The sequence below is a fragment of the Odocoileus virginianus genome, chromosome 14, assembly GCF_023699985.2.
Source record: "Odocoileus virginianus isolate 20LAN1187 ecotype Illinois chromosome 14, Ovbor_1.2, whole genome shotgun sequence".
Taxonomy (NCBI): Eukaryota; Metazoa; Chordata; class Mammalia; order Artiodactyla; family Cervidae; genus Odocoileus; species Odocoileus virginianus.
Genome location: NC_069687.1, coordinates 34904754 through 34976842, shown reverse-complemented (window position 1 = coordinate 34976842; position 72089 = coordinate 34904754). Strand labels below are relative to the sequence as shown.

General features: G+C 37.2%; 1 pseudogene; it reads left to right on the top strand.

Annotated features, from left to right (window-relative positions):
- Positions 1-16324: 16324 nt before the first annotated feature.
- Positions 16325-26322, top strand: LOC110128720 (sorting nexin-13 pseudogene; annotated as a pseudogene).
- The last annotated feature ends 45767 nt before the right edge of the window (positions 26323-72089 follow it).

Sequence of the window (72089 nt, the reverse complement as noted above, 5' to 3'; positions counted from 1 at the left end):
TATTTAGAGTTTCTTTCCCTTAAGATTGATTGGTTTGATCTCCTTGCTGTCCAAGGGACTCTCAGTCTTCTCCAGCACCACAGTTTGAAGGCATCAATTCTTTGGCACTCTGCCTTCTTTACAGTCTAGCTCTCACAATCTTATGTAACCACTGGGAAGACCATAGCCTTCTTTGACTATATGGACCTTTGTTGGCAGAGTAATGTCTCTGCTTTTCAACACATTATCTACATTTGTCATAGCTTTCCTGCCAAGAAGCAATCATATTCTAATTTCATGGCTGCAGTCACCATCCACAGTGATTTTAGAGCCCAAGAAGAGGAAATCTGTCACTACTTCCACCTTTTCCCCCTCTGTTTGCCATGAAGTAATGGGACCGGATGCCATGATCTTAGTTTTTTTTTAATATTTAGTTTTAAGCTGACACTTTCACTCTCTTCCTTCACCCTCATCAAGAGTCTCTTTAGTTCCTCTTCACTTTCTGCCATTAGAGTGGTTTCATTGGCATATCTGAGGCTGTTGATGTTTCTCCCACCTATCTTGATTCCAGCTTGTAACTCATCCAGCCCTGCATTTCTCATGATGTGCTCAGCATATAGGTTAAACAAACACAGTGACAGCAGACAGGCTTATCATACTCCTTTTTCAATCTTGAACCAATCAGTTGTTCTATACGGGTTCTAACTGTTGCTTCTTGACCTGCATACAGGTTTGTCAGGTAAGATGTTCTGGTATTCCCATCTCTTTGAGAGCTTTCTACAGTTTGTTATGAGCCACACAGTCAAAGGCTTTAGCGTAGTTGATAAAACAGAGTTTGATGGCTTTCTGGAATTCCCTTGCTTTCTCTATGGTTCAGCAAATGTTGGCAATTTGATCTCTGGTTCCTCTGCCTTTTCTAAGCCTGGCTTGGACATCTGGAAGTTCTTGGATTGCATAATGTTGAAGCCTGGCATGCAAGATTTTAAGCATGACCTTACTAGCTTGGGAGATTACTGCAATTGTTCGATGGTTAGAACAATCTTTAGCACTATCCCTCTTGGGAACTGGGATGAGGATTGACTTTTTTCCCAGTCTTGTGGTACTGGGTCTTCCAAATTTGCTGACATATTGACTGAAACACTTTGATGGCATCATTCTTTAGGGTTTTGAATAGCTTTACTGGAATTCCATCACATCCACTAGCTTTATTAACAGCAGTGCTTCCTAAGGCCCACTTGAATTCACACTCTAGAATGTCTGGCTCTGGGTGACTGACCACACCATGGTAGAAATCTGGCTCATTAAGATCTTTTTTGTATGATTCCTCCATGTATTCTTTCCATCTCTCCTTGATCTCTTCAGTGTCTACTAGGTCTCAACCGTTTCTGTCCTTTATTGTGCCTATCTTTGGGCAAAATAGTCCCTTGATATTTCCAATTTTCCTGAAGAGATCTCTAGTCTTTCCCCTTCTGTGTTTTCTTCTAGTTTTATACACTGTTCATTGAAGAAGACCTTTTTGTCTCTCTGTGCTGTTTTTTGGAAATCTGCACTTAGTTGGATGTACCTTTCCCTTTCTCCCTTGCTTTTCATTTCTCTTCTTTCCTTAGCTATTTGTAAAGCCTCCTCAGACAATCACTTTGCCTTCTTGCTTTTCTTTTTCTTTGGGATGGTTTTGTTTGCTGCCTCCTGTACAATATTATAAACCTTCATCCACAGTTCTTCAGGCATACTGTTTACTAGATCTAATCTCTTGAATCTATTTGTTACTTCCACTGCATATTCATAGGGAATTTGATATAAGTCATTACTTTGCCAACAAAGGTCTGTCTAGTCAAGGCTATGGTTTTTCCAGTGGTCATGTATGGATGTGAGAGTTGGACTGTGAAGAAAGCTGAGCACTGAAGAATTGATGCTCTTGAACTGTGATGTTGGAGAAGACTCTTGAGAGCCCCTTGGACTGCAAGGAGATCCAACCAGTCCATCCTAAAGGAGATCAGTCCTGGGTGTTCACTGGAAGGACTGATGCTGAAGCTGAAACTCCAATACTTTGGCCACCTCATGTGAAGAGTTGACTCATTGGAAAAGACCCTGATCCTGGGAGGGATTGGGGACAGGAGGAGAAGGGGATAACAGAGGATGAGATGGCTGGATGACATCACTGACTCAATGGGCATGAGTTTGAGTAAACTCCGGGAGTTAGTGATGGACAGGGAGGCCTGGTGTGCTGCGATTCATGGGGTTGCAGAGTCAGACACGACTGAGAGACTGAACTGAACTGAAATGAACTGAACTGATACCTGGCTGACCTAGTGGTTTTCTCCACTTTCTTAGTTTAAGCCTGAATTTTTCTATGAGAAGCTGATGATCTGGGCCACAGTCAGCTCCAGGTCTTGTTTTTGCTGACAGTATACAGCCTCTCCATCTATGACTGCAAAGACTCTAATCCTTTTGATTTCGGTATTGTCCATCTGGTGATGTCCATGTGTAAAGTCAACTCTTGTGTTGTTGAAAAAGGGTATTTGCTATGATCAGTGTGTTCTCTTGGCAGGATTCAATTAGCCTTTGCCCTGCTTCATTTTGTTCTCCAAGGCCAAACTTGCCTGTTACTCTAATTATCTCTTGTCTTTCTACTTTCACTTTCCATCCCCAGTGATGAATAGGACACCTTTTTTTGGTGTTATTTCTAGGAGGTCTTCTAGGTATTCATAAAATTGATCAGCTTCAGACTTATAAAATTGAGAAATCTTTCTGACTCCCTACTTTGAGTCCAAATGGTTACCACACTTAGATAAGCTTTAGTGGATCATGTCCTTAGCTGTAACAAAAGCCTGTGGTTTTGACTCTTTTTTTGTAGTGTTTGAACTTCCTGACATAGTCTTGTTTCTTCACATAACATAGAAACAGGAAGAGGAGCCACTGTTTTTTATTTTTATTTTTTTTGACTGACTGATACTTTAAAAATAGTATCTCCTGGGTAGATTAGGCACAGTGATGGTGTAGCCAAGAGGCTTCTTACTGAAGCAAATAGCTTTGTTGTCTCTCCTACATTGCACTGTATCTGAAAGAGATAAAAGCTTTGTCTCCAATGGTCATATCTCCTTATAAACAGACTCCTCTTCTAAACCTAATGGAAAAGCTATTTTTTTAAAATTATTTTATCTTGAGTATAGTTGATTAATAATGTTGTATTAGTTTTAGATGTATAACAAAGTGATTCACTTATGCATATACATATATCTGTTCTTTTTCAAATTCTTTTCCCATTTAAGTTATTATGGACTCTGAGCAGCATTGCCTTGTTGGACCTTGCTGGTTATCTGTTTTAAATATAGCAATGTGTACATGTCAATCCCAAATTCCTAATCTATCCTCCCCACCTTTCCCCCCTGGTAATCATAGTTCATGTTCTGTAAGTCTGTGAATCTGTTTCTGTTTTGTAAATGAGTTACCTCTCTTCTTGGTTTGCAGCTAGTTAGCTTCCTACTGTATCCTTGCAATGGCCTTTCCTTTCTGCAAATGTTTGGGGGGGAAAGCTAGGAGAAAGGAAAAGAGATGGTGAGGGGGAGAGAGTTCTCCATTTTCTCTTCCTCTTCTTGTAAGACAACAGTTCTGTTGCACTAAACCTCTCTCTGCCAGGGTGTCAAATTATTCAAACCAGTCAATCGCATCGTTCCATGATGAGCAGAGTCTACTCCATTCTTTCGCTGCTACAAAGTTTGCCTCCCACAGATCCTGCTTGTTCACTCCGTTCCTGAGTGCAACCCTCCATGGCATCCTGCTTGGAACATTATGTCTTCTCTTGTGCTTTAAGTATATGAACTGCTGTCTGTCCCATCATTCTCATGTCAGATGTTGTGCATTTAGTCCTTTCATAACTCTAGGGCAGGAACCCTTCCCTCACTAATGGGGTAAAGAGGAGGCGATCAAAATAAAAAATATAATTGGTGATTGATTTCATTGTCTTCTCTTTGCTTGTTTGGTAGGATATTACATAATGTTATACACTTGTATTTGTCCTGTTGTCTCTAATTTCTTTCTCCATCCTCTGGTTTTTATTTTCTGGAACAAACAAAATAAATATTCTCAAGAATATTTCAGGGCAGAAAGCAATAGATGTTGGAAATCATACTACTTCCTTATGTTTTGTGAAAGCCTGAGCCATGTATTTGAAGAGAGTGATAGGATCTTAGAGGGTGGAATTATTTGGAGACTGGCAGGGGTTGATGTAAATCCATGGCTAATTCATTTCAATGTATGACAAAAACCACTGCAATGATATAAAGTAATTAGCCTCCAACTAATAAAAATAAATGGAAGAAAGATTAAAAAAAAAGAAAGAGAGATACTGATTATAAGGTCTTTGACTTTGAAGTTCACCTGGAGACTTTGAAACTTATTCTTATTGCCAACCTTAGAAAATATTCCATCCCACACTCTCTTAGTGTGACATGGAGCAGCAGTCATTGGTTTAGATGGGCTATGTGGGCTTGGATCAATATGAGGAGGATAGCAGCCAGAATTGCTTCATGTAGTTGGACTGACCAATAACTAAGTGGTCAATATCCATTTTGAGTGAAAGTCTTACAGTTCTACAGAAATGATAAAACAATAAAAGAAATCTTTGATGCCACCAAAATAAGACATTATATATCCAATGAATGCAAGTCCAAGAATTAATGTGTGACCATCAACAGTGGTAGTGATGAATGGTAGGATGTTGCAAGGTAAGACAGTTTGCCCAGAACTCTATAAACTGAGATCCAGTTTTGGTGATGCATAGAGTTTTCTATTAAAATAAGTATCAGTTCCTTTGTAAGTAGGAAGCCTTCTGTGGTTCAAGTGACAGGTAGTTGGAAATATTACTTTTTTTTTCTTTTTGGTAAAAGGAATACATGGTGTAGGCAGGAGATACTTAGTCCCGAACTTAACCTCCACAGAAACCAAGTCTGCTAATCCACAGAGAGTTACTATTTGTTACTATTTTGAGATTTTGAGATGCTCCTTTCTTGGTTTTGCAAGATCTTATCAGACAGCAAAAAGAGCTAACTAAACAATTGTAGAATTTCCAAAGGAATGCCCTAGACAGTGTTTTCCCTAAAGGTTCTAATTCCTATATCTACCTTGCTAGAACAGTAGTGTAATGTGATGAAGATCACTCAGTCGTGTCTAGCTCTTTGTGACCCCGTGGACTGTAGCTCTTTAGGCACCTCTGTCCATGGGGTTCTCCAGGCAAGAAGTATGGCGTGGGTAGCCTAGCCCTTCTCCAGGAGATCTTCCCAACCCAAGGCTCGAATCCAGGTCTCCTACAGTGCAGGCAGATTCTTTACCATCTGAGCTACCAGGGAAGCCCAAGAATACTGGAGTGGGTAGCCTATCTCTTCTCCAGGGATCTTCCTGACCTAGGAATGAATCCTGCATTGCAGATGAATTCTTTACCAGCTGAGCTACCAGGAGTAGAATTAGTGATTACAAGTGGGCAATTTAATGCTCTATTATAAAAAGGGAAAACTATACCAATAGTTTAGGTTTTAAAGCCATTAGGAAATTTCTTATAGAATGAGGTCCAAATTGTGACATGTATTGGATGAATTCCCTTTCTGTCTTTCACTGTGTTATCTGCAATGTTTGTGAGTAGGAAAGGTCACTTTTGACCTCCATCATTCCCCGTCCGTCACCTCTTCACATAAATTATTCCCCGAAGTACTCCTTGAAGTCTTTCTAGATTGGAGTTCCTCCAATTGTAATCTTCGATGGTCCTTGTACAAGTATGAAAAAAATGTGACAATTAGGATGATTTCTAAGAGTCTTTTGTTTGATAAATCTTTACTTGATTTTTAAGTTTAAAAAAACTGTGTTTCTAGAATATGCTGAAGGTGTAAAACCTAAAAATTCACATGTTTTATAGCTTCTAGATAATTTAGTAGTGAAAAGTGAAAGTAGTGGATGAGGAGTTAGAAAACGTGGATTTGAGTTCTGGTTTCACCAATTCCTACCAATGTGACCTTTCGTGTATTTTCTGAGTTTAATTTTCTGCATATATACAATAGAAATTCAGTTTCTATTTTTCTAACATAACACTTTATTGTGGAAATGCGAGAAGGTAATGAATGTCATGCTTACTCCTTGGAAGAAAAGTTACGACCAACCTAGATGGCCTATTAAAAAGCAGAGACATTACTTTGCCCACAAAGGTCCATCTAGTCAAGGCTATGGTTTTTCCAGTAGTCATGCATGGATGTGAGAGTTTGACTAAAGAAAGGTGAACACTAAAGAATTGATGCTTTTGAACTGTGGCATGGAAAAGACTCTTGAGAGTCCCTTGGACAACAAGGAGATCCAACCAGTCCATCCTAAAGGAAATCAGTCCTGAATATTCATTGGAAAGACTGATGATGAAGCTGAAACACCAATACTTTGGCCACCTGATGTGGAGAACTGACTCATTTGAAAAGACCCTGATGCTGGGAAAGATTGAAGATAGGAGGAGAAGGGGATGACAGAGGATAAGATGGTTGGATGGCATCATCAACTCAATGGACATGAGTCTGTGTAAACTCTGGGAGTTGGTGATGGACAGGGAGGCCTGGTATGCTGCAGTCCATGGGGCCTCAAAGAGTCAGACATGACTGAGCGACTGAACTGAACTGAATGAATGTAAAGATGCTCTGTAAATAGTGAAACACTTTATAATTTTAAGTTATTATAACCTGCTCCAAAGTTGTCCTTTGGAGGACAGATGAGGAAAGCAAACTCTTGGTTTATTGTTCATCCAAGTTCAAATAAATAGCTCTCATAAGTAGACAGTTTTAGTATAATATTTCAGAAGCATCCTACTAAGCCTTCTGAAAACTCTCCACTCTAGACTGTGCATTCTATCCCCTACATCAAGCACCTGTGTTTATGTTAAAAATAAGTGAAAGATCTATCATTTTTACTGTAGTTAAATATGTCTTTCACTGTTTCTAGTTTTTCACTTGAAGCTACAAGAGGAATGAACTTCACGGGACAAATATGATTTTTCAGTTGTAGGCATAAATTATTAATTCCCCAGGATTCATGAGTATAGCAAAATTATGTCATATTGGTAAACTATAGGAGATTCCATTATTATGATTTGTTTTAATATTTAGAGCTTTTGTTGTTGTTCACTTTGTTTAATAAAGGAGGGTCTCTCTCAGTTCCTTTACTGTTAAATCTACAGTACTTAAAATACTACCTAGTGTATAATACATAGATATTGCTGAATAAATGAAGTCTGGCTTTTATAAGGGGAACCCAAACAAGTTACTACTGCAAAAAGTCACTTATGTATTCTTGGAAAGGATATGGTTGATAGATTAAAATGTATTGTGTGTCAACAGTTTTAGAAATGATACTATGAGTTATGTAGGAAAAAAATCTTTCTTGGGGTTTCCTTTTTGTCCAGGCATGTGGTAAATGGAGAGGGGAGAGAAATGGAACAATGAGAATTGAAGTTTTGTAGAAAAAAGGAGCAAAACTTTACTCTGTTAAGCTCAGATAATAAAGGATTCTGGAGTGTTAGAGAAGGTAGAATATATGGGAACAGAATATGAAAATTGGTCAGTAATAAGAAAAATTATAGGAGGTTTATTTCTGGGACAAGGTGTTTAAACAAAGAAAGCATAAGGATGAACAATATAAAGAAGACCTAGAGAGGCATATGGGCAGGTCCTAAAAAGGAAGAGTTTCCCCCATTTTCTTCAAAACTTTTTTATCCTTTTCTACTTTTTTTTAAGTTGAAGTATCATTGCTTTACAGTATTTGTTAGTTTCTTCTATACAATGAAGTGCATCAGCTATGTGCATACATATATTCCCTCCCTCATGGACCACCCTCCCAACAACCCCCACCCCACACCTCTGGGTCATCACAGAGCACCAAGCGGAGCTCCCTGTGAAGTATAGCTGATTTGTAGTGTTGTATTAGTTTCAGTTGTTCAGCCAAGAGATTCAGTTATATAGACATATATCTATTTTTTATCAGGTTCTTTTCTTTCATAGGCTGTTACAAAATACTGAATATAGTTTTCTATGCTATACAGTCTGTCCTTGTTGGTTATCTGTTTTATACATAGTGTCATGTATGTGTAAATCCCCAACTCCTAATTTATCCCTCCCGTGCCCTTTCCACTTTTGACAACCAAGTTTGCTTTCAATGTCTGTGGGTCTATTTCTGTTTTATATGTAAGTTCAGAGGATCACATCACACTGGTCAGAATGTCCAGCATCAACAAGTCTACAAACAATAAATGCTGGAGAGAATGTGGAGAAAAGAGAGCCCTCTTATATTCCTGGTGGAAGTGTAAATTGGTACAGACACTGTGGTGAATAGTATAGAGGTTCCTTAAAAAACTAAAAATAGAGCTACCATATGATCCTGAAATCCCACTTCTGGACATATATCTAGAGAAAAGCATAATTTGAAAATATACAGGCACCCCAATATGCATTGCATCACTATTTGCAATAGCCATGACATGGAAACAGCCTAAGTGTTCATTGACAGATGAACGAACAGAGAAGATGTATATTTATACAATTGAATGTTTATACAATGGTATATTTATATGGTAGAATATCACTCAGACATAAAAAATGAAATAATGCCATTTGCAGCAACATGATGGACCCAGAGATTATCATACTAAGTGAAATAAACTAGACAAAGACAAATATATAGTATCACTTATATGTGAAATCTAAAAAAAAAAAATAGATATCCATTTTTCATACCCAAATTTTTCTGTTCTTTACATGAACTCTTTGCCAGTATGAAAAGGCAAAGCAATATGCCAGTATGAATAGGCAAAGCAGTATGAAAAGGCAAACAACTTTTTTAATTTCAGGTAATTCAAGAAAGGTCAGACTCTCATGTTCTCACAAGAGCATTTATGGCCTTTGAGATAAAATTCTGGCTCAGCTGGTTATTTAACCTCGTAGAAGCTCAGTTGCCTCATCTCTAAAGCACAAATACTAATAATGAAATTTGTTAAGATAAATTAGTAAGTTCCTGGCCTACTGGCTTCACATGTGATCTTTCCTTTTCTCCATCACTTCTTCCTTTGCTGCTTTTTTTCCTTTCCTCCTTCCTCTCCTCTCCTTTTTCCCTGCCTACTGGAGGAAGAAGTAACTCTTCTGTACTTAACCATCTGTACTCTGTGAACTTGAAAGGGAATTTTGATTTAACTATAATTTATTAAATGTTGTGATCTCTAATAGTCCCTTGGGTTTCCCTTTTGGGGGAAGCAAGTCAGTATGTATGTGGTTATTTAATGGTAGCTTGGGGGGTTTAAAATTTATGTACTTAACATAAGAGACACAGGTAAATGGCAAAATACTAAATTAAACATAGACAGTCATCTTATAGCACAAAAATAATTTCTGTGGCCAGATGAGGAAGGATGAGAACAGATCCCACCAACCAGGTTGCAGTTAATAGAACTGGGAGTACCAGACAAAAGCAGTCTTTTTGGAAAACCTGCTGATTTTGCATAAGAATGAGAGAGGCCATTTTCATGCAACTTATTTATATTGTCTCTGCATTAGGCTAATGTCTAGTCTCCTCTGTGTACCATACTTATAACTAGAATAAGACAAAATACTCTTTTAGGTAAATACTGGGTACTTTGGAAGAGGACATATTCATTTTCAAAGACTTTTAAAAAATTCTCCGAGAATGTAAATGTTTGCTCAATTTTAAATTTTCTTGACCTTACCCAATTTGGGAACAAGATATTTACAAAATATCACATAATTAAGACATCTCTGGAGAGAAGAGAGCAAATCAAATACAATTCTAGAGAGAGAATTTCCTCAGTTTCAACATTCATTTCTCTGTTTTTCCTCCAAACTTCATGCTATTATTCAAAACTTGTCAGGTTAAGATTAAACTGCCACCCTTCTGGGAAACTTCTGCTGTGTCAAAAATATAATTGAAAATGAGAATGTGACTTTTGTGTTTTGTTAGCTTCTTATCCCTGCTATAAAAATTCTTGACTATTTCATCATATGTACAACCCCAAAGACAAATCGTGCTTATTCTGAGGAAAATTTACAGCTGCCAACTGCTGGAGAGTTCACGTCTTGCAGGGATAATAAGAGATATGAAGGCACTTACCAGTTCTGAAAACACCTTGGTAAGAGTTTGAGATCTCAAAGTAAGCAGAAACCAAATATACTGAGATCCCATTATCGGGAAAAACTATAGCACACGTATGTTCTCTGCCAACCTGGACTAGTTTTTTTGAATATTTATTTTTTACCCCCAAACAATGGCAAATAGATGGGGAAAAAGGTGGAAACAGTGACAGACTTTATTTTGGGGGGCTTCAAAGTCACTGTGGACAGTGACTGCAGCCATGAAATTAAAAGATGCTTGTTCCTTGGAAGGAAAGTGATGACAAGCCTAGATAGCATATTAAAAGACAGAGACATTCCTTTGCCGACAAAGGTCTGTCTAGTCAAGGCCATGGTTTTTCCCGTAGTCAGGTACATATGTAAGAGTTGGACTATAAAGAAGGCTGAGCAGCAAAGAATTGATGCTTTTGAATTGTAGTGCTGGAGAAGAATTTTTAAGAGTCCCTTGGACTACAAGGAGATCAAACTAGAAAAATGGTACTGAAGAATTTATTTACAGGGTGGCAATGGAGAAACAAACACAGAGAATAGACTTATGGACATGGGGAGAGAGGGGAAGAAAGGGTGAGATGTATGGAAAGAGTACCACGGAAACTTATATTACCGCATGTAAAATAGTTAGCCAATGGAAATTTGCTATATGGCTCAGGAAACTCAAACAGGGACTCTGTATCAACCTAGAGGGGTGGGATGGGAAGGGCGATGGGAGGGAGGTTCAAAAGGGTATATACCTGTGGCTGATTCATGTTGAGGTTTGACAGAAAACAACAAAATTCTGTAAAGCAATTATCCTTCAATGAATAAATACATAAGCAGATAATCCTAAAGGAAATATTCATTGGAAGGACTGATGCTTAAGCTGAAGCTCCATTACTTTGGCCACCTGATTCAAAGAGCCAACTCATTGGAAAAGACCCTGATACTGGGAAAGTTTAAGGCAGGAGGAGAAGGGGGCAATGTAGGATGAAGGGGTTGACTGGCATCACCAGCTCAATGGAGGTGAATTTGAACAAACTCCAGGAGATGGCGAAAGACAAGGAAACCTGGTGTGCTGTAGTCCGTGGAGTCACAGAGTCCGACATGACTTAGCAACTGAAAAACAACCCCAAACAATGAAAAGCATAGAAAGCAATAGTGGCAGGAATGTAATTTTCATTTACATCTATTTTATTTCTTGCCTTATGTTTTAACAGTCAAGCATGTAGAGATTTATTTTGGAGCCCATATAGTGTGACCTACAAATCAGTTCTCCATGGGGCATTGAAACAGGATCCTATGATCCTATGTACATCATAAAAATACAAACATGGGATATAATAAGGAAAAAAAAGTTCCTCAGGATGTCAGGGGACCCACCTAAGCAGCTGTTTTTGACTTAAGGGTCATCAATCAGCTTTCTGGTATCACAGCTCTATTTTGTAATCTGAATCAGAATGCAAATCATGCACGTGTCAGCCCTTTGTTAATATTCTTTTGGTAGATGCACAGGCAGCATGCGGTGTCTGACTAGCTTGGAGAGAAGCTAAGGGCTACATTTCTCATTAAGTGGGTGTAACTTGCCTTGCCACAGGGCTGGCAGGCATTTTAAAAGCTGAGTTACTTTCCTAACAAATGCCACATACCAGCTGGATTTATAAACACTTCAAACACATCTGGTTGAACTTGAAAATATTAATGTGCCACACTGGACACTATATTCTAACCATTTAGCTTTCCAAAGCTTCACACACGATTTAAGGAATGAATTCCTGAGATTATGGGGTGGGGAGAGGGGAGTCAGAGTTGGGGTCGGGTTTTGGAGGGGTGTGGTTTGACAGGAATGGAATGACTTGCAGAATGGTTTCTGTAAGTCAAAGGGGATGGGATGCAAAGAGTGTTTTCTTGTTTCTTTCTTTCTTTTTTCTTTTGAGGCTGTTATTTTAAAGGGTGAGGAGGGCTTATCTTCCTATTCTCTCAAAACTAACTAATAGTGGACTGTAATCCAGGAGACATTAGTTGTAGACTTCACTCTTAAAAATTATGCAATCACCCTTACAAAGGCACTCAGCCTTTCTGGGCCTTAATGTTTGTTCCCATATGCAAAATGAGTACCTACATTTTCCTAATCTACATATAGTCCAAAAATCTTAAGGATTAAACTATCACTCTGATTTTTCTCTGAAAAGCTTATAATGCCATGGTATTCTCTATAAATATCTATTTGCTTCCATTGTTATGTATGCTGTTTAATGTGTTATTTATATTGCTACCTTTTGATTTTAACTTGTTGCCAAGATGAAATAATGTATGAGCTCATCACAGAACTAAATAGGTGCATTCTCTGGGTTTGTTTTTAATATGTGAAAAGAATTGAATAGACATTTAGAGTGGAATTTTACTGCATAGGGAAAGAGGTCAGATATTTGTAGTTAAATTCTTCTTCATAATTCTTCTAGGTATTCCATATGCGGTATAGCATTTCAGGACATCAGCTAAACTGTGGTTTAGTTCTCATTTTGCATTTTGTGATTAGGTAAACTTGGGAAATTAATTCATTTGAATACCCTGGGCCTCAGTCTTCATATCCATAAAGTAGGGCTATGTTTCAAGGTTAAAAAGACATAATGGTTGTAAAATAGTTGGTATTGCTCCTGGGTCCACAGGAAGCACACTGTAAATACTAATTATTACCACTGGCTATTATTTAAAAGACTGCATTCCCTTAAACTTTCAAAAAAACACTGATTGGGGCCAGTTGAATAAAATATATAATCAGCTTTATGGCTTTGGTGCAAAGATAAAGAGAATTGATGCAAATTTAAATTGAACATTTTTCAATTTTGTTCATCTGTTTTGTTTAATTGTGTGCTTCAGGGTTATGAAGATAAGCAGGGTATGATAACTGTATGAAGAAAATTAGTGTGCCTGGGGACATGGCGTGAGAATCAGAGTCTTCATTGTACAAGTGATGCTCTGATGGAGAAGTCATTGAATTTCAGAGAAGAGACACCTAAGTCTGAATCAGCAGCACCATGAGGCAAGAGTAGGAGATGTGTCCAGAAAGACTTCTTCAATTTGAAAATGCCTGAGCTGAGGCTCTGTGGGAGGGAGGGCTGGGGTGATGATTTCTAGCAAAGAAATAGGGTAAAACAAGATGCAGAGACCTGAAAAAGTACGGCAAGTTTATTAATATCAGTAGGTGTCCGAAAGCCTTGTAGGAAGGATTGTTTTGGAAATGTGGTAAGAGAATGGACTGTCCGGGAAAGAGCTGTATAAAAGGATGTGAGTTCAGTCTTAAAAGCAGAACTTTGACAATATAGAAGAGTGAATGAATGGAGAGATAGGAGAGCATGGGCAGATTCAAAGCAACAAAACAAAACACAGACTCAGTCAGGATGTTGTTTCTGTAGTCCAGGTGAAAATAAGGATGCCATGCATTAAGGTATTGACAGACAAAGGGAAGACAAACCCAGGAGAGAGAGATTGAAGTGGTGGAGCCAACTGGCATGTGAGGAAGAGCACAGGCTAGAAGATGACTCACACATTTCTGGGCTGGGTAACTCAGGGCACAAAATAGTGCAACCTGTCCTTTAACATCCTTCAAGAATATTTTTCTGTTTTCTTCTACCATCTCCTAAAGCTTTAAAACAGCATTATGTCTTAAATAAATTTCTGAGAAAATAATAGGTGTCAGTTTCAGAAATCTGAGTAACATTTTATTTCACCCATCCACTCTCAGGTACATTAGTACCTCTTCACTCTACATTAATATTCCATTTCATCATTCTTTTTACAAAAGATATACTTAAACCAAGTGTGATGTTTAAGGCAAAAACACATTTTTAAAAATACTTAACCTAAATTTAAGGATGTAGGTAAAAGCTTTCAGATCAACGCAGTGTAATACTTGACCTGAATCTCATTCTGGACCTGCAGTCCATTTCTCTGAATGCAGTCCATTCAGTTGCCTCATTTATAGAATAAGTATATGTTGGTTTAGAATTTTGTTCTTAATTATTGGAACATAGAGAATGGACTTCCATTTCCAGAAAAAATGAACATACCTATATATAAACAAATATCATTCAATTTCAGAGAGGACTCTGGATCTTTCTTAACATCTGTTTATGAATCTCGAAATAAAAGCCTCAGAGTTACATGGTCTATGAAAGTCTTCCTAGCAATCTGTGCTAAGTAGAATATGTATATGAAGAAGAAGAAGCCAGGGAATAGGAGTCAGAGAATGAGTAGAGGAAATTATGGTCCTCTTCTTATCATGTCATTACTATAATTACCATGTCAATTGTTGTTATTATCTTCAATATATATTCACATTTATTACTGGGATTTTCCTTTCCTATAGATTCTGACTTCTTGCTATGGCCTTTCTCTATTTCACTTGCAAAAGATCCTTTAACATTTCTTTAAGGTAAGTTTAGTCTTGGTGAACTCTTAGCTTTTGCTTTTCTGAGAAGATATTTATCTATCTTTCAATTTTAAATGATAATCTTGCTGGGTATCCTATGTTACAGATTTATTCTGTTCAGCTCATGTATTAAAATGCCACTCCCTTCTGGTCGGCTAAGTTTCTCCATAAAAATTGGCTAATAGCCTAATGAGAGTTCCCTTGATATGATTTTTTGTTTTTCTTTTGCTGCCTTTAGAATTCTCTCTTTAACTTTGGCCATTTTAATTATGATACGTCTTGGTGTAAATCTCTTTGTTTGGGAGTCTGTGATTCCTGTATTTGCATATATGTTTCCTTCTTCAGGTTTGGGACATATTCAGCTGTAATTTCAGCAAATATTTTGTTGACTCTTTCTTCTCTCTCTTTTCCTTCTGGGAGCCCTATAACTTGTTGTTGGTTCACTTGATGTCTCAAAGTCCCTTGAACTGTTCTCATTTTAAAATTTGTATTTCTTTGGGCTGCTCTGATTGGATGATTTCCATTGTTCTGTCTTTCAGGTCACTTATGCTTTCTTCTGTATCACCTTATCTGCTCTTAACACCTTTTGTCATGTCTTTCATTTCAATTATTGTATTCTTCAGTTCTGACTGGTTCTTTTTTGAATTTTCTAGTTCCTTGTTAAAATTCTTGCTGTGTTCATCTATTTTTCCCCTCGTTCAGCTAGCATTCTTATTGAATTTGGCAAAACGTTCGTTCAAGTTATTCTATAAAATGGGACAGAAAAATTCAAAGAACTTTTTGGCAACCCAATATTATTAATGTTTTGCACTCTTTATCTGGTAAGTCATTTATTTCTGTTTCATTAGTTGTTTTTTTTTTTTCCTTTATTCTTTTAGTTTGAAATGAATTCCTCTGTCTCCTCATTTTGCTTAGCTTTCTCTGCTTCTGTGATGTTAGGTGACACAGTTACCTATCTTCGTCTTCAAGGGGAATCCGTGTGTGGCACTGATGCTCCACAGTCTGCATGTGCCCAGTGGCTTTGGCGGAAGAGCTGGATCTTAAGGGAGCACTAGTCTGTCTTCCCATAGGTGTGCTTTCAGCTATCACGTTGCTAGGAGATGCAAATGCACATGTGAGGACTAAAGCCTCAGCCAAGGCTTCTCCTCGGCTCAGTGGCCAATACCACGTTACTGGGGAGGGGGAGATGTGTTCAGGGACCAAGCTGCTGGGGCGAAAGCCCTGAGGGTTGAGTCCAAGCTGGTTCTGTTCTCTGTTGGTGTGTGTTCTCGCTACTTCCAGCATTAGCACCTCTGCCCTAGGGGGAGCGTGCTGGAGCTGGGGCCAGGGTGGGCAGTGGGCCTGGTCTGGGGGCATGCACTGGGGCTCTCCTGAGAAATCAGAGTCCTAAGCAGTTTCTGTTTGCTTCCTCCACTTTGTTTCTGGAGTAAGCAAGTATGCATGTACTCTTCACGAGCAGAGTCTAGATTTCTCATAACCCTGCTATCAGTCGGTCCCACTGGTTTACAAACCAGCTAAAGGGGACTCATCCTCCTGGTTTCCAATCCCAAGGCTGGTTGGAACTGCTCACTCCCCAGGGAGGATCTCCCAGCCCAGGTAATCTCCTTCCTGCTCCGTGTCCCTCCTAGGGTTGTGGGTCCTGACCCAGTTCCTTCCCTTCACTTCTGACCTGACTGTGTATGAATCTTTGTTACAGCCTTGGTTGTCTAAGAGTTTTTCCACCAGACTGCGGTTTGCTTTCAGTGAAAACTGCTCCGTATACAGATGTATTTTTGAAGTGTTCATGGCAGGAGGTGAGTTCAGCATCTTCCTACTTCACCGTCTTTATTTCTTCCTCGTTATCATCTTGATTTAATACAATAAATTTTAATACAAAGAGTACTGTCAGGTTAACTTAAGTACCAGTGTCTCAGCCAGTTGCTTAATGTGCCTCTTTTTTAAAACTTACCATCTTAAGGTAAAATCTATTTCATATGTCTAAATGAAAACCTGATTAAACCAAACCAAACAGTTCCTTCCTTACCAAGCAGAGAAGAGTGTGTTTCTCCCCTTGAATCTGCATGTTATCTTAATAACATCTCTCACGAAAGGACGCAGAAATACTTGTGGCCGGTTACGCTGGTGAAGATATTGGGTAGGCCAGAAGTGTGCTTATGGGTAAAGAAAGATATTGAAAGGTGCTTTTCCATTTTGTTTTCTGACTTAATCTGTCCTATGCATTATTATTTTCGGAGAAGGCAATGGCACCCCACTCCAGTACTCTTGCCTGGAAAATCCCATGGATGGAGGAGCCTGGTAGGCTGCAGTCCACGGGGTTGCTAAGAGTCGGACACGACTGAGCAACTTCACTTTCACTTTTCACTTTCATGCATTGGAGAAGGAAATGGCAACCCACTCCAGTGTTCTTGCCTGGAGAATCCCAGGGATGGAGGAGCCTGGTGGGCTTCCGTCTATGGGGTCGCCCAGAGTCGGACACGACTGAAGTGACTTAGCAGCATGCATTATTATTTTAGTTACAAATATAGTTTGTAACTGTCAGATTGGCAAGATAGCTTTGAGAATGAAATGCTAGAAAACTTTGAGATGGTTTTTATAAAGAGAAGATGGAGAAATTTAAAAATATGCCCTACATAACAAAATGACAATGTGCATTTATTTTTTTTCTCCAAAGCATAGAGCTATGAATCATTTTCCAACTTGGGAGTTTTCAAGATTGAACCAGTTTTAAACAACCCGTATCAAGTTCTTATTTGGTTATTTCTTTGGTAGACTACAGTTTTCATCTCTGTAAATCTAAAGTTAGTTGCAACTTTGATTGATATTTAACTCTTGAATAAATGTCATAAACAAATACAGTGACAGAATTATTTATGAATTTCAAAAGTTATATTTAGTATAAGATTTCTACCATTTTAGTAAGTCTAACATATTGTGGTTTTTATTTTGAAATGGAAAATGTACTTGGTTTCTCAGGATTCCCAGGATTTAGAACAGTCAGTGAATCAACAAAACAAACAAGCAAGAAAAATCACTTATATGAAGAATACACAATCTATACGAGAATATGAAAATCACCAAGAAAAAGAAAATATAATGTTTCTCAGAGACTCTTTATATCCAATTATCCAAAATAAGCCATTTAAAACATTAACATTTCTTTATTCTGGGCACTTTTGGTTTGGTGTTGCAAATAGTAAAGGTGAAATTTTGCACATACCTGAATACAGTCAGGAAGGAATAGACTTAGAAGACTCATACTGGAAGGAATAGACTTAGTGGTTAAGGCCTGTGAAGCCAAGTAGCGATATATTCACACTGGCCGCATCTCTTGCTGGTTGAGTGAATATTGGAAAGTTACTTAATCTGAGCCTCAGTTTTCTTAACTGTAAAATGGAGATAAGATTGCCTCGTTTTTATGAGATTGTTTTAAAGATTAAATGAGATGACATGCATTACCCCTTTCTAATGGTGCTATAGAACTCTAGGGCTTTCCTGGTGCTACAAGTGGTAAAGAATCCACCCGCCAGTGCAGGAGATGCAGGTTCGATCCTTGGGTCGGGAAGATCCCCTGGAGAAGGAAATGGCAATATGCTCCAGTATTCTTGCCTGGGAAATTCTATGGAAGAGGAGCATGGTGGGCTACAGTCCATGGGGTCACAAAAGAGTCAGACACGACTCAGAGATTAAACAACAACAACAACAAATAGGTCTTTAATTTTATTGAAATGTTCTCCTCCATTCATCCTGTTCCTCTTATAATGTAAACACAGAGACTTTACCTATCTCACCCATCATAGCATTTCTTAGAACACTGCATACATATTGTAAATATTGTTATAGATTTTGAGTCAATGAGTTATCCTCTAATACCAGGCTAAAAACATTTTGTATTATTTTCTATAGCAATGAGAGCTATTGAAAGATTTTAACTGTAAGGAGAGGTAGATTGTGGTGGTAGTGAAATAAGAATCAAGGAATAGAAAGCTAACAGCATATTAAACACATGGTTGGAAGTTGAGGTAGTGACCATTAGTTCAGTTCAGTTCAGTTCAGTTCAGTCGCTCAGTCATGTCCGATTCTTTGTGACCACATGAATCGCAGCACGCCAGGCCTCCCTGTCCATCACCAACTCCTGGAGTTTACTCAGACTCATGCCCATCGAGTCAGTGATGCCATCCAGCCATCTCATCCTCTGTCGTCCCCTTCTCCTCCTGGCCCCAATCCCTCCCAGCATCAGGGTCTTTTCCAGTGAGTCAACTCTTCGCATGAGGTGACCAAAGTACTGGAGTTTCAGCCTCAGCATCAGTCCCTCCAGTGAACACCCAGGACTGATCTCCTTTAGCATGGACTGGTTGGATCTCCTTGCAGTCCAATAGAGGGAGGAATAATTACTTAGATGTGATTTTATACAACTTTAGACAAATAAAGATGAGTTTCAACTGTCCTCACCCTGAGATAAATAGCTCCACATTAGCCACTACAATATTGTAAAGTAATTAGCCTCCAATTAAAATAAAGTAATTAAAAATAAAATAAAAAGATTAAAAAAATAATTCATTAGAAAAAAAAGTCTTGTCTTTTTGATTTAATATTTTATAAAGACCTCACCATTCCTAAAGTCTTTTACTCCAAAAGCTAAGCTCCCAAAACTTTCCTTTTTAATTAGAATGTAATCATGGGTGCACAGAAAGAATGACTTGAACTGAATAGAATCACCACTGATTCATCAGGCTTCCTACTTTTGAGGAATGGGAGAAATGCTGAAGCGGCATGGCTCTATGCATGTTGTGGTCTCTCTTTGGAAGTTTTCACACCCAGACTGTTCCAGCTTGGCCCTTATTTGGTTTGAATTTATGTGATCAAAGGACAAAGGGGCCATTTCCCATTTTGCTCATGCATCTGAGCCAAGGCTCCAATGCCCTTGAGAATTGAACAGGAGCTCTGAATTTTGCAAAGTTTTGCCAAGTTCAGAACAAGAAGAAAAATGAGCCATGCTGAATACTTGACCTTCTTATTTCTGGAGTTACTCAGTGTAAGAGAAATATATGTAGTACTGCTTAGATTCAAAGCTAAAGGTTTCCAGCTATCACAGCAGATGTACACTGATACACAACATCAGATCTTCCCTCTTCCTCTATTTGCCTGAATGGAGAGCAGTTTGTCTTAGTTTTTCCTAGTTAACCATATGAGCAACACTCTTTTGGGAAACACCTTCCTGTACCAACTGTACTATTAAGTCACTTTGAATTCCTTGCATCTTAGCAAGGAATTTTTTTTAAAAAGTCCACAATTCACTGTATGTTTACCATCTTTTGTCATTCAATAATTTGCTGTTTCATTGGCATAAATAAGAGGTGGTTTCCATCCCTGAGTTCACTTATGAAACTGCTTTGGAAATTATTCTCCCACCACACAGGTGTCTCCTGTCCATTGATACTTCCATTTTAAAGAACTGATGGTGAAGCTGAAACTCCAATACTTTGGCCACCTGATGTGAAGAACTGACTCATTGGAAAAGACCCTGCTGCTGGAAAAGATTGAAGGCAGAAGAAGGGGATAACAGACAATGAGATGGTTGGATGGCATCACTGACTCAATGGACCATAAAGAGCTGGACACAACTGAGCGACTGAACTGAACTGAGCTGATCCTTGTCTTCTCACGCCCCTGACTACCCAAATTAAATTTCATGGGGCAGCCCCAAATCTCCTCCTCTCAAATTATCTTTACTCCCGTGCCCTCCTGCTTCTATGATACCTATCAAAACAAATGTTGACCTTAGTGCAATCCAAGAGCCATCTGTTCCATGCCCGAGCTCTTCACCTGAGCAGCTGCCTTTTCTGGAGATAATCTCACTAGTGTGTTGAGCGACCTTTCTTTAAACACATGACCTTAAATATTGGGTGGCCATTCAGCAGTTTCTGGAAAGCCTACTATTTTCAAGATTTTATTTTATTTATATACTATATTTTAAGATATATTTAAGATAATTTTTCCCACCTACCTACATCATTAGTTTTATCCGTCTCAGCTTTTTGTCTATCTTAAATCTTCAGCAGCTTTTTTCTTCTCATTCAGTCTTGGAAGATGTTTAATAAATGAAAATATTTGTTTCAATAATTTATAATTTATAAAAATTTCTCTTTGAGACACATTGTAAATTTTATTTTGTATGCATTGGCTCTATCAGAATGCCAACGCATTCTCAGAAAATCATACATTCTATTTGCAAACTAATGACAGTCAATCATAGCATGAATTTTTCAGTAGGTCATTTTGTCACAAACCTGTTGTGACATACAGATGAAAACTACCCTCCTTGCTTCCACAAAATCTAGCCTCCACTTGCATGCATATTGCTTCTGCACTCTACATATACATGATGGACAATCCACTCATTATCAACTCAGTTAATCCACTGATCTTAACCCTTCTCACCTGCTCATTGGCATCGTTCTGGCCATTGTCTCCCAGTCACCCCAATGTCTTCTGCACAGTCACTTTCTCCTTTTCTGCTAAATCAGTTGTATGGGCAAATAGCTTTAATAATTTCTTCTTTCTTGTTCTCACAGTCTCCACCTAAAGCTAACTTCTATGCAGCCCTTAACAGAAAATGTCCTGGATGAGTCATCTGCAGAAGCTTTTGTGTTTTTCTACTTCCATTCTTCCTTGCATGGCTTCAGTTTGGAAGTGAAATGATGGAGTCTTATATAAACACTTAAGTCTTATGTAAACTTATATAAATGTTAAGCTTTTAATAAGTTTAAAATTTTGAAGACAGTCCTTCCTTGACACCCAGCTCCCTAAAACCCAGTGACACATCACTATGAGGTTCTCAGCCCCTGAGTCAAGTTCTCACACTGCTTTGTGATTAGGGAGTAGGGAGCATTTTGGAGGGGCTTGGCCACTGTCCTGCCATCCATGCTGTCTCCATTATGACATGAAATGACAGTGCAGGAAGTGGAGGAGGAGGATTTTTGGATCCTTGTTTACTGGAAAGGGTTCTGTGGGAGGCTGGGTGATGTCCTGTGGTTTCTCCGTTCACGTGGCTGCATTATCAGAAAGGAACTTTGCCAAATAAAGATGTGACATGGGGAAAAAATGCCTTTATACCCTCCATAAAAATTTTACTACTTTCTCACCCCAAAGGATTATTCCTTCATATTCTAAATGTATTGAAAGGGTTAATGAAAAAATGTTTTTCTCATAGTGTGACAGAAGCTCTGTGATCTTAAATTGAACTTGACAAAGTTTTTAATAAGAATTAAATGAAAATTGGGCTTCCCTCGTGGCTCAGAGGGTAAAGTGTCTGCCTGCAATGCAGGAAACCTGGGTTTGATTCCTAGGTTGGGAAGATCCCCTGGAGAAGGAAATAGCAACCCACTCCAGTACCCTTGCTTGGAAACTCCCATGGACAGAGAGGCCTGATAAGCTACAGTCCATGGGATCGCAAAAAGTCAGACACGACTGAGCGACTTCACTTCACTTCAAATGAAAATTAGAAAAGATTCACATTTAATGCCTTGATTTACTTGAAATTTTACTCTATTTGTGATTATACTGTGATATTTGAGGAAATAAGACCATAAATAAAGTAAACAGAATTTATCTACAGTTGTTTCTCTATATTTCTGAAAATAATAGCACAGATTCATATCCATATATGTTCAGACCCATATCTATCTGTATTTTTCAACATATTCCCTAACTCTGTACATTTAGAAATTTATAAATTATTTTTTGAACAAGAGTAACTAATTTATCCTCCATCTAGTAGCATGAATGTTAGTGTACCTATGAGTATTGTTGATATTATAATTCCTCAAGAAGCTTAGTATAAAAGTATACCTCATAATTAGCTTATCAAAGTAATATTTTATTTCAGTGTACTTCAACATATAATTCAGAACTCTGTCAATCCACAGATAAAATGGGCCCTTTTAATGTGTTCGATGAATTTTTAAATAATTCTGGAAGGCATTAAACTAGCAACACATGCAGCTTCTCTTAGCAAACTGAAAGCTGATGGTAGCATCTGTGGAGTTTGTGACCTATTCTTTGCATGTAATCTATTTGCAGTGTACTTACTTGACCAGATAACTGTACACAACATCTAAGATCAACCTTTAAACGTGAATTAAACATCACCATGTTATCATCTTTTATAAGTAAAAATACTTAATTTTTTTTCATTTATTTTTATTAGTTGGAGGCTAATTACTTTACATCATTGCAGTGGTTTTTGTCATACATTGAAATGAAAATACTTAATTTTTACTGCACAAAAATCCAGCCTTGGAAGATGTTTAATAAATGAAAATATTTGTTTCAAAATTTATAATTTTTAAAAATTTCTCTTTGAGACACATCTTAAATTTTATTTTGTATGTATTGACTCTATCAGAATGCCAAAGCACTCTCAGAAAGCCATACATTCCAGCTGCAAACTAATGACAATCACAGTATGAATTTTTCATTAGGTCATTTGGTCATAAATCTATACTGGCCAATATTCTGATAAATGTTTTATAGTTCTGAAAATAACTGAACCACATTGGGAAAAAAAAAATCAAGTAGGAAAAAATTAAGTATTAATGAGAAGAAGAAGCAGCTGGAAGGATTTTAAGTGTGTTCATCCACTTTGGAAAACAGTTTTTAATTCTTAAACAAAATTAAATGCATGCAGTATTTCTTGTTATTCAGAAATTCTATCTCTGAGGATACACTCACAACTGCTTATTTGCATTAGGATTTGAAGACAGATTCTGTAGCAGAACTGTCTGAATATTAAAAGAAATTGAAACAAAAAACAAAATCCACAAAGAGTTGAAAGAATAAATGAAACATGAAATTTTCACTCATTATATTTAAAATTGAAATAGAAGTATTACTCAGCAATGAATATTAATAAAACATAGCTACATGCAAGATTAAAATGTAGTAACAGAACATATTTTAGAGGAAATGTGTTTATTTTACAAGATTATATAGATTATAATTCATTTACATGAATATTAAAATGTGCAAAATAAAGAAGTGCCTTATTTGGGGATACAAATATACTTGGTAATATTCTGACAATAAGCAATTGGTTTAAATGCAAAATTGAGAATAGTGGAAGGGAGGGAGAGTGAAATAAACTACTCAGGTGTCTATTATGTTTTCACTTTATACCTTGTATATAATTTGTAAATATTACTTTGTAGCTATTTTGTATTTAGGGTTTACCAGGTGGCACTGATGGTAAAGAACTCACCTGCCAATGCAGGAGATGTAAGAGATGCAGGTTCAATCCCTGGAGAAGGGCACAGCAACCCACTCCAGTATTCTTGCCTGGAGAATCCCTTGGATAGAGGAGCCTGGAGGGCTGCAGTCCATGGGGTCACAAAGAGTCAGACATAAATGAAGTGACTTAGTACACAGTAAAGCACATTTTGTGTTTAAGAAAAATAAATTAAGCAAGTTTCTCCATTTAGGTTTGCAATCTGAGCTAAATATTCTCAAGGATAAGGAAACATTTTCCTACTGCATGATTTGATCTCCTACACTTTCTGGTTTTCTGTCCTCTAGGCTTATGTTCAGTTATTGCAGGAACATCAACCAGAGATCAAGAGAACAAGGATTGGATTGTCTTCCACTGAGATGACTAGTTTCCTGATGCAGTGTTCTATTTATAGATTTCAAAGAACTATCCAATAGCACACGCTAACTCCCTAGTATTACCCTTTGCTTTTCCTTTCCATTACACAAGTTGACAATAGGACTGAAGTGGTAAGTCCCCAGATGTCCTTCTCTTCCCTGTGGGCCAACCAGATCAGGTCAGTTTAATGGGTTAGATTGTTCACTTGACCCATTGCTATGTGCTGCAGGAAACAAAAAGCACCAGTTGAAGAAGTGTGGTGGATGTGCAGGCAGTTACTTCTAATACTATTAATAGAAAAACAACTCACTGTGGGTGGAGTAGCAGATTGCCTCCTGTGCTGGACAAGTATCTGGATATTCTCAGGTCCCATTTACCCCTGGACTCTGCTATGTATTTTTGTAGAACAGAAATCTGCAGATAGCATTTACCAGCCTCCTATGAAAACTCAATTCATATTAGGTTCTGCAAATAAGAGGCACTAGTGAGAAAAGGTAGAGGAATTGAATTACAGTATTGTGGCCCCATTGAGAGTTGTGTCATTCTTGACCACAGGAATCTGGTAGAGGTCATACCTTTGGTAGATCCCCACTTTGATGGACATGACCCCTCTTCAGCAATCCAGGAGTGATTGTAACAAATGACTCTAGCAGCGCAGCAGCAGGTGCAGGCTAAAGAGTTCTAGCCCAGTAGTTTTAGCAGCCTCACATCATGGCATCATGCCTTCTTTCTCTTGCTTCTGTAGCTTCCTCATGTGGAAGTTATAAAAGTCACTATGACAACAGTAGGTTTTCCACGTTTTCTCACTGTTGCGATTGTGCCAGTGTATAGCGATGTCATATAATGGGCATGTCTTGTCATGATCATTACAAACACTGGTGTCTGAAATGTAAGTATGAAGTTGTACTGAATCAATAGAAGAAACTTTTGAAAGGTCATCTAAAGATAAATTTATGCTTCCTTTAGGAGATCCATTAAAAGATTCTCCATCAGCATCATCTGATCCTCTGAAACTAGAGTCTTTTAACATATCCAGCTCAGCTAACTTGTGCACATAAAATGCATTCTGACTGATGAAAGGATAAAATCTTTCATCTCAAGTACTCAGAAAGGCTCAACAAAAGATAACAGAAAAAGATGATCAAGTGAAAGGTACAGCAGGAGATCTTGTAGACACCTTCTTTGAAGCTGAAATGGAAAAGGCATTTCTCATTCTCTGCTGGCTCAGAGGGTAAAGAGTCTGCCTGCAATGTGGGAGACCTGGGTTCAATCCCTGGGTTGAGAAGATCTCTTGGAGAAGGAAATGGCAACCCACTCCAGTATTCTTGCCTGGAGAATCCCCATGGACGGAGGAGCCTGGTGGGCTACAGTCCATAGGGTTGCAAAGAGTTGGATATTACTGAGCGACTTCACTTTCACTGTGCTGTGCACTTCTCTCAGAGATGAAGAAGGATTCCTAAGGGCTTTGTGTGAGGTCTTAATGTATTTATTGCTACCTCCTGGAGATTTCCAGAACAAAATCATATGATCTTTGTCAGGAAAATCCTTGCATGGGAAATTCTTCTTCCATTAATAAATCAACTCAATGTCCTGATTCTATCAATCAATATGTCTTATGGATGATCTGTGATTCTGATTGAAACTATGAGGACTTTATGAACATCATTAAACTGAGTGACAATATTGGAGAGCTAGAAGCTGTCAGAAGTAAAGCAGCAGCAGAATTCCAGTATCTTTGACCTCTTGATACAGCTGGTAATGATATCAACACCATGAAAAATCAAATAAATAGCTTATTATTTGTAAAGAAGTATGTGGTTCAAGAATACAATGGTTGCAGTCAGACAAAGAAATGAATGTTGAAACTGGCAGCAAACGCTGGGAAACTTTGTATAGTTCCCTTGGACAGCATTCTTATAAGCAATGTGATCTCCAATTTTTTATAGATTACATGCATAAAACTGGAGGTCAGGTACATCTCTTCTGAATGACAGTGAAAGGATACCAGGTTACAGACCAGTAGCAGGTAGAAGTTTTGTCAAGTTGTCAGGGAGATGGAAAACATCAAACCAAAGATTTTAAGTGCAACTTCTGTTGGAATTTATGAACAGTATTTATTAGAAAGGCATCTCCAAGAGTGACTGTTGATGATTATTTGGTGGGAAAGTTAGCAAACACTTTGAATCATGAAGATCAAACTCATGAAATCTCTAATGACATTCAAAGGAAAGTTTATGAATTGATCCCACCTCCTTCTCTTTGTTCCTACGCTTCCAAAACCTATGTAGCCAATTCCTTGTGTTAAATTCATGTTTTGAAACTGTTACTGGGTAGGGAGAGAGTGGAAGAAGACCCTCCTTTGTGGACCTTGGCTCTTGGTATGGACACGAAGAAGAATCTGAGGTCTTACCTGCGGCAAAAACAAGTTTATTGAAAAAGAACAGAAAGAGCAGGAAGAAACAGAAAGAGCACCTCAAGGAAGAAGTGGACCCAGCCAAGAGAGGCACTGGCACGGGGATGATGAGGTAGGAGGGAAGAGGGTTTTAAAGACAGGGCTTTTACATATTCATATAGGTGGGTGTGTACTGACCGTTTTGATTGACAGCTGCAAGTTACATCACAACAGGCTCCATTGTGCTTGTCTTTCCCATAATGTAGTCTGTTATAATCAGATGTATGTATGTATAGAATATTTATGAACCCTTAATGAGCTCCTGGCTGCCTAAGGTCACTTGAGGACACAGCTGTGCATCAAGGGCACACGTGCCCAGTTGGAGAAGCCCCTGTGGTTAGTTGTGTCCACTGTGTGCCTAGGGCACATGGGCAGTAGTCGGATAAGTCTCTGTGATTATTTTGTAGCACATCTGTGAGCTCTCCTGGGCCTTACAGGAGATTGTGAGTGTGCCTGGGGTGAGGTTTAGAGGTCAGCTTGCATCCTTTTCCTGCTAGGTCACTCCTCAGTGGCTCATGTCTAACTTCCTAACCGAAGCACTTGGGCTGTTTTCATTTTCCTTAACCAAGCTCAGACAATGTCACCGACATTTTCTGTTCCAGTTGGGCTGAGGCTCTTGCAGCACCACTTTGCCTGGGTCTGAGAAGTGAGGGCATCTTCCTGCAAGTGAGAATAGGAATTTGGGTGTTAAAAAAAAAAACAAAACAAAACTAGAAACTGGAGAGTTCTTTGTGGATGTGTCCTTCTTAGTATCTCTTTACTCTGTATATTGTGAATTACTAGGAAATAAGAAGCCATAAACACTGTATCTGTATCTCCCAAAGCAAATGGCAGCCAAATATTTGATGTAAGGTTGGTGTTAATTCTTACAGTATGATGTTGAAGTTTTAAAAAATTCAAAGGAATGCCTTTCACAGAATGCTTATTTTCAATTCCATAAATCAGAGGGTTTAAATATAATGATGATTAAAATGATTAGAAGTCTTTTAAACTCTTCCTAAGCTAGATCTGTAGGCTTAATAATATTATTTTGTGAAACTAAAGTCTGGTCATTATAATGAGTTGGGCATTGAAAAATAGATTTCAAAATTTCACCATAAAAATGCATTATTTCAAGACAAGAATCAAAGATGTGCAAATTACCTCCCTCAGGAGACATTGACAATCAAAAATGAAATTAATAAATGATAGTCCCTATTTTTGAATAATCTATTCTAGGGCTCTCTCCTTTAGATTATTTTAAAAATCTAATTCCACTTAAGTTTGTAAGCACCAAACCACTTCCTACTGTATGTAGTAGGGGTCTTATACACAAAGGGAGGGGCAAGTTCTAAAACTAATCCTTAAGTGTGATTTTTACTTCCTCTACTGTTTTCTAACCTTAAAAATTGTCACATGTCTTTCAATTTCTGCAGGGTAAGTGAGAATAGGGGAAATCATGACAAAATGCTATTTGTGGGCAAGTTTTGGGAAAGCATAAAAAGCATGGGACTTACTGAAGCTGGAACCTACTTGTCTACTCTTTTCACAGAACCATCTAAAAATAGCATGCATGACAACATATCTCCAAAGAGATGTATTAGTAAAGATGTTCTGGAATTTTATCCAAGTTCATGAGAATCTTTAAAGATGAGGGATTTCTGAACACAAATGCTTCTGAATTCCCAAACATTGTATTGGAAACATTCAAGCCCTAAAAGTCAGAACTGTAAAAATAGTGACATGAAGTGAGGACTAATGGATAAAAAATAGCACAACTGGGATCAGTGGCAAGAAGTGTCACGAAGTAGAAGTACAGTTAAATAAGAACCTCATTGTATACTTTAAATCAATGAGGAACAGCCACTGAGATCATTAAAACCTTCCATAATCGTTACATTATTCCTATAAACTTGAGCAAAACCCAAAGTAAACAGCCAATGAGAAAGATCTATCACTTTAGTTTCTGAGCATAATAAACTGTGATATCACAGTTAAAATTTTTGGACATGAGCTAAATAGCATAAAAAGTAAAATACTGCACATCTTCCATTCTATCTCCTACCCTCAAGACTCTTAGTTCTGTGCTACCAGTGGGAATTAATTCTTGCTGGGGATGACCAAGGAAGGTTGCAGAGAGGTGATTATATTTGACCTTGGTCTTTGAAAACACAGAACTTGGAAAGCATGAGAAGAAGAAAAGGCAAATCAAGTAGTACACACTTGAAGGAAAACATAAGCAGTGTTGTTTCATGAAAAGATTCAGTACCTGTTTGGGAAATATAGGAAGTACCTGAAACAGGAAGAGCAAGAGGATAGAAAATATTGAACTTTTTATTTTGAGGGCAGGACATGGAATTTGGGACAAATCGGTAAGGAATCTAAGGACCACTGAAGAGGATGTCAGCAGTAAAAGAATGAAGAAATTCTGGTAGTCACTTTGAGTGTTAATATTTTAAGGTTAGGAACAAAAGTATCTGCTATATTAGAAGGTTTTACCTGGAGGGGAATATTCTAGATAAGTTCTTTTATGGTCATGGTCACATGCATTCTTTCTCAAGCAAGAAACATAACACGATGTGACCCAATGAGCTCGAAAAGCATGCGGCCAAAGCCAGAGAACTGAAATATTTGGCATCAACTGACTTGCCTGTCTGTATGTTTGGAATATTCTGGATTTATCAAAAGATACAAGAAATGTTTTTGAAAGTAGACATGTAAAATCATCAGAAAATTTAAGTTGAATTATCAGAACTCATCAAAATCCCCTGTAGTTCTGATGGTAAAGAATCTGCCTACAGTGCAGGAGGCCCAGGTTCAATCCCTCAGTTAGGGAGATCCCCTAGAGAAGGGAATGGCAGCCCACTCCGGCATACTCGCCTAGAGAATTACATGGACACACCATGGGGTTGCAAAGAGTCAGACATGACTGAGCAACTTTCATTTATTCATTCATCAAAACTCAAGGAGGGAAATGTTCTCTCAGATCAGACCCTATACTTTAATTTTTTAAAATTTTATTTATTTATATATTTAACACCAAAAACATTTTGTATTGGGACATAGCTAATTAACAGTGTCTCAACAGTTTCAAGTGAACGGTATAGGAACTCAGCCATACATATACATGTATCCATTCAGTCCCCCAACACCCCCTCCCATCCAGGCTGTCACATAACATTGAGCAGAGTTCCATGTGGTATACAATAGGTTTTTGTTGGTTATCCATTTTAAATATAGCAGAGTGTACCTGACCTTCCCAATGATTACTCAGAATGCATATCTTGTTGCATATATTTTCTTGAAGATAGGACGGGGTATAGAGCCCCGTTTTACTTTCTAAGGCAGTAGCACTCTTTTTAAATTGCAATTTACCTTTTGTGGAATGGACTTCAAAATTCTTAACTAGTCTAGAAAAAGAAAAATCTCCACAGGTGAACTTTTTATCATATAATCTGAATGTTCCAGCATTTAAAAAAATCCTGGCATGTCACGAAAACAAAACACTCCTTCCACACCCTTTTCTGATTTTGATTTTCATTTAAATTCAGGAGAAATTATCTTGGCAATCTGAAGGAATTGTACTCCCTCTCTCTTTGGATCAAAATAAGTAAAAATCATTTCTTTTCCATGGAAAAAACAACACAGGTTTTCCCCTCTTTTTAGCTATTTGGCTTTGTTTTTTTAAATAAAACATGCTGTTTGTTACTAAAATTAGTGATTACTTATTATTGCATTGATTAAATGAATAAATCTGGCAGAAATCTAAGTAGGCTAAAAGCCAATTGAGTAAAAGCCAATATAACTGTGTATCATTGTTTTTTCCTGAGAAAAAGAAAAACCAAATTGTGAAAAGTCATTCAATCTGAGTTATTTATTTTTGTATTGGAAAAGAATCATTTTGTTTTCTCATTGAACCCTCTTTCTTTTTAGCCTATTCTCTTTACATTAGAGATACTCTTGTTTTATTTACTTCACATACATGTAATCCAATTTATCTGTTATTTTCTTTTTAATGCTATACCCATATCAGGCTGAATCCCACTCTCTATTTTTTGTACCATATTTTCCATTTGTATTTAAATGCTTTTAAAAATAGTAGTATAGGGTTAGGCTTTTATTTTTGTGTATGATTGCACATAGAAAATTCTTTTACAGATTCTTTGTATCTTTCTACTGTATCATATGCAATACAATTTGTCTAACCAACTGAATGTTTTAACCACTAATTTTGAACTCATCTAATGATAATGCTTTTCTCAATTTTATTTACATATGTATACATATATAGCTAAAAATGGCTCAGTTAAGCAGGAGTTGTAAATTGTCATTTGACATTTTCCTACCTCTTGCTTTGCTCTCAGGTTCTAGGCTGTCTAATTGGTTGTTAAAATCAAATTAGAAACATCATGAAAAAAATTTTTCTATCTTGATAATGGTCATATGAGTTCATAGGATCTCTCTACAAGGCTAAAATTTAAATTAGAGGGTAGAAAGTCTTCATTAAATTATACTCCCAGAATTAGCTTTGCTCTTATGAAAAATGTGGAGAAATAATTTAAAGAATTATCTCATTTATTCCAAATTTGGTTGACGGTATGAAAAGCGCTTGGTTAATTTTTGCGAGTCACTTACTTAAGCTCCCTTCATTTTATTACTTTATATATATAAAGACTTAATTAGTCATTAGAAATGACTACTGATATTAATTGTGCATAGACATGAATTAAAATGTACCTACAAAGAATACATAAGTGGTAGACAGAAGTATGAATGATTAGGGAAGGGTGCTCTTATGTTGTGGTTAACCATTTTTCTACAGAGTTAAACATTCATGTAATGAGATATTGAGTTTTTAGTCTATGAGTTACTCCCATATGAAAACATTAGCTTTATTCTAGCATGTGAAAAATGTAGATAAATGTATATAAGACTATTGACCAATTAAAAAGAAAGATCTAGTATTACATACATTTAGGGTACTTTTTATTGTGCAGAGAGACTTGATAGCAACAAAAATAAGAGCACTCACATTTGGGGCAAGTTCAACCTCTCCTGACTCCTTTCACTGTCTGTATACTGAGAACTGTCAACTTTGGATATCTAGCCTGCCTGTCATCCTTGTTCTGCACTATTGGTTCCATTCATCCTACACATTTTCACTTGAACATATAATATACTCTTTTATCCATTAGGAATAAGGCTAGAAATTTAGAGTTCTTCCTGAATCTTGGGAAGGTTTGAGATTGGAAAAAAAAAAAAAAGTCACCAAGTTACAAAAAAGGAACTTCAATATAAAAACAATTTATTTATACCATTATATTCAATTATTCTGAGAGCCAGAAGCTAAATATATCATTTTAGGTGCACCATGTTTGATGTGAAAAGAGTACATTTTAGACTTTTTATTATATTGTAGGATATGTTTTCCAGAAGTAAGACTAACATTGATAAATGACCTTTGCTCAAACCTAAAATAGTCAAATCATTCTCAAACTTCTTCTTTCAAAACACTCCTACTCACTGTTCTCCAACATATCAATGTAGCACCCAGAAATCTGGTTTCATATCAGAAAACTCAGCTCACATTCACTTTTTATCCATCTAAACATTCTCTCCTAATCCCCCAGAACACAATGCCTTCCTCTCATTTTTGCTGACCTTCCTTTCATGAAGGCCCTCGTTTTTCTTAATACTTGGTTGAACTCTAGGATTCTAGTCTCAATTCCTTTCTGTTCTAATATTTTTCACACTTTACTATGTACAAATAACACATGGTATGCTTTTTAAAAACATGGATTTCTAGGCTCCATGTACCAGTCAGTTTATTTTGAATGTGTTTTGGAAATCTGTTGGCTTGCTCATTTTTTAAGAAGCTTCCCAGTTACTTTTGACCCATTCTTTGTGAAAAACTGCAAAATTCCTTGTCTAGAGTAACTAGAACTTTATTTCTAGATCACTTGTTTGATGCTTGTGACTTAATTCATTGCTTTCAGAATAAAAACTATCTTCTCACAGTGGGATTCAAATCTGTCTGTGCACCAACCCTTGCCCATAATTCATCCTAGTTTCCCAATACAGACCACACTTCTTCTTCTTGTTTTTTTGAGGTATAGTTGATTTGTAATGTTGTGCTAGTTTTTGCTATACAGCAAAGTGATTCAGTTATATACACATGTATATTCTTTTCCAGGATGGTTTTTCACAGGATATTGAGTATAGTTCCCTGTGCTATACTACAGAGTAAGACATTATTGTTTATCCATTTTATATATAATATTTTGCATCTTTTAATCCCGAACTCCCTTTCCTTCCTCACTTCCCTCCCCATTGGCAAACCACAAGTCTACTTTTTATGAGTTTGTTTCTATTTTGTGGATAGGTTCATTTGTGTCATATTTTAGATTCCACAAATAAATAATATCATATGGTACTTGTCTTTTGCTTTCTTGCTGCACTTAGTATGATAATCTCTAGGTCCATTCATATTGCTGCAAATGACATTATTTCATTCTTTTTTTTATGGCTGAATAGCATTCAATTATATACATATATACCACATCCTCTTTATCCATTCATCTTGGACCATGCTTCTTGTTCTATTTCACATACACTTAACTTGACCAGCACCTTCTCTTTCTTCAAGGCTCAAATCAAGTGGTACCCCTACCTGGTGTCTTTACTGATTTTTTTCTAGTCTGTGTTAGATACTTTTCCTTCAGTTACATCCACTGTGTACTTCTACTGATCTTTAAATATGGGGTCTGTTTTACTCTCTGCCATTTATACTAGCTCATGAACTTCCAGGCATTAGAGATTGTTTATTAAATGTTTACATCAGTAGCACCTAGCACATAGCCTGACAACTACTAACTGCTCAATATATCAAGTGAAAATTTTTTAAAAAGTTAATGGGGTCATCTTGCCTTGTATCCTTCTATGCTTAGAGAATGTACAAAAAAGGAATACTGGTCTAGGTAGGCTGAAGTAACTATGTAATTTTCAAACTCAATGGCCTATTACAGTAAAAGATTTTTTTTTCCCTCATATTACGTAGACAATGTAAGTTGGTTAATCTATTTGCCACATGCCACCACTCAAAATCCAAGCTGACAGATGTCCTGACATATCAACCTAAGTCATCGAGGTTGAACTGAAAGTCCCTCTTGAATGTTTTAGTATGATATTACCCTTGACACCTTTCTTGTAATCTGTAAGCCAGGACTTGTCACACACGCTCCCTAACCATCCAAGGATAGGAGTGTGGGAAAGCACATGGATATTCGTAAGATTAAATACATGTCTCTGCCACAGGATCTTTGTAAAGAATTTAAAGTCTCTCAAATTGAGCCCACAAATCGATTTGGAGCCTTCATTCCTGAGATTGACTGCTTATATTGTTTACATACATGGAAAAGTAACTAGAAAAATTGGCAACCAATGAATCATAACTGTTTCTGAAACCCTTCTAAATTATTTCATCTATGTCAGGATGGTCAGAAAAGTAAAAATAGTGTAATTAATAATCTCTTTGGTTATTTCTTGAGACTTCCCTTGTGGCTCAGATGGTAAAGCGTGTGCCTACAATGTGGGAGACCCGGGTTCAATCCCTGGGTCAGGAAGATCCTCTGGAGAAGGAAATGCCAACCCACCCCAGTATTCTTGCCTGGGAACTCCCTTGGACAGAGGAGCCTGGTGGGCTGTAGTCCAAGGCGTCACAAAGAGTTGGACACCACTGAGCAACTTCACTTCACTTCATTTCACTTCACTTTGGTTATTTCTTTACCTAAAACTGATTGGATTAATAAAATCTGCCAGCATTTTAATCAGTTCTATATCATTTAATTTTTATTTAAGTTATGTTTACTGGTTATAGTTTGTGTGTTTAATTTGTATGTTGTTACATGATAAAATATGAAGTATGTGCCAAGTATATCTAATCCATCAACAGGAAAATCTTAGTGTGTTTTCAAATGTTGGTGACCTTGTTAATTCTCAGTTGTAGTATGCTGTGAAAGGCTAATACAAATAGAAACAACTTTCTATAAATTTGGGATGTATTTTGTCAAAATACACTGATGACTAATGGCCATCTATCTTATAATGTATAATATATTCAGTAGTTTACTTTTATAGATATTTGAGGAACAGGGTTCTATAGTTACTAAAACTAATTTTAAATAAAACAAATTTAACTCCTTGCCTGTTAAAATATAACCATTCCTGGGAGCTTAAGCAGGTGTAGTCATTGTGTTTAAGTTTCACCCACATCCTACTGATTAATCTATTGGTCAATAACAGCACCATGTACCAAGTTTCAAAGCATGATGTAGATTAATGTAGCAGTTGTCAAAGACTTAGATAAATCTTCTTTTCACTGCTTATCCCTACATTAGTTTTAATTCAAAGAAATTTGTCTATTGATAGCAGCAGTATTTCAAAATAAAAGAGGGAGTTGGGACAGCATTAGCTTTAATTTATTGAGTCAACTTACTGTCTTCACTGTAACAGTTCAACTAACTATTCTTAGCAAAAAAATAGACTAATACTGTGGAGATTAGTGGTACTAACAATTGTGGGTGTGCCGTCTTTCCCAAATGAAGTGATTTTTCATAACCCACTTCAAATTATGAGGGAAACTGAGGAACATGTCAGTAAAAGATCTTCTGTGTGTATTACCAGCAATCTAAAATTGGAAAAGACATATAGATGTAACATGATACTCTCCTAAAGAGAATTGTCTTAAAAACAACAACAACAACAAAATATGATTATATAGCCCATCTTAATTATACCTAGCTTGTTTTACTCAGCTTTTTCTTTTTTCCTCTGGAAAAAAGTGAGAAATTTTTAAGATATCAAGTTAGTGTGAAGAGAAATCAGAACCCAGCTTATGACAACTTGATAAATTGGTTTCAGAGGCAGGAAGAAAAACATGTGTCCTTATTCTTAATTCATGACTTCATGTGTTTTTGTGTTTTCTAATTCCATTCCCATTCCAGTGTTATCTGAAATGTGTTTAAGTTTTCCTCAAAGACAATAATCTGCGATCAAGTGTCACAATACATATTCTATATATGTTCATTTTCATATTCAAAAATATTAAAGAGCTTCTTCACATTTAACATTATCTAATCAAAAAAAAAAAAACAACACAGTTTTTCTTTTTTGGTTGAGTTACATCTATTAACATTTCTCAGAACACAGCTTTCAGATGATACTCTGCTCTGTACAGTGAAGTATATGTGTAAGTGGTGAATTGGAAATTACTGGCAGACTCATTCTCCATTGGCTTAGGGTCCTCAGAGGTGAGAGGTATGTGGTAATGAAGCGGCTGTTGCAGTGAGTGATCACATGTGGAAATAGAATCAATATGTTCTTGGTTTCAAAGGTGAATGGGAAAGATATACCCATTTGAATGCAATTCCAAAGAATAGCAAGGAGAGATAAGAAAGCCTTTCTCAGTGATCAATGCAAAAAAAAGAGGAAAACAACAGAATGGGAAAGACTAGAGATCTCTTCAAGAAAATTAGAGATACCAAGGGAACATTTCATGCAAACATGGGCACAATAAAGGACAGAGCTGGTATGGACCTAACAGAAGCAGAAGATATCTAGAAGAGGTGGCAAGAATACACAGAAGAACTATACAAAAAAGATCTTTATGACCCAGATAACCGCGATGGTGTGATCACTCACCTAGAGCCAGATATCCTAGAATGTGAAGTCAAGTGGGCCTTAAGTAACATTACCACAAACAAAGCTAGCAGAGGTGATGGAATTCCAGTTGAGCTATTTCAAATCCTAAAAGATGATGCTATGAAAGTGCTACACTCAATATGCCAGCAAATTTGGAAAACTCATCAGTGGTCCCAGAACTGGAAAAGGTCAGTTTTCATTCCAATCCCAAGAAAGGCAATACCAAAGAATGTTCAGACTACCGCACAATTGCACTTATCTTACAGGCTAGCAAAGTAATGCTCAAAATTCTCCAAGTCAGGCTTCGCCAGTATGTGAACCATGAACTTCCAGATGTTCAATCTGGATTTAGAAAAGGCAGAGGAACCAGAGATCAAATTGCCAATATCTGTTGGATCGTCAAAAAAGCAAGAGAGTTCCAGTAAAAATATCTACTTCTGCTTTATTGACTACGCCAAGGCCTTTGACTGTGTGGATCACAACAAACTGTGGAAAATTATTCAAGAGATGGGAATGCCAGACCACCTGACCTGCCTCCTGAGAAATCTGTATGCAGATCAAGAAGCAACAGTTAGAACTGGACATGGAAAAACAGACTGGCTCCAAATTGGGAAATGAGTATGTCAAGGCTGTATATTGTCACCCTGCTTATTTAACTTATATGCAGAGTACATCATGAGAAATACCAGGCTAGATGAAGCTCAAGCTGGGATCAAGATTGCCAGGAGAAATATCAATTACCTCAGACATGCAGATGACACCACCCTTATGGCAGAAAGTGAAGAACTAAAGAATCTCTTGATGAAAGTGAAAGAGGAGAGTGAAAAAGCTGGCTTAAAACTCAGCATTCAGAAAACTAAGATCATGACATCTGGTCCCATCACTTCATGGCAAGTAGATGGGGAAATAATGGAAACAGTGAAAGATTTTATTTTTCTGGGCTCCAAAATCACTGCAGAATGTGACTGTAGCCATGAAATTAAAAGACGCTTGCTCCTTGGAAGAAAAGTTATGACCAACCTAGACAGCATATTAAAAAGACATTACTTTGCCAACAAAGGCACATCTCATCAAGCTATGGTTTTTCCAATAGTTATGTATGGATGTGACAGTTGGACTATAAAGAAAGTTGAGCACCAAAGAATTGATGTTTTTGAACTGTGGTGTTGAAAAAGACTTGAGAATCCCTTGGACTTCAAGGAGATCCAAGCAGTCCATCCTTAAGGAAATCAGTCCTGAATATTCATTGGAAGAACTGATGCTGAAGCTGAAACTCCAATACTTTGGCCACCTGATGTGAAGAACTGACTCCTTGGAAAAGACCCTGATGCTGGGAAATATTGAAGGTGGGAGAAGGGGACAATAGAGGCTGAAATGGTTGTATGGCATCACTGACTCAGTGGACATGAATTTGAGCAAGCTCTGGGAGTTGGTGATGAACAGGGAAGCCTGGTGTGCTGCAGTCCATGGGGTCACAAAGAGTTGGACATGGCTGAGCTACTGAACTGAACTGAATCCATCACTTAGTATAACTCAATTTGTTTAAAAAACATTTTGCTGGTGTGTTTTCTGAACTGTCACATGGAAGTGATCCAACCCAAGCCTAATGCTCTAATAGCAGGGTAGGAATATCCCACTGGAGAGTTGATATCTTGTCTCCCTTGGCATCATGGAGTAACTGACTGTCTGAATTCGCACATTTATAGTACTTATCACTGAGGACCCAGGTGGTTGTACTTAATACGAAAGAGAACTTGAACTCATACAAACACATGGGAAGCCTGCCTGCTACTCATTTGTTCAAAATGAACTGATCATAATGTTCTTTTGCAAAAATCCTTCTTTGTTTGTTATTCATAGGAAGTATCATTTGAATCGGCCATTATGTTCAGGAATAATAGTTTCAAGAAATATACACTAGCACTCAAATATCTATTTAATATAGTAGGGGTGTGTGCAACTTTTGATAGATTCTGATTTTTTCGCTCTAATTTTGATGTGGCTTTTAAGGAATAAAATTGAGTTACTCAGTGTAGATGCACATATCCTAGGTATGAATAAGGGGAACCTGATTTGGTCAGTAAGCTAATCCATCTTCAGTATACAAAATCTAAGGGGAATGATGAGAATGTCTTAAATGGAGCTGAACATTACACTACACCAATATCTAACACATTAGAAAATAGAACAAAACAACAACCCACCAAACGAAACCCCTCCTAATAGATGAGAAAGGAATCATCTTGTACATAAATCATATTATGTATAAACCCTTTTTCTTGAAGTAGTCTATTATGGATTGAATACATCCATGGTTGAACACATCACCCTACAATTTGTATGTTGAAATCTTCTTAACCTACAATGTGATGGTTTGGGGAGGTGGGGCTTTGGGGAGGTAATTTTATCATAAGAGCAGAGCCCTTATGAATGGAATTAGTGCCCTTATGAAACAGACCCCAGAAAGCAATTTTGCCCCTTCTGCCATGTGAGGACCCAGTTAGAAGATAGACATCTATGAACCAGAAAGTGATTTCTCACTAAATGTGGGATCTGCCGGCATCTTGATTTTGAACTTCCCGGACTCCATAACTTCAAGAAATAAATTTATGTTATTTATCAGTCTCCCAGTCTATGGTGATCTCTTACTGCAGCCTGAATGGACTAAGATATATTCTGAGTACTATTCAAGCATAAATAAGGAAAATATAAAGGTGTTTTCCACATTTGCAATGATGATATCAGTAAGCAATGTCATTCTTTTTCATATGCAAAGTCATACACATAATTATTAGGGTACCCTTGAGGTACCAAACTTGAGGGTAACAAACGACTGTTATTTTACGCCCTGTAAATATGCATGTGTATTAAACAGATCTGCTAATGGTGAAGTTGGAATCAAGCATTTGCAACTTAAGAAAAATTTTGTTTTTCTTTTGTTTCCAAGAGAAAAACCGAAGAAAAATTTCACCTGACTGGTCATCATGGGAAAATTTTATCAAATTCCTGGGTAATCTATTTCAGCATTATCAGATCAATCAACATTTCATGGTTAAGTAAAGGAACAAACAGTGAGAAGCTTGCTATTTTGGTGCAGAAAAGGAGGAAATTTATATGATTTTTTTCTATTTTCAGAAGTGATTTTTGGTTTGATAATAGAGTACAGGAGCTTTATGGATCCCATTTCGCAACTTCTGCACAGTTGAAACAAGTTGCAAGCAAAGTTTTTGTGTTGATTAACGTACTGCTGACAACTATTGTACAAAATAACTGAGATTAATTGCTCAGCATGCTTCATAATAGTATATTTCTTGCCATTCATCCATGACTTGGAGTTGCATCTTAAATTATTGGGAACCTTGGTAAACAGTAGACAGAAATCAAAGTTCATTGATTTGAAACTTGTATAACTAATTTCTTGTATTTCTATTTCTCTTATTTGTTTGATGATTAGCTTATTAGTGACTAGTTTAGTGACACAGGCACCCAACATATCTATTTAGGGACTGTTTTGTACCAATATGGTGATAGGCCTTCAAGGAAGGTAACATCCTTGAGACCTAAGAACTTCTAGTCTGGTGGAGAGCAGAGACGTTCACGGTTTCTGTACTATGTGAGAAAGACTAGAACTGCAGGTAGCACAGGGTGACCAGGGGTTATACCCAGACGTTCACACATAATTCAGACTAGGGGAGTCAACAAATACGTTTCAGAGGAAGTGAGAATAACCTTAAGCAAGCTGGGAGGAATGGTGGAGGAAGGTGTATAAGTGGGTAGAAAAGCAAACTGGGGGAGAGACAGAATAGTTAAGGTGTTCCTGCAATAATGAAGGAGAGAACTGAATAGGGACTGAATGGGTAAAGAGAATGGAAAGGACTTTTCTGTTGGGAAGTCCTTGGTGACTGGGGCATGGAGTGAGGAGCTGACAAGTGGACTAGAGAGAAGCAAGGTCTCTCTGCCACACAGAACATGATTCCAAAATGCATCTGATTTATGCATCATGGCTTCCAACAATGGCTCCAAGAATGTTGAGCTTTGTCATGTCTTCTAGTTCCTTATAGAGTCCTAATTAAGATGAATTAAACTAACTCAGTTCTGTAAACTGATCCAATTTTGTATCTGTTTATAAAAGTCCCTGGAAGATGAATCATATTCAGAGCATGATAATAGCATAGCTAAGTAAAGGACATAATTAAATTACTTTAAAAATCATCTTTGTCTAATTATGAAAAGTTGAGTGAAAGAATATCTTTCCTTACTTTGAAGATCAGAATTTTTATTACCAAAAAATACACTAACCAAATTATTTGCATAACATTAAAATTCTTATCAAAGCTTTTCTATCTGGGCTTACCTAGAACTCCAGGTATAAAGAATAACATAACCTAAGGACCTTCACAAAGGAGACTTCAGTTTTCCCTGAGATAATAAAGAGTCAAAGTTTGAATTAGCAACAACTGACAGACGATCTATGATCAGTACATCTTGCTAGGGAATTTTTTGGTCTATTCTGGACAGATTTTAATCCATCACTTGATAAAATTCTTCCTCTTTATTTGTCAAAGCAGTGGGGTGAATGAAAGATCACTGAATTTATTTTTAAACGGCAGAGGAAGCCTCCCATATTCTTTGAGTCTGTTTTTGTCTGCAAAATGAACATTAGTGTCCCGTTCTCCACCAAAATTTACAAAACACTATGCTCTAGTCAGAATTTATCAGAAGAGTAAGCATGCTCAGTCTCTTCATTCGTGTCCAACTCTTTGTGACCCTAAGGATTGTAGCCTGCCAGGCTCCTCAGTCCATGGGATTCTCCAGGCAAGAATACTGGAGCGGGTTGTCATGCCCTCCTCCAGGATTTCTTCCCAACCCAGGGATCGAACCCTTGTCTCCTGCATTGCAGACAAATTCTTTACCACTGAGCCACTGGGGAAGCCCCAGAAGTGTAAGAGTTACACAAAAATCTAACAAGGAGCTTAAGATAAAGTCATAGGATATATGTGACAATAAAGTGAAGTTGACAAAGATAACATAGCAAAAGAGAAAAGTCAAATTTTCCTTTAAATGTGCACTTAAGTTATCTTTCTGTTGGACAGCTGATTAAAAGCTAACTCCCATCCAGTTTAATATGAGATGTATGGTTTGCCTTTGGCAACTTGCATAAGTCATAAAGCAAGATTGTGGTGCTAATGGGAACAGATTATTCTAAGTCCTACAATAAGGTTCTACCCACTAAACTATCATTACCACTAAACTATCATTAATACCTCTTTGAAAATTGACTGGTAAGAGTTTGATGTTATTAATTATGCTTCATAAATTGCTATCATTTTGCATATTGAGCTAAATGTTTCTCAGTCAAAAAGATGCTAATCTTTTACAGTATCTCTGTTGATTCAATGCCTTATGTTTTGTCCTTAATATTTACTTATTGATGAACCAAGAAGGAAAATATTTAAACTTGTAGCCTTGAGGATTATAAATTAAATAACATTATTTTCACAAATGGGGGAACATATCCAGAAAGATGACAGATCCAAAATTCTACTGCTAATAAGAGGGCTATAAGACTGTAGAACTCTTGAAGTCCAGACCTCTGCTTTTCCCACTTCCCTCCTGTTCTTGCCCTTTATTTGCAGTTCTGATGAAACTTTACCAGCTATGTTGCTTTGAAACTAGAGCTTTTGCTTTTTTGGCCTTTGCATTGTTTCTGATGACCTGGAAGTGCTCAGGGCCAGATTGATTTCATGGCTATTTCTCTCTTAATGTGCCTACATTCCATGAAGTGTGACACAAGTGTCTCTGTAACCCTGTTCTCTAATAACTCCACATGTTTCCCTGGTCTTTACTTTCTCAGTCAGTCTGTAATGTGGTGGTCCATCATCAGTACATTGTAGTGTGGTGGACCTTCTTCACATGCTAAAGAGGAACAAAGGCGAGCAACTCCAAAGGAGACCACAAAAAGTGATGTGCAAACATCAAATCTTTTGGCATTCAAAGCTCTTAACTCTTTTTTTCTACTTGGCCTATCCAGTTTACCTTATATCAGATATAAGAAACTTTCTGCTTTTATTGAAACATATTTTTAATGTATTTTAAGGTTAATTCATATCCACTTTCCAGTAGCCTGCTTCTCTTGCCACCCCCCCACCCACTAAATTCAATATGGTTACAGCCATGAATGTCCTTGCTGTTTCTATTCATACTCGGAATCCAACAGTTTATCCATGGTCTTACCTTGTCTATATACTCCCTGACTCACTCATCCACATTTATTTCTTCTATCTTTGAAATTTTTGAACACTTTTTTGCCTTTTTAATCACTGCACTCTGTCTTATAGTGAGATACCCTGATACTTGTGCCTGATACTTAACTCTGTTTACATAATCTGCATGTGTCTTAGTCTGTCAATACAACTAGTTTCTTGGGTCTTTGAAAATAGGCTGTTGCCGAGTCGCAATACTCATATCAGAAAAAATAGACTTTAAAATAAAGGTTGTGAAAAGAGACAAAGAAGGACACTACATAATGATCAAAGGATCAATCCAAGAAGAAGATATAACAATTATAAATATATATGCACCCAACATAAGAGCACCGCAATATGTAAGGCAAATGCTAATGAGTATGAAAGGGGAAATTAACAATAACACAATAATAGTGGGAGACTTTAATACCCCACTCACACCTATGGATAGATCAACCAAACAGAAAATTAACAAGGAAACACAAACTTTAAACGACACAATGGACCAGCTAGACCTAATTGATATCTATAGGACATTTCACCCCCAAAACAATCAATTTCACCTTTTTCTCAAGTGCAAACAGAACCTTCTCCAGAATAGATCACATCCTGGGCCATAAATCTAGCCTTGGAAAATTCAAAAAAATTGAAATCATTCCAGTCATCTTTTCTGACCACAATGCAGTAAGATTAGATCTGAATTACAGGAAAAAAAAAAAAAAACTATTAAAAATTCAAACATATGGAGACTAAATAACACGCTTCTGAATAACCAACAAATCATAGAAGAAATCAAAACATAAATCAAAATATGCATAGAAACAAATGAAAATAAAAACACAACAACCCAAAACCTATGGGACATTGTAAAAGCAGTGCTAAGGGGAACTCTTAGCAATACAGGCCTACCTCAAGAAACAAGAAAAAAGTCAAATATATAACCTAACTCTACACCGAAAGCAACTAGAGAAGGAAGAAGTGAAGAACCTCAGGGTTAGTAGAAGGAAAGAAATCTTAAAAACTAGGGCAGAAATAAATGCAAAAGAAACAAAAGAGACAATAGCAAAAATCAACAAAACTAAAAGCTGGTTTTTTGAAAAGATAAACAAAATTGACAAACTGTTAGCCAGACTCATTAAGAAACAAAGGGAGAAGAACCAAATCAACAAAATTAGAAATGAAAATGGAGAGATCACAACAGACAACACTGAAATACAAAGGATCATAAGAGACTACTACCAGCAGCTCTATGTCAATAAAATGGACAACTTGGAAGAAATGGACAAATTCTTAGAAAAGTATAACTTTCCAAAACTGAACCAGGAAGAAATAGAAGATCTTAACAGACCCATCACAAGCATGGAAATTGAAACTGTAATCAGAAATCTTCCAGCAAATGAAAGCCCAGGGCCAGATGGCTTCACAGCTGAATTCTACCAAAAATTTAGAGAAGAGCTAACACCTATCTTACTCAAACTCTTCCAGAAAATTGCAGAAGAAAGTAAACTTCCAAACTCAATCTATTTGGCCACCATCACTCTAATTCCAAAACCAGACAAAGATGCCACAAAAAAAGAAAACTACAGGCCCCCACTGATGAACATAGATGCAAAAATCCTTAACAAAATTCTAGCAAACAGAATCCAACAACATATTAAAAAGATCATACATCATGACCAAGTGGGCTTTATCCCAGGAATGCAAGGCTTCTTTAATATCCACAAATCAATCAATGTAATACACCACATTAACAAATTGAAAGATAAAAACCATATGATTATCTCAATAGATGCAGAGAAAGCCTTTGACAAAATTCAACATCCATTTATGATAAAAACTCTCCAGGAAGCAGGAATAGAAGGAACATACCTCAACATAATAAAAGCTATATATTACAAACCCACAGCAAACATCATCCTCAATGGTGAAAAATTGAAAGCATTTCCCCTAAAATCAGGAACAAGACAAGGGTGCCCACTCTCACCATTACTATTCAACATAGTTTTGGAAGTTTTGGCCACAGCAATCAGAGCAGAAAAAGAAGTAAAAGGAATCCAGATAGGAAAAGAAGAAGTGAAACTCTCACTGTTTGCAGATGACATGATCCTCTACATTGAAAACCCTAAAGACTCTACCAGAAAATTACTAGAGCTAATCAATGAATATAGTAAAGTTGCAGATATAAAATTAACACAAAGAAATCCCTTGCATTCCTATACACTAACAATGAGAAAACAGAAAGAGAAATTAAGGAAACAATACCATTCACCATTGCAATATAAAGAATAAAATACTTAGGAGTATATCTACCTAAAGAAACAAAAGGCCTATAGATAGAAAACTATAAAACACTGATGAAAGAAATCAAAGAGGACACAAACAGATGGAGAAATATACCGTGTTCCTGGATTGCAGAATCAATATTGTGAAAATGGCTATACTTCCCAAAGTAATCTATAGATTCAATGCAATCTCTATCAAGATACCAATGGTATTCTTCACAGAACTAGAACAAATAATTTCACAATTTGTATGGAAATACAAAAAAACCTCAAATAGCCAAAGCAATCTTGAGAAAGAAGAATAGAACTGGAGGAATCAACCTGCCTGACTTCAGACTATACTACAAAGCCACAGTCATCAAGACAGTATGGTACTGGCACAAGGACAGAAATATAGATCAATGGAAGAAAATAGAAACCCCAGAGATAAATCCACGTAACTATGGACACCTTATCTTCAACAAAGAGGACAAGAATATACAATGGAAAAAGACAACCTCTTTAACAAGTGGTGATGGGAAAACTGGTCAACCACTTGTAAAAGAATGAAACTAGAACACTTTCTAATACCATACACAAAAATAAGCTCAAAATAGATTAAAGATCTAAATGTAAGACCAGAAACTATAAAACTCCTAGAGGAGAACATAGGCAAAACTCTCTCTGACATAAATCACAGAAAGTCCTCTATGACCCACCTCCCAGAATATTGGAAATAAAAGCAAAAATAAACAAATTGAACCTAATAAAACTTAAAAGCTTTTGCACAACAAAGGAAACTATAAGCAAGGTGAAAAGACAGCCTTCAGAATGGGAGAAAATAATAGCAAATGAAGCAACAGACAAAGGATTAATCTCAAAAATATACAAGCAACTCCTGCAGCTCAATTCCAGAAAAATAAATGACCCAATGAAAGGTCATTTAGATCTTAGGCCAAAGATCTAAACAGACATTTCTCCAAAGAAGACATACAGATGGCTAACAAACATGTGAAAAGATGCTCAACATCACTCATTATCAGAGAAATGCAAATCAAAACCTCAATGAGGTACCATTACATGCCAGTCAGAATGGCTGCTATCCAAAAGTCTACAAGCAATAAATGCTGGCGAGGGTGTGGAGAAAAGGGAACCCTCTTACACTGTTGGTGGGAATGCAAACTAGTACAGCCACCATGGAGAACAGTGTGGAGATTCCTTAAAAAACTGGAAATAGAACTGCCATATGACCCAGCAATCCCACTCCTGGGCATACACACCGAGGAAACTAGATCTGAAAGAGACACATGTACCCCAATGTTCATCGCAGCACTGTTTATAATAGCCAGGACATGGAAGCAACTTAGATGCCCATCAACAGTTGAATGGATAAGAAAGCTATGGTACATATACACAATGGAATATTACTCAGCCATTAAAAATAATACATTTGAATCAGTTCTAATGAGATGGATAAAACTGGAGCCCATTATACAGAGTGAAGTAAGCCAGAAAAATAAACACCGATACAGTATACTAACACATATATATGGAATTTAGAAAGATAGTAACGATAACCCTATATGCAATGCAGAAAAAGAGACACAGATGTATAGAACAGACTTTTGGACTCTATGGGAGAAGGCGAGGGTGGGATGATCTGAGAGAACAAGATCGAAACATGTCTATTATCAAGTGTGAAACAGATCGCCAGTCCAGGTTGGATGCATGAGACAAGTGCTCAGGGCTGGTGCACTGGGATGACCCAGAGGGATGGGATGGGGAGGGAGGTGGGAGGGGGGTTCAGGATGGGGAACACATGTAAATCCATGGCTGATTCATGTCAATGTATGGCAAAAACCACTACAATATTGTAAAGTAATTAGCTTCCAACTATAAAAATAAATTTAAAAAAAAAAAGAAAGAAAATAGGATGCTGCTTATGTATCACTGGTTTTTCCTAAGATAGGTGTGTAGTGTTAGGACTATTCACCCATGGTTCTTCTCCTTTTGCACACATGGTCAGATTGTAGTGTTTCAATCCCTTTAAAGTTAAGTATGGTGTTATGGCTTGCTTTGGACAATGAAATGTGAAATAAGTGATATATATCACTTTAGGCATACACTTTAAGAGCCAGTGTGTGGTTTACCTCATTTCCATTCCCTGCCATGATACCATGGAAACAAATATGAGGACAGAATCTCCATGGATCCTTGGATCCATGAAGAGTTGCATCCTCAAATGACTACAGTGTTAGAGCTTACTTTTGAACTGTGATAGATATGTACTCTTGAGTGAGAAATAAATAGTTCCTTTGATATGCTTCTAAGATTTGGGCATTCTTGGTTTCTGCAGCATAACCTATGATAGTTTATCTAATTAAACAACCAAGATAAGTGTCATACCTATAGTGAACAGTCAGTAAATATTTAAAGTGAAGAATTTAAAAAACTAACTAGAAATTACAACTTATAAATCATTTTGGAAAAGTCTCAGTTATAACTAGCAAGTATAATCAGGGATATCAGTGAGAAAGTAAAAACAGAAAAAATAAATATGATTTTTATGTTGACATGCAAGATAAAGCTTAATAATGCCCCTTAACTCTGATTGACTTTAGAAATACTGAAAGAGTTTGGAACAGCCTAGAGCTGCAAATATGTGGTGTCTCAATTCCTGGAATATTCATTTAAAAGGACAGTTAGGAAATGGGGAGGAGGTAAGAAAGGAAAAACTGGAAAGCTGGATGTTTTAGAAGAGTAAGTTGTGTGACTGAACAAGTTAAATAGTGATTTGAAAAAAATTATTGACCATACTTTGAGACAGTCTGAAATGTGCTTATATTGCATTGGCAAAAAAATTCTGTAACATCTTATGAAAAACCACAATGAACTTTTTGGCCAACCAAATACATTATATTTGTATGTATTTATGCATTTAACGCACACACATATATATTATATACAGAAACACAACCAAAAAAATGAAGGAGGCAGGCTGATGTCTTTTATGAAAATAAGTACTTTCAGAAATATGACTGGATGAAAAGTAATGACCATCTCTTCAATAAGTGGTGTGGTAAGATAGGGTAGCTACATATAAAGGAATGAAATTAGAATATTTCCTAGCTCCATACACAAAAATAAACTCAAAATTGATTAGAGACCTAAGTTTAAGACCAGAAATTATAAAACTCTTGGAGGAAAACATAGGCAGAACACTCTTTGACATAAATCACAGCAAGATTCTCTATGACCCAATTCCTAGATTAATGGAAATAAAACCAAAAATAAACAAATGGGACCTAATTCAACTTAAAAGGTTTTTCACAATGATCAAAGCTATAGACCAGGTGAAAAGACAACCCCCAGAAGGGGAAAAAAAATTAGAAAATAAAACAACTGACAAACGATTAATCTCTGAAATATACAAGCATCATGCAGCTCAATATCAAAAAAACAAACAGCCCAGTTAAAAAGTAGGCAGAAATAAACAGACATTTCTCCAAATAAGACATAAAAATGGCTAATCAACAGATGAAAAGATGCTCAACATTGCTCATTAGTAGAGAAATGCAAATCAAAACTACAAAGAGGTATCATCTCACACTGGTCAAAATGGACATTATCACCAAGTCTATAAACAATTAAATGCTGGAGAGGGTATGGGCAAAAGGGAACCCTCTTGCATTGTTGGTGGGAATGCAAATTGATATAGGCACTATGGAGAACAGTATGAAGATTCCTTAAAAAAACTAGGAATAAAACTATCATATGACCCATAACCCCACTACTGGGAATATACCCTCAGGAAACCATAAATGTAACAGACATATGTACCCCAATGTTCACTCCAACACTATTTACAATTGCTAGGACATGAAGGAACCTAGATGTCCACCTAGATGAATGGATGAAGAAATGGTGGTATATACATGTGATGGAATATTACCCAGCTATAAAGAGGATCACATTTGAGTCAGTTCTAATGAAGTGGATGAAACTAGAGCCTATTTTACAGAGTGAAGTAAGTCAGAAAGAGAAAGACAAATACCTTATATTAATGCATATATATGGAATCTAGATGGAGAAGGAAATGGCAACCCATTCCAGTATTCTTACCTGGAGAATCCCATGGACAGAGGAGTCTGGTGGGCTACACTCCATAGGGTCTCAAAGAGTCAGACATGACTAAAGCGACAGCACACATGGAATCTAGAAGATGGGACTGATAAATCCTATTTTCAGAGCAGCAGAGGAGATGCAGATACAAAGAATGGACTTATGGTCACAGTGTGGGAGTGAGGGGGGGGATGATTTGAGAGAGTTGTATTGAAACATATACATTACCATATGTAAAGTAGATAGTGGGAATATGCTGTATGATGTAAGGAATCCAAAACTGGTACTCTGTGACAAACTAGAGTGGTGGGATGGAGAGGGAGGTGGGACAGAGGATTAAGAGGGTGGCGACACTTACTCCTTGGAAGGAAAGTTATGACCAACCTAGACAGCATATTAAAAAGCAGAGACATTACTTTTTCAACAAAGGTCCATCTGGTCAAGGCTATTGTTTTTCCAGTGGTCATGTATGGATGTGAGAGTTGGACTATAAAGAAGGCTGAGCACCGAAGAATTGATGCTTTTGAACTGTGGTGTTGGAGAAGACTCTTGAGAGTCCCTTGGACTGCAAGGAGATCCAACCAGTCCATCCTAAAGGAGATCAGTCCTGGGTGTTCATTGGTAGGACTGATGTTGAAGCTGAAACTCCAATATTTTGGCCACCTTATGCGAAGAGCTGACTCATTTGAAAAGACCCTGATGCTGGGAAAGATTGAGGGCAGGAGGAGAAGGGGACGATAGAGGATGAGATGGTTGGATGGCATCACCGACTCAATGGACATGGGTTTAGGTGGACTCTGGGAGTTGGTGATGGACAGGGAGGCCTGGCAAGCTGTGATTCATGGGGTTGCAAAGAGTTGGACACGACTGAGTGACTGAACTGAACTGAATATACAATGGAGTGGGGACTAAGATTCTGCATTTCTAACAAACTCTAAAGTGATGTCAGTGAAGCTGGTATAAGCTGTGTTTTGAGAAGCAAGGGTCTAAATAAATCGACATTGCTGTGCCTCGAAGTATTACTTGTCTTGGCCCTTTGAGAGGTCAGAGCTCACTGGCTCCAATACTTACTACCTGAGTGCCCTCATCAAGAGATCCTCAGAGGAGCACACTGTGGTCCTTTCACGTAGTTTGCATAAGACACTTCCAGTGCACACGAATTTGCACCAACTGACTGAGTCTGGCCAAAGAGAATATCTACTATGTGGGCAATTAGCTAAGAGCTCTTCTCTACTTATCATGAACATGGGACCTGTTGAACTAAGGAAGAATATGTGTTCCTGATACAGATTGATTAAATGTGCAGTTCAGCCTGCATCCCATCACCTAAGGGGAAATAAACCAGGTGAAGCTTCCAAATGAATAGAACACCAAGTGGCAATATTGAATATTGTCCTCCCATATGGCAGACACTTACTCTTGCTTGTGGCAGATATGTCCTTGCAATAGCAGCCTGGTTAGTTGAAGGCTGCTTCTTCTGATGAAGAATATGCATTCCTCGAATCAGAGTTTCTTTGTTATTATGAAATACTAGGTATGAAAAAGTTTGACTATTTGCATTATAATAAGATTCCAACACCATGTCTATTATTGAAAATGATAAAGATATGCTAGTTCTTATAAATATATTTCTTCTGTTGCAAATTTTTATCACCTATTTTTGTGAAAAATTTTTCATTGATACTTTCAAGACTTTGAAGATACTGTCTCTAAAAGTTATCAGTTTTGCTGTTACAAAGCCTAGTATATGATAGTATATTCATGAAACCAGATCATATTCCATATAAAATTTTTATAAAGGTTTTATTTGAAAACTTTATACATGTTTAATATTTAATGTGATTCCTAGGATTTGTATTCTGTGGGTCTTATCATAATTATATAAAATATAATATTTTTTCATTTGGCGTCATGGAGGTATACCAAATCACTTCTAATTTACTCAAATGTAGCAAGCAAATTTTATCATTTCTATCTGTCCTATAATGTCAAAAGGCTGAAAAGCAGTGTTTTGAGGATGATAGCAGTGAATGAGAATGAAAAGTCACCGTTCTAATGAAGTTCTCATTCTTATGGGAAGAAAAGAAAATAATAGCAAATAACTATTTTTGTAAGGATGAAAAATATCAGACTTGTACTCAATACAGAAATACATAGAAACTTAAAATAGGTTTAAAAAAAAAATCAGACTTTATGTTTCCCTAATTGAATACACCCTAGACAACCTAGACAATGTATTAATAAGCAGAGACATCACTTTTCTGACAAAAGTGTATGTAGTCAAAGCTATGATTTTTCCAATAGTCATGTAAGGATATGAGAGTTGGAACATAAAGAAGGCTGAGCACCTAAGAACTGATATTTTTGAATTGTGGTGCTGGAGAAGACTCTTGACAGTGTTTGGAATGCAAGGAGATCAAACCAATCAATCCTAAAGGAAATCAACCCTGAATATTCATTGGCAGGACTGATGCTGAAGCTGAAACTCCAGTACTTTCACTACCTGATGTGAAGAGGCATCTGATGCTGAGAAAGACTGAATGAAGGCAGGAAGAGAACGGGGTGATAGAGGATAAGTTGGTTAGATAGCATCATTGGCTCAATGGACATGCATTTGAGCAAACTACAGTAATAGTGAAGGATAGAGAAGCCTGGCGTGCTGCACTCAATACAGACCTAGTCACAACTTATTGACTGAACAACAATTGAATACATACTTGTATGTAACCCCACACAAGCCAACCTCTGTTCTGAATTCTCTACAAATACTGACTCATTTGATTCTCACAACAACCTGATGAGGTTGATGCTACTGACATCTACATTTTACAGTGAGGAAAATTTTATAAAATGGGGTGGCTTCTTTCAATTTGTGGTCATAAAAATCTCTGCTAGGAGGTCACATTGAAAGTGGGGTCTGAAGACCAAGGAGAAGCCAGTCACGTGATGATCAAGAGAATGGATATTATGATAGAGGAAACAGTCATGCAAAGGCCCTGATATTGGATACTTGGCTTGTCACAAGGAAAAAAAAAAAGACCTATGTGATTACGACACTGTAGGCAAGGGGGATGAGGAAGAAAGGACCTTGAAAAGGTAAGTGGGGGTCTGACTATGTGGGGTCACAGTGAGGAATTCATTCTGAGCCTGACAGGAAACAGTTGAGGACTTTCACTAGCAATGTGGTAGCATAGAGCTGGTGTAAAAGGCACGGCCTCTGGAGCCAGCCTGCCTGGGAGCAGATCCCAATGCTGCTATTTCCCAGCTGTGTGTTATAGGTAAGTTATTTCACTTCTCCGTGTCTCAGTTTCCTCACTATAAAATATAGATGTCATTGGCATCAACCTCAGGGTTTTTGTGAGAATCAAGTGAGTGTCATATTTGGAGAACACTTAGAATAGAGTTTGACTTGTAGTGGAGTGCACACAAATATGTATTCAGTTTTTTTGTTGTTTTTAAAAGATTATTCTGGTTCACTGTGACCAGTGGATTGTAGGAGTAGGAAAGCAGCAGAGAGACAAATTAGGAGGCCATTCAACACAAATTGGGTTGTGCTAGATTAAAATTGCTGAAGCTGAAACTCCAATACTTTGGCTACCTCATGTGAAGAGTTGACTCATTGGAAAAGACCCTGATGCTGGGAGGGATTGGGGGCAGGAGGAGAAGGGGATGACAGAGGATGAGATGGCTGGATGGCATCACCGACTCGATGGGCATGAGTTTGAGTAAACTCCGGGAGTTAGTGATAGACAGGGAGGCCTGGCGTGCTGTGATTCATGGGGTCGCAAGGAGTTGGACATGATTGAGCGACTGAACTGAACTGAGATTAAAACTGGGGACAAATAGAAATAAATATTTATATCAACACATCAGTGGCATGGAGGATATAGGAAGTAACTTCAGCCATATAGTTAACATGATTGAAATCTTCACATATTGCCCAGGCCCAAGTGGAAACAAGTAAATATTATGGTGGAAAATAATTATTCTGCTGTTTTCCTCCATGCCTTTTGATCACCTTCCTTTTGGAATAATGTTAATTCAGTACATAGAAAGCCCTCTTGAAAATAATAAAACAGTGTTGTTATATACTTGAGTGGAATACCATCTCTTAAACCAGATAATATTGTACCAAACTATATTTTCAAAATATATTGCAAACATTAAACTGTTTTTGTCCATGACAGTTATTATCTTGAACTTTTATGCACTTTTCCCTGGCCCAATCCCAAATTTGAGATTTTCAGGAGCCAAGTCTATATATTCTCACTAAAGCCCTGTAATTGAATACAAATAAACTCTGGTTTCATTTTGCCTTGCAACAGTCTCTTCTCAGCATAAAAACATCTTTGCAATAAATTTAATTATAGTAACTTTTTAAGAAGCAATTTGAATTTGGGAATAATGCATATCCTATTTTAAAATATATCCTCTTCTAAAAATATGTTAACTTTCTAAAATGTAACCACCATTGCTAAACTTGTAAAGATTTTTATATGGAGACTCATTTTGGACTTGAAATATGGTAAATCTTAAATCATCACTTAACATTATTTTTTCTGTATCAAAATAAGTTATTTTTGAAGAGGAGAAGTTAACTTATTCATGGTTGCTGGTTGTTGTTCCCACCATGGACTACAGCACACCAAGCTTCCTTGTCCTTCACTATCTCCTAGAGATAGTTAAATAAGGAGGGTGACAATATATAGTTTTGATGTACTCCTTTACCAGTTTTGAACCAGTCTGTTGTTCCATGTCTGGTTCTAACTGTTGCTTCTTGATCTGCATACAGGTTTCTCTGGAGACAGGTAAGGTGATCTGGTATTCCCATTGTTTAAAGAATTTCCCACAGTTTGTTGTGATTCACAGAGTCTAAGGCTTTAGCATAGTAAATGATGCAGAACTAGTTTTTTTTTTGGAATTCCCTTGCTTTTTCTATGACCCACCAGATGTTGGCAATTTGATCTCTGGTTCCTCTGCCTTTTCTAAATCCAGCTTGTACATCTGAGAGTTCTTGGTTCACATGCTGTTGAAGCCTATGAAGGATTTTGAGCATTACCTTGCTAGCATGTGAAATGAGTGCAATTGTGCAGTAGTTTGAACATTCTTTGACAATGCCTTTTTCTGGGGTTGGAATGAAAACTGACATTTTCCAGTGCTATGACCATTGCTGAGTTTTCCAAATTTGCTGACATATTGAGCACAGCACTTTCACAGCATCATTTTTTAGGATTTAAAATAGCTCAGCTGAAATTCCATCACCTCCACTAGCTTTGTTTGTAGCGATGCTTCCTAAGACCCATTTGACTTCATATTCCAGGATGTCTGGCATGAGGTGAATGACAACACCATCTTGGTTATCCGGGTCATTAAGACCTTTTTCGTACAGTTCTTCTGTGTATTCTTACCACCTCTTCTTAATCTCCTGTACTTCTCTTAGGTCCACATTGTTTCTGTCCTTTATTGTGCCCATCTTTGCATGAAATATTCCCTTGGTATCTCCAATTTTCTTGAAGAGAGCTCTAGTCTTTCTTTCATGGTCACTCACATAGTCATTTAAATAAAGTAGAACTGAGTTAAATATTTACAGAGAATTAAACTTAGACATTGCTAGATCTAAAAATTTGTTTTTTGTTAGAAATTCTAATTGCATTTAGATAGGAAACATAGGAAAACAGGTAAACACTTGATGAGAATTCAGGAACTGTATGTTCTATTCTTAGCTATTATAATAAAATATGTCTCACTAAAAAAATTTCCGAATCATGATTGGCCTCAGCTTTTCATCTGTGAAATTTGACTGAGTGAGCTTCACTTTTCTTTTCATAGACTGTCTCTCACAGCCTATGTATCAAAAGCAAAATCATTTGAACTTTTTGCTGAGCCCACTGATGTGATGCTAAAATTTGCAGTGATCTTATAATAACCTATGGCAGGAGAATGTATTTGGATTCATCCAGAATGTGCAATTATGACTTAATCTAATTGCCAATTGTAGGTATATTCATTTACTCAAAGAAAAGTTGCTCCATTACATAATTAGTTTATCTAAATACTATGCCAGTTGAAGCTGTGTTTCATCAATAATACAACCCTCCAAAAATCAAGATAAAAGTATCATCTTGAAGATGAGCCATAAGCTCCATGCTAGCAATATATACATTCAAATCAATAAGTTTGAGAAACATTCTTCCTCTTCTCTTTTCTTCTCTTAGCTTTGCTCTCTCCTTCTCTTACAAATTAAAAAAAAAATTTGCTATTTAAAACTAAAGGGAAAATTTTGAATTTTCTCCGTATAATTCTAACTTTCATTACCCCCCAATCTTTTCCTGTAATTTATTATTTTCTACACTATCTATAGTATCATATAATTATCATATAATTTATAAATTTGTAATATTATATAAATTATAAAACATATTATATATGTGTAACATATATACATACTACATAGCTATCTTTCCTTTTCCTAGCTGCTTAAAAAATACCATTAGGATTCTCATCCCTTTGGTGAAATTCCTAATAATTGTGTTACTGTTTGACCCTGTCTTCTCTTAGTCTGACTCAGACTAAAATCTATCTGTAAAAATATTTCTTAGACTCATCAAGCTCCATTTTAAAACCTTTGAAACAATGCCCCAGTGACTTTTCAACATTCCCACTCTTTGGGCTTGAAGAAATTCTGTTACCTTTACACCTGTGTATCATTCCTTTCATTTGTTAGTTTTCACTTGTATTATATAAATATGTGTATTTTTAACCATTCCAGTGAGACTTGGTGTTCTTTGAAAGCAGGTGCATATCTTATTATCTTTATCTAATTTCTACCACTTCCCTTTATCCAAGACCCCCATATCTGGCTAAAATGAAGGGAAGGAGGGTAGATAAAGTTGGGGAAGGGAGGCATGAGTATTTGGAGAGCCTGGATAGTTGAAGTGGAGGCCAAAACCTAAGCTATTGTGTAGCCTTGTTTATGAGTATGAACTTCACCTTTTGGGCTTGACTCTTTGTTCATGAAAGGTATTAGGAGGCAAAGATTCTAAATCCGGGAATCACATGAGCAACTAAGTGATGTCCATGTGTAGAGTCATCTCTTCTGTTATTGGAAAAAGTTGTTTGTTGTGACCAACGTGTTCTCTTGACAAAACTCTGTTAGCCTCTGCCCTGCTTCATTTTGTACTCCAAGGCCAAATTACCTGTTATTCTGGGTATCTCTTGACTTCCTACTTTTTCATTCCAATCCCATATGGTCCATTTTTTTTTTTTTTTTTTTTTTGGTGTGAGTGCTAGAAGGTCTTGTAAGTCTTCATAGAACCAGTCAACTTCAGCTTCTTCAGCATCAGTGATTGGGGCATACACTTGGATTACTGTGATATTGAATAGTTTGTCTTGGAAATGAACAGAGATCATTCTGTCGGTTTTGAGGTTGCACCCAAGTACTGCATTTCAGACTCTTTTGTTGACTATGAGGGCTACTCCATTTCTTCTAAGGGACTCTTGCCCACAGTAAGTAGATATAATGGTCATCCAAATTAAATTCACCCCTTCCTGCCCATTTTAGTTCACTGATACCTAAAATATTGATGTTCACTCTTGTCATCTCCTGTTTGACCACATCCAATTTACCTTGATTCAGGGCCTCATATTCCAGATTACAGTATTGGTCTTTACAGCATCAGACTTTACTTTCACCACTAGACACATCCACAGCTGGGCAGCATTGTCACTTTTGCCCAGCCACATCATTCTTTCTAGTGTATGTGTGTCTTAGTCTCTCAGTCGTGTCTGACTCTTTGCAACCCCATGGACTGTAGCCCGCCAGGCTCCTCTGTCCATGGGATTTTCCAGGCAAGAATACTGGAGTGGGTTGCCATTTCGTTCTCCAGAGGACCAACCAAGGAATTGAACTCAGGTCTACTGCATGGCAGGCAGATTCTTTACACTCTGAGCCACCAGGGAACCCACTCATTCTTTCTAAAGCAATGAGTAATTGCCCTCTGCTCTTCCCCAGTATCATATGGGACACTTTCCAGCCTGGGGTTGTTTGTCTTCCTGTGTCATATATTTTGCCTTTCATACTGTCCATGGGATTCTCTAGGCAAGAATACTGGAGTGAGTTGCCATTCCCTTCTCCAGTGGACCATGTTTTGTCAGTCGTCCTCAGTATTACCCATCAGTCAGTCTTGGGTGGACCTGCACTGCATGGCTCACTCACACACACACACATAACATATACACACTCATTTATCTATCTGTCTACCTATCTATCTATCTACTCATCTATCTAGCTATATAGATAGAGATATATCTATATCTATCTATCTCTCTCTCTATATATATATATAGAGAGAGAGAAAGGTGGTTAGTCAAAAATTTCTTTGGAGTTTTTCCTTAATATTGCCCAGGAAAACCTGAACAAACTTTTTGGCCAACTCTCTATATATTATATGTATATATAAAACATCTTTTTTATCCATTCATCTATCACTTAGAACACTTAAGTAGCCTCCATATCTCAGCTACTGAAAATGATGTGCAGTGAATATAGAGGTGCAATAAATTTTTTTAATTAGTATTTTAGCTTTCTTCATACCCAGATGTGGTGTTGCTAAATTGTATGGTAGTTCTACTTTAATTTTTAGCGTCTACACTATTTTACATTCCTATTAGCAGTATACATTGGTTCTTTTTTCTTTACATCCTCACCAACATTTGTTATTTTTAGTCTTTTTAACGATAGCCATTCTAACAGGTATCTCATTGTGATTTTAAATTGCATTTCTCTGATGATTAATGATTTTGAGCATCTTTTCATATACCTGTTGGCCATCCACATGACTTACTTGGAAATAACTATTCAGATTCTCTGCCCATTTTTTAGTTAGATTGTTTGTTTTCCTGATGCTTAGTTGTATAATTTCTTTGCAATTTTGCACATTAACACCTTATTGATATATCCTTTGTAAATATCTTTTTTTTTTTCATTAAGTAGGTGGCCTGTTTGTTCTGTTGATAATCTCTCTCACTATGCAAAAGCTGTTTAGTTTGATGCAGTTCCGTATGATTATTTTTGTTTTTGCTTCACCTGCCAAAGGAGACACAGTGAAAAAAAAGGTGCTAAGACCAATGTCAGAAAAGCATAATGCCTAAATTTTCTTCTAGGCATGTTATGTCTTACTTTTAAGTCTTTCATCCATTTTGAGTTTATTTTTGCAAATGATGTGAGAAAGTGTTCCAGTCTGATTCTTTTGCATGTTGCATGTAGCTAACCAGAATTCTCAATACCATTTGAAAATGCTGCCTTTTCACCATTGTATATTCTGGCCTCCTTTCCGTAGACTGTGCTCAGCCACTCAGTCATATCTGACCCTTTGTGACCCTGTGGTCTGTAGCCCGACAGGCTCCTCTGTCCATGGAAATCTCCAGGTAAGAATATGGGAGTGGGCTGCCATTTCCTTCTCCATGTTGTAGATTAACTGAGCACATAAATATGGGTTTATTTCTGGGCTCTCATTCTGTTCTGTTTTCATGCCAGTACTACACTGTTTTGATTAATATAGCTTGTAGTATAGCTTGAAATCAGCAAGCATGATCCCTCTGGCTTTATTTTTCAACATTGCTTTGGATATTTGGAGTCTATAGTATGCATATACAAATCTTAGAATCACTTGTTCTAGTTCTGTGAAAAATGCCATTGGTATTTTGATAGGGATTGCATTGAACCTATAGATTTCTTTGGATAGTGTGGTCATTTCAACAATATTAATTCCTCCAATTCATGAGCATGGTATATCTTTCTGTTTCATCTTAAATTTTGTTCATCAATGTCTAATTGTTTTCTGAGTAAAGGTATTTTTTTCCTTGATGAATCTGGCAAAAGATTTATCAGTTTTATCTCTTCAAAAAATTTATTTGATATTTTTAATTGTTTTATTAGTCTTTATTTCATTTATTTCTGCTTTGCTTTTTAATCATTTCTTTCCTTCTACTAACTTTGGATTTTGTTTGTTATTCTTTTTCTGATTTTGTTAGGTTGAAGATTAGATTGTTTAAGATTTGTTTCCTGTGGTAGGCTTATACTGTTGTAACTCCTATTTTAGAACTGCTTTTGCTAAGTCCCATATATTTTAGATTTTGTTTTCATTTTCATTTGTCTTAGGTATTTGTTGTTTCCTCTTTGAGTTCTGCAATGCTCCTTGACTTTTAGTAGCACATTATTTAGCTTCTAGGTGTTTGTGTTTTAAGCTTTTTTTCTTATGATTTATTTTTTTAATTAATTAATTTTTTATTGAAGGATAATTGCTTTACAGAATTTTGTTGTTTTCTGTCAAACCTCAACATGAATCACTCACAGGTATACATATATCCCCTCCCTTTTGAACCTCCCTCCCATCTCCCTCCCCATCCCACCCCTCTAGGATAATACAGAGCCCCTGTTTGAGTTTCCTAAGCCATACAGCAAATCCCCGTTGGCTATCTATTTTGCATATGGTGACCTAAGTTTACATGTTATTCTTTCCATACATCTCACCCTCTCCTCCCTTCTCCCCATGTCCATAAGTCTATTCTCTATGCCTGTTTCTCCATTGCTACCCTGTAAATAAATTCTTCAGTACCATTTTCCTAGATTTTGTATATATGCATTAGAATACAATATTTATCTTTCTCTTTCTGACTTACTTCATTCTGTGTAATAGGCTCAGTGTTCCTTTTTACAGCTGAATAGTATTCCATTGTGTATATGTACCACAGCTTCTTTATACATTCATCTGGCGATGGACATCCAGGTTGCTTCCATGTTCTAGCTATTTTAAATAGTGCTGCAATGAACAGTGGGATACATGTGTCTTTTTCAATTTTGGTTTTCTCAGGGTATAGCCTAGGAGTGAGATTGTTGGGTCATATGGTGGTTTTATTCCTAGTTTTTTAAGGAATCTCCATACCATCTTCCGTAGTGGCTGTATCAATCTCCCACCAACAGTGCAAGAGCATTCCCTTTTCTCCACATCCTCTCCAGAATTTATTGTTTGTAGACTTTTTGATGATGACCATTCTGACTGGTGTGAGGTGATATCTCATTGTAGTTTTGATTTGAATTTCTCTAATAATGAGTGATGTTGAGCATCTTTTCATGTGTTTGTTAGCTATCTGTATGTCTTCTTTGGAGAAATGTCTGTTTAGGTCTTTTCCCCACTTTTTGAATGGGTTGCTTGTTTATCTGGTATTGAGTTATATGAGCTGCTTGTATATTTTGGAAATTAATCTTTTGTCAGTTGTTTCATTTGCTATTATTTTCTCCCATTCTGAGGGTTGTCTTTTCACCTTGCTTATAGTTTCCTTTGATGTGCAAAAGTTTTTAAATTTAATCAGGTCCCACTTGTTTACTCTTTTTTTTTTTTCTCTTTATAAAAAATGTTTATTTTGTGGTCAATCCTGTTTTTTTTTTTTTGTCTTTTTTTTTTTCCATTTATTTTTATTAGTTGGAGGCTAATTACTTTACATCATTACAGTAGTTTTTGTCATACATTGAAATGAATTAGCCATGGATTTACACTTTTTAAATTTCCATTATTCTAGGTGGTGGGTCATAGAGTATCTTGTTTTGATTTATGTCATCAAGTGTTCTGCTTATGTTTTCCTTTAAGAGTTTTATAGTTTCTGGTCTTACATTTAGGTCTTTAATTCATTTTGAGCTTGTCTTTTTGTATGGGGTTAGGATGTATTCTAATTTCATTCTTTTACATGTAGCTGTCCAGTTTTCCCAGCACTGTTTATTGAAAGGCTGTCTTTGCCCCATTGTATATTCTTGCTTCCTTTGTCAAAAATAAGGTACCCATAGGTGCATGGGTTTATTTCTGTGCTTTCTATTTTGTTCCATTGGTCTATATTTCTGTTTTTGTGCCAGTACTATTCTGTCTTGATGACTGTATCTTTGTAGCATAATCTGAAGTCAGGAAGGTTGCTTCCTCCAGCTTCATTCTTCTTTCTCAAGACTTCTTTGGCTATTCAGGATCTTTTGTGTTTCCATATGAATTGTGAAATTTTTTCTTTTAGTTCTGTGAAAACTGTCATTGGTAATTTGATAGGGATCACGTGGAATCTGTCAATTGTGTTTGGTAGTATAGTCATTTTCATTCACAGTATTGATTCTTCCTACCCAGGAACATGGAATATCTCTCTATCTGTTTATGTCATCTTTGATTTCTTTCATTAGTGTCTTATAATTTTCTGTGTACAGTTTTTTTGTCTCCTTAGGTAAGTTTATTCCTAGATATTTAATTTTTTTTGTTGCAGTGGTGAATGGGATTGATTCCTTAATTTCTCTTTCTGATTTTTTATCTTATGGTTTATTTTAGTCTCATAGTGTTGTGGGCAGAAAAGATGCTTAATATTTCAATATTCTTAAATTTATTGAACCTTACTTGTGGCCTGTCTTGTGATCTCTCCTGAAGAATGGTCCATGTATGCTCAAAAAGATTGTATTCTACTGTTTTGGGGTAGAGTGCTCTATATACATCTTTATCAAGTCAAGCTGGTCTAAAGTGTCTTTTAAGGCCAATGTTTCCTTATTTATTTTCTGTCCAGATAATCTGTCCATTGATGTAAGTGAAGTGTTAAAGTTCCCTAGTATTGCTGTGTTACTGTCAATTTCTCTCTTTAAATTTGTTAATATTTGCTCTATGTGTTTAGATGCTATTAGGTTCATGCATATTTATAAATGTTATATCTTCTTGTTGGATTGATTCCTTAGTCATTATGTAATGATCTTCTTTTTCTATCCCCACACCTTCATTCTTTCTGTGTCTAGATCTAGTGTGAGTCTCTTTGGGAAGCATTATATGAGTCTTTTTTAAAAATTCCATCAGCCACCTACATCTTTTGCTTGAGCCCTTTTTTCTATTCACATTTAAAGTAATAATTGATAGGTATATACTTGTTGCAATTGTATTCATTGTTTCTAGGTTATTTTGTAGTTGTTTTTATTCCTTTCTTCTTTTGCTCTCTTCACTTGTGAGTTGATGACTATCTTTATTGTTATGTTTGGCTTACTTTCTTTTGTCTTTGTTCATATCCATTATAGATTTTTAGTTTATGGTTACCATGAGTTTTGTATTTAACAGTCTATGTATATACATGATTGTGTTATGTTACCATCTTAAGTTAAAATGTCTTTTAGCTATCTTGCATTTTTACTCCTTCCTCCATGTTTACTGGTTTTTATATCATGTTTTACATCTTTTTGTCTTATATATAACTTAGCTACTTATTGTGGATATAGATGATTTTTACTACTTTTTTTTTCATTTATTTTTATTAGTTGGAGGCTAATTACTTTACAATGTTGTAGTGGTTTTTGCCATACATTGAAATGAATCAGCCATGGATTTACATGTATTCCCCATTCCGATCCCCCCTCCCACCTCCCTCTCTACCCGATCCCTCTGGGTCTTCCCAGTGCACCAGGCCCGAGCATTTGTCTCATGCATCAAACCTGGGCTGGTAATTTTTACTACTTTTGTGTTTTAAGTTTCCAACTAGCATTAAAAGTGGTTGATATAATACCTTTACTGTTTGCTTTTACCAAAATTTTTTCCTTTCATAATTTTATTTTTCTAGTTGTGTTCTTTTCTCTTCCACATGGAGAAGTCTCTTCAACTTTTCTTATAGATCTGGTTTAGTGGTGCTGAACTCTTTTAGTTTGTGCTTGTCTATAGAACTCTTTATCTCTTCTTCAAATTTGAATGGGAGCCCTGCCAGGTACAGTATTCTTTGCTTTGGATTTTTCCCCTTTCATTACTTTGAATACACCATGCCACTCCCTTCTGACATTTAAGTTCCTGCTAAAAAGTTAGCCTGCAGTCTCATTCCTTTATGCTTAACTAGTTGCTTTTCTCTTGCTGCTTTTAAGAGTCTCTCTTTAACTTTTGACATTTTAATTTTAATGTGTCTTTTTGTGGAATTCTTTGGATTCATCTTGTTTTATACTTTCTGTGTTTCCTGAACCTGTATATTTGTTTCCTTTCCCAGGTTAATGGAGTTTTCAACATTAGTTCTTGAAATACATTATCTTTCCCATTCTCTCTCTCTCTTTTCCTTCTGAGACCTCCATAACTCAAATATTAGTATGCTTGACAGATATTGTCTCAAAATTCTCTTAAAATATCCTCATTAATTTTAATTCTTTTTTTAAATTTTCTGTTCTCCTCAGGTGATTTCCACTACTCTCCTCCAGTTTGCTGATCTGTTCCTCTGTATTATCTGATCTTCTGTTGAATCCTTCTAGTGTATATTTTCTTTCAGTTATTATATTTATCAGCTCTTTTGGTTCTTCTTTATATTTTCTAATTCTTTGTTAAAATTCTCACTGTGTTTGTTTATTCTTTTCCTGAGCTCATAAAGCACCTTTATGTTCGTTTCCTTGAATTTTTTATCAGGTAGATGTCTTATCTCCATTTCAATGAGTTCTTCTTTTGGAATTTTGTCTTTTTCTTTTCTTTGGAACATATGCCTCTGCCTCATTTTGCCTAATTCTCTGTTTTTATGTCTACGTGTTAGGTAAGTTGCTTATATTTTCCTGATCTTAGAGAAGTGGCCTTATGTGGTTGATGTTCTATGGGGCACACTAGCACATTCTCTTCTTTTCTCATGAGCTTCATATTCCAAGGTGCCTTTGTGGGCTATGTGTCCCTGTTGTGTTGGGGCTGACAACTGTGGGTGCCCTGGTAGATGGGTCTGGTATTCAGCTTGGTTGGACTGCTTCATGTGTTGGCTGCCAATCTCCTAGTGGGTGTGGTAGAGCCCTGGCATGGCAGACTCTGGGGCCAGGGGCCTTTGGGCTGGTGCTGGGCCTTGGATATCTGTGCTACTCAGGGGTTCCCAAGGCTGAAACTGACCTACTGGTGCGGGGATTTTGGTATGAGGGCAGCTGGCTGTGAGTCCTGAGGGTGCCAGTGCAGGCACTGGAACAGTGGTAGGTGTCTAGGTCATGGGACTGCTGGTTGTAGGGACCATGTGTTCTGGGTCTGGCTCCTAGTGAGTGGGATCAGGTCTCCAGGTGACTTGTTGCTCAGTCCGAGAGTTCCTGGAACTGATGCTAGCTAGCCTCCTGGTGGGCAGGTAAGCTCTTGGTGCCAGTAGGCTAAAAGAAGGACTAAAAAATGGTGCTTGCTAACAATAGTGCCCTTGTGATAGAACAAGTTCCCCAAAATAGCTGCAGCCAGCATCTGCCGTGGTTCTTACAGTGTGTGAGACTTTGTGCACACCCTTAAAGAGTGGAGTCTGTTTCCTGCAGCCCTCTGACTCTCCCGTATTCAAGTCCTGCTGGTTTTTAAAGTCAGATGTTATGAAAGCTTGTCTTCATGATGCAAGATCCTTCCACTGGAGACCCCTCACTCCTTGAGGAGAACTTCTGCAATTGTGTTTATCCTCTAGTTTATGGGTCATTTATCTGGGCATGTGGCCTTGACTATACCACAGCTCCACCCTTCCTACCAATCTTGTTGTGGTTTCCTCTTTATACTTTAGGTATTGAAAATATTTTCTGCTAGTCTTTAGGTCTTCTCTTACATAGTTACTCTGTAAAATGTTGTAATTTTGATGGATCCATGAGAAGAGGTGAGCTCAAAGTCTTTCTACTTTGCCGTCTTGGCCGTTAGCTATAAAAAGCCTTCCAAATTTATCTAGAAACAAAAGAGTTATAAAAAGATACATTTTAAGTGATGTAGTATCAGAAATATCAATTAAATTTTACTTTATATATTTGAGAGTTTATGTATAATAAGAAGAAATGGTTTTAACAAAATGCAATTTGAGTTTTTCATTACAGTTGATAGTAGAAACAAAGTACAGAGTAACCCACCTATTTTCCCTGAATATATAAGAAGTTCCAGCTTAAAGCTATATTTACATCAGGACAATTATATTGATGTAATTTATTCTGCAGATAAAGGTTAACTTTTGGTGTGCTGGAACAAGCAAGTAAGCACAGATATCCTTCTCTTCACTTGAGTGGGTCTGAGTTGTACCTTCCAGCCGTAGTGGTGCTGTGAGTGCCGGTGGAGGGAATGGGAGTGGAAATGACTGGTCACTGAGAACTTAAACATCCTCAGCTGTGTATGTACCGCCCTCTGCTGGTCAGTAGGCATACGAATCAAGATTCTCCTATGAAAAAAAGTTGAAAAAATTGTCCTACTGCTGTAAAGTAAGTGTTTAATTCTATTGCGGGTATTTAACTTATCCTTCTAAGTCTAAATTATAGTATCAAAGGAACCAAGAGTGTTTCAATTATGAGCTATAATTCAGTTTACCACATGATCTTGACTATAGTTGACTATACATAAACAAAGATTTCCCTGGTGGCTCAGGCAGTAAAGAAAGTGCCTGCAGTGCGGGAGACCTGGGTTTGACCTCTGGGTCAGGGAGATCCCATGGAGAAGGGAATGGCAACCCACTCAAGTATCCTTGCTTGGAAAATTCCACGGACAGAGGAGCCTGGTGGGCTACAGCCCATGGGTTGCAGAGTCAGACACGGCGGAGCGACTAACACATACACAAAAAGACGTATAACGTAATTTTAATTTAAAAGTTTATTATGTGGAAATGCAACAAATAAAATAAAAATGAATTATTTGAATACAAAAAGTATAATGATAAAGTTTAAATACCCACTTTTCATAGGGACATTGAATATTTTAAAATTATTATTGTACTTATGTTAAATACTTGTACTGCTTAATTTGAACATATGGTTTAGAAATACTTCTATTGGAAAAAATTCTATTTCTTTACATACATTATCATAACTTATTTATTGCTTGTGGACAAAGCAAAGACCAGACTGAGGAGCTGAAAGATAAGCCTATCACAGCATAAAGAAGAGCTTCTTCAGTGCCTACTTGCTCAATCAGAAGTGGTTTGGGCATTGGACCAGTGTGGAGGTTGCAGGAAAGTAACAAGTTACTCAAACTATAGGTTTCAGGCCAAAGCAGCCGTAACCCGATATCTATACCTGGAATCCATTCTTTCTTAATCTCCCTGATTTCCTTTCAAGGAAGCTGTGGCAAGGCTTCTTGACCCTAGTTTCTTACAGGGGACAGTTGATAAGATGTTGGTCTTTTTACTTATTACAGAGGCAAATCACATATAACTCAGACACCTTCTATTAAAGATTATGAAGAAGGAGAATCCATTTTGGCCCTGCCCCCTCTTGGGGAAAGTGTTAACTTTTATTGTCCTTAGAACCATCATAGAAGTTAACATTGATTATGAAACATTTACTGAAGATTGGAAAGGAGAGAGCAAAGGTTAGTTACTTACAGTGGCCTATAAATGACAGATCACATTGAATGCTGTCCATCTGTCCAATGTGCCTACACAGCCACTATTTCATCTGTTAAAACTTCCAGTCACACACTGGAGGGGAAAAGCCAGAACAATGTCAAGTAGAATCATTGGAGAAAAACAGCACACTAGACTCCATTCCAACCACAAGTCCCTGGATATGGTTGCCATTGACGTGACTGATTGAGATTCATGCCAGTAGAAACAAGGTCAGGGTCAAGGAGGTGCCTTAAGACCAGTAGGAAAGTTGTGGTAGGGGAGTCAACCAGTCAGTCAGTCAACCTTTTTCTTTTCCTTAGAGTAAAAGCAAAATCAGACTGTTGGTTTTTTTAAAAGGAAGGGGTGAAAAAGGAGATGCCATTATTTCCATCCTTTTAAAACCTGGGATAGGAAAGGCATATATTCACACACTATGTAGTCCAGTGTATGTAAATATATATGGGAGTATGGTGATACATGGGCTTCCCAGGTAGCTCAGTGGTAAAGAATCTGGCTGCCAATGCAGGATATACAAGAGATGCAGGTACAATCCCTGAGTCAGGAAGAGCCCCTGGAGAAGGAAATGGCTACCCACTCCAATATTGTTGCCTAGAAAATTCCATGGACAGAGGAGCTTGTCGGGCTGTAGTCATGAGGTTGCAAAGAGCACGCACACACACCATGGTGATACACACATACACATGTGTAGCAGAAACATATAAACTCATGAGCACTGTGTCCTTCAGCACATCTTTGGGTTTATTCACCTTTCTGTATAAAAAAAAGTTTAGGTTACATATAATGTCTCTTATAGACCTAAACTTCTGTGAGTCTGTAAACTCAGCCAGTTTTACTTGTACATAAAAGTGTTTTGGAAGAAAGACTGGGAAATTTTTGGAATTGGCAGAATAATGAATATCAGCCAAATCTGTTGCAAGGAAATTTCAAGAGGGAAGTGGATCTTGTTTATGTAGATGCTTATCTAAGTTTGGCACTTAGTACATGAGTTATCAGAATCCAGAAAACTGATAGACATGTTTTCTTTGAATTCATTTTTTTTTCTGAGTTGGCAAAGACTTGCATAAAGCTTGAAAAGAGAGGAGGAACCAGATTTAAAAGGATTGGGGTGGGTATGAGCAGTAGGGGAAACCACGGTTTAAAATTTTAGAATTGGAAATTCACTTGAAATAAAGAATACAGCTTTCCATCCAGGTACAAATCCAGTCCTGAAGAGACTTGATAAGTTTTAGGGGCAGTACATGCACAAGGTAAGATAATGTTGTAGGTATTAAGTACTTGAAAATGTACTTAATAAAAGTGAAGATAAATAAAGGTAAAGAAGAAACTCTGGAAAGAGGGAATATCATGGCTAAAGGCAAGAGGATATAGAAAGCGTGAAGGTGAAGGGACATTACAGGTATTTTCATGTTGAAAGCACTAATTGCATGATAGGGAATAGAGGAAATATGACTGAAAAGATAGTAATCATGTCACATTCCATGCTAAGTATCTTGGAATTATTCCACTGCAAGTAAAGGTTTTAAGCAAACTGTGAGTGATTCAGCTAGATTTGCATTTTAAATAGAGCAACCCAGATGTGGCATGGAGAGGTATATTTGAAGGTGACAGGATGGGAAGCTGGCTCTTTCAACAGCCAAATAGTAATTATTAAGTTGAGATGTACGGCAGAGTAGGGGAATATAAAGAACGAGGAGATGAAGAGTAGACATTTTTGGAAACTCAAGTTAATAGATTTGTTCAATTGCTTGCTACTGAAAAATGGTAGAGCAGACACTTGGATTTTTCATTTGGGTAACCATTAATAAAGGGGAGAACACAGGGTGAAGGATGAAGGGGAACATGAGTACACAATTGACCTTGGACATGTAGAATTTGAGTTGCATATGAGTTATCTGCATGAGATAGATGCCTCATTGATGCCGTTCTTAAGGGAGAAAAGAGCAGAGACAGAAGACATTGATAATTACCATTAAAAACTAAATAGTGCCTAACACAGCTTCTGGAAAACTATACTGTACACTTGTGTGAGAGTGTGTACGAAAAAGGCAAAAAAACATCTTGATCAGGATAGGAGAATCCCTGTAGGGATTTGGAGACCCCTAAGGGTTTGGTGAGGAGGAACAGATTTCTACTCTTGTGCTTCCGAGGGTGTATGTTGGAGAAGACTCTTGAGAGTCCCTTGGACTACAAGGAGATCCAACCAGTCCATCCTAAAGGAGATCAGTCCCGGGTGTTCATTGGAAGGACTGATGCTGAAGCTGAAACTCCAGTACTTTGGCCACCTGATGCAAAGAGTTGACTCATTGGAAAAGACCCTGATTCTGGGAAAGATTGAAGGCGGGAAGAGAAGGGGACAACAGAGGATGAGATGGTTGGATGGCATCACCGACTCGATGGACATGGGTTTGAGTAAACTCCTGGAGTTGGTGATGGACAGGGAGGCCTGGCGTGCTGCGATTTATGGGATCGCAAAGAGTTGGAAACAACTGAGCGACTGAACTGAACTGAACTGAAGGGTTACCGGGAGAAGGTGATGGCAACCCACTCCAGTACTCTTGTATGGAAAATCCCATGAATGGAGGAGCCTGGTAGGCTGCAGTCCATGGGGTTGCTAAGAGTCAGACACAACTGAGCAACTTCAGTTTCACTTTGCACTTTTGTGCATTGGAGAAGGAAATGGCAACCCACTCCAGTGTTCTTGCCTGGAGAATCCCAGGGACAGGGGAGCCTGGTGAGCTGCCATCTACGGGGTCACACAGAGTTGGACACAAATGAAGTGACTTAGCAGCAGCAGCAGCAAGGGTTTGACCACACTTTGAAAATTCAGTTCGGTTCGGTTCAGTCGCTCAGTCATGTCCAACTCTTTGTGACCCCATGAACCGCAGCATGCCAGGCCTCCCTGTCCATCACCAACACCCAGAGTCCATCTAAACCCATGTCCAGTGAGTCAATGATGCAATCCAACCATCTCATCCTCTGTCGTCCCCTTCTCCTCCTGCCCTCAATCTTTCCCAGCATCAGGGTCTTTTCCAATGAGTCAGCTCTTAGCATAGGTGGCCAAAGGATTGGAGTTTCAGCTTCAACATCAGTCCTTCCAATGAATATTCAGGACTGATCTTCTTTAGGATGGACTGGTTGGATCTCCTTGCAGTCCAAGGGACTCAAGAGTCTTCTCCAACACCACACTTCAAAAGCATCAATTCTTCAGTGCTCAGCTTTCTTTATAGTCCAACTCTCACATCCATACATGACCACTGGAAAAACCATAGCCTTGACCAGACGAACCTTTGTTGACAGAGTAATGTCTCTGCTTTTTAATATACTATCTAGGTTGCTCCTAACTTTTCTTCAAAGGAGCAAGCATCTTTTAATTTCATGGCTGCAATCACCGTCTGCAGTGATTTTGGAGCCCAGAAAAATAAAGTCTGTCACTGTTTCCACTGTTTACCCATCTATTTGACATGAAGTGATGGGACCAGATGCCATGATCTTAGTTTTCTAAATGTTGAGTTTTAAGCTACCTTTTTCACTCTCCTCTTTCACTTTCATCAAGAGGCTCTTTAGTTCTTCACTTTCTGCCATAAGGGTGGTGTCATCTGCATATCTGAGGTTATTGATATTTCTCCCGGCAATCTTGATTCCAGCTTGTGCTTCCTCCAGCCCAGCATTTCTCATGATATACTCTGCATATAAGTTAAATAAGCAGGGTGACAATATACAGCCTTGATGTACTCCTTTTCCTATTTGGAATCAGTCTGTTGTTCCATTGCTTCCTGACCTGCATACAGGCTTCTCAAGAGGCAGGTCAGGTGGTCTGGTATTCCCATCTCTTTCAGAATTTTCCACAGTTTATTGTGATCCACACAGTCAAAGGCTTTGGCATAGTCTATAAAGGAGAAATAGATGTTTTTCTGGAACTCTCTTGTTTTTTCAATGATCCTAGTATACTATGAAAATTGGCTTCCTCTTAAAAGAAAATGAAATTGTTGGCAAAGTTTTATCTTTGGCTCATCTGTGTTCTCCTGTTTTTTTGAATTTACTAATAAAATGAAAATAATAGGTAATAATAGGTTTAGAGATCATAGATCATAGACCTCATAGAAAGATGTATATGAAAGTTACACACATACACCTGTATTACATCTCATTCCTCATGATCAAACACCTCACAGTTCTTTCATGAAGGAGGCATTGATTATATCACTCTCATTTCATCATGGCAAGCCTAGTAGATATTATTGTTCAAGTATTCTAGTCATAAGTTATGAGAGATCTACTTTGTAAGAGTATGTTTTTCTTGAAGGATGTAGGAAATACAGAGAATTATGGCTCTGTTAAATCTATGCTTTAATCTGTAAGAAAACTTAGATATAATGGGCATTTGTTATTGTTGTTCAGTCACTTAGTCAAGTCTGACTTTGAGGCCCTATGGACTGCAGCACAGCAGGCTTCCCTGTCCCTTCACTATCTCCTGGAATTTGCTCAAACTCATGTGCATTGGGTTTATGATTCCATCCAACCATCTCATCCTCTGTCCCCCACATTTCTCTTCCTACTCTCAATCTTTCCAGGAATCAGGTCTTTTCCAATGAATCTGTTCTTTACATCAGGTGGCCAAAGTATTGGAACTTCAGCTTTAGCATCAATCCTTCCAATGAAATATTCAGTGTTGATTCCCTTTTGGATTAACTGTTTTGATATTCTTATGGTCTAAGGAACTCTCAAGGGTCTTCTCCAGCACCTCAGTTGGAAAGCATCAATTTTTTGGTGCTTAGCCTTCTTTATGGTCCAACTTGCATATCCACTCATGACTGCTGGACAAAGCATAGCTTCAACTAGCTTTGTCAGCAAAGCAATGTCTCTGCTTTTTAATATGCTGTCTAGGTTTGTCATAGCTTTCTTCCAGGAAGCAAGTGTCTTAATTTCATGGCTGTTGTCACTCTCTGCAGTGATTTTGGAGCCCAAGAAAATAAAATCTGTTACTCCTTCCATATTTTCCCTATCTATTTGCTGTAAAGTGATGGGACGAGATGCCATGATCTTAGTTTTTGGCATATTGAGCTTTAAGCTGGATGGACATAGTTAAATTTTACTTTTTAACTCTTTGGTTTTGGAAATTAAATATGAGCTCCATATTGAATAAAGTACGGTAAGTTTCCATTGTCTGATACCATATTTAATTCTTTGACAGGCATGGTGCACTTGCTAAGTGTCAGTGAGCACATAATGTTAAATAATTTAATCACTCCAGGAAACTAGCTGATCATTGTGGTCTTTTATTTGATTAGCTTATGTGCAAATATTAAAAGCATATATATGTGTGTAGGAACTAAATTATTAAATGAAACATTTTCCCTCTGGAGAAGAGCAATAGATATGAAGTTTGTATCCCTAATTTTAAGCTTATTGTTCTGACAACAAGAGACAAATATGCATTACTGAAGAAATATATGTATCAAATTGGAGAAGAATACTTTATATAGTTTTCAGATTGGTTCTACTTAAAGCCAAGTCTTTAAATTTCATGTGTAGTCTTTGGAAAGCATTATTTTTCAAGCTGCATAGTTCTTTGCAAAAGTGTTTTGAGAGTCATTTAATTTAGTGGTTTCCAGACTTTTGGATTTTGTGGACAATAGAATGCAATTTAGTACAAGAGTTTTGATTTTATTGCTAACTCCTTGTTTTACCAAAAAAAAAAAAAAAAAAAAGAATAGAAAAATTAAAAACTAACAAAAAGCAAACAAAAATCTATTACACATTATTCCCTTAATCATAATGTAAAGATCTTCTTAATACCAAAAATTCAAGAG